Here is a 72,089-nt window from a genome sequence, read left to right as displayed (position 1 = left end):
TCCCCGTCTCTACTAAAAATACAAAAAATTAGCCAGGCATGGTGGCAGGCACCTCTAATACCAGCTACTCAGAAGGCTGAGGCAGGAGTATTGCTTGAACCTGTGAGGCAGAGGTTGCAGTGAGCTGACATCACGCCATTGCACTCCTGCCTGGGCAACAGTGCAAGATGCTGTCTCAAAAAATAATTTAAAAAGATTAAGATATTGGATTATATTAGATGACAGAAGAGAAAATGTAAAGCAATCATGAAAGATTTTTAACAATGTCTCTAGGAGTGGGATATACAAGTTCACTGTATGTTTATAATTTTTATAGGTTTGAGTTGTTTTTAAATAAAAAGATAAAATTGAATGATATTCTATTGCAATACATGCCATTATATGGCGGTGGTTGCAAATTTGAATTTCTTGCAAAAATACAGCTTTTCAGTATGTCTGAAAATTTTATATTTCTAAATTATTTTTTCTAAAGGTAATTAAAAGAGAAACTATATTCCACCTGTTCATAAAGCCTTAGGCATTATGGTTAAGAGAAATAGGTGACATATTATGCCACAGGTTCTGATGATGGCCAATGAAACAAAGTAATTTACAAAGTCCTTTGCCCTGTGTCCTACATTTGCAGCAATTCATTGCTCTGTGAGTGGCAGAAGCTATTAGGTTTTGTTCACATCTCAATGTGGGTCATTTACAGAAACCTAGTGTGTGACATTTCTTGTAAAGCCAAAAAGGACAAGTGTGAATATTTAGCTAACACAGTATTTTAAGGGTCATAAAAAGGATGGAATCTATAAATAGATCTAAATGCAAATATACATATGAAGAAGAAGAATCAAATATAATTGGTTACCTCTAACTCTAATAACTACAAGTGAGTTTGGCAGTGTGATTTTACACACATAGTAGTCAATGTGCTTATGGTGTAAGTTGGAAAACTACTTACCTCCGGGTATATTTGTATTAGAATGATGCAGTATAGCACTAAACAGACAGGGTATAAACAGCCAAACTTTGGGTATGACAAGCTTACACTCATCAAAATTCATCCTCATTGTCTTTACATGTTAAAATCCACATATTCTTTAGCAGAATCGTTAAACACTTAAAAGAGGTGTCTGATATCAGAGTATTGAGACATATGGAGACAGTTTTGGTTTGTTTTCTAGAAACTTTTAGGTACTCACCATTCTGTTTAATAGTCATTGAAATTCAAATAGCTTTGATTTGAAGTCATACTAAGTAAAGAAAAAATGAAAATATAAGGGAGGATCAAAGAAGAGAAAGAAAATAAAAGGGGAAACAGAACTTTAGACAAAGGAAAAAGAAATTCACAAAATAAGAACTCCCCAACCCCTGATCATTTCTAGAGGCAGTCCTAGTGCAGGATTCTAGTGATAAAGTCAATGTTCTTCTATATGTGTAGTCTCAGGTCTGTAAGGGGACAATCATATTCTTCTTTCATTCCCCTTTAATTTATTCAATTGGTTAACAAATATTGACACATGCCTACTATATGCCAAGTACTAAAGAATAAGATGGATGGTAACTGCAGCCAGTTAGGGAGAGAAGGGGACAGATACACAGTGATGAGGAAAGCAGGGGTACAGTAGTGTGATGTGGGGGAGGCAGCACCCAAGTCAAGAGAACATGTGTTGTCAAGAATGGACAATGAGCACACATGGACAAAGGGAGGGGAGCATCACATGCTGAGGTCTGTTGGTGGGAGAACTAGGAGAGGGACAGTGGGGGGTGGGGAGTTGGGAGGGATAACATGGGGAGAAATGTCAGATATAGGTGATGGGGACAAAGGCAGCAAACCATATTGCCATGTATGTACCTATGCAACAATCCTGCATGTTCTTCACATGTACCCTGAAACCTAAAATGCAATTAAAAATAATAGTAATAGGAAGCTTATTGTATGGGTTTATGATAAGAGGTGATATATTCATTTTTTTAGATTAAAATTAAAAATCATTCTGGTTATAGTGAAGAGTAGATTGAAAGAAGCAAGGAGGGATTCAAGGAGGCTCATTGAAAGGTGAATGTTAGAGTAAGTCAGGGGAGAATTGAGGCATCTTGGACAGGGAAAGTTGCTTTATGCATGGAACTAGATGAACACATTAAAGAGTCAGGGAATTTCCAGAATCTGGACATGGTGGATATGGAGGGTGAAGGAGGAGGAGGGTGTAAATATGTAATTGCTGAACGGGTTTTTTCTGCCCACTGCACAGAAAAAAATCAATTCCCTGAGATCACAACATTGTGGTAGAGAAAGAGTTTAATGAATGTGAGGCTGGCCACATAGGAGATGGACTTCTTACTCAAATGACTATCTCAGAAGGCTCAGAGACTAGGGTTTTTATAGACACTTCCATAGTCACGGGGTCTAGGGAATAGGTGCTGCTGACTGGTTGGGGATGAAATCGCAGGGTGTGGAAAATGGTCCTCATGTGGTGAGTCCACCTCTGGGTGGACAGTTGAGTCATGAGTCACAATTCCATGTGGGGTCAGTCTGAAAAATATCTCACAAACCAGCCCTTTATATTTTACCATAGTGATGTTTTCCATAGGAGCAACTGGGGAAGTCACAAATCTCGTGATCTCTGACCACTTGACTACTGAACAGTAAGAGACTATGGAAACTATGCCTATGTTTTAGCAGAAGTGAGGCCCATCCAATATTCCTGATCTTATAGCTTTTCACTGGTCTTACAAGGGCAGCTTCAGCCCCTAAAGAAAAAAGGGATTCATTTTAGAGACTATTCCTATTATCATCCTTGCTTCAAAGTTAAACTGTAAATTAAATTCTCCCAAAACTAGCTCAGCCTATGCCAGGAATTACCAAGGACAACTTGGAGGCCAGAAGCAAGACAGCGTCAACCACATTAGACTTCGCTTACTGTCATAATTTTGCAAAGGCAGTTTCAAACACAGCTCCCCAAAATGGCCCCTCCTTTCCCTTCCCCTCTCCTTCCATCTTCAGAACTAGATGAGTGGTTTTGGCATTTAACAACCAAGAAACCTGAATGAAGAGTGATTTGGAGGAAAAAACAATGAATTTATTTTCAAAATGTCAATAGTGAAGTCCTCTTGCCATATATATGTGGAGTTGTGAACATTAATTGAAAGTTCTATATTTTTTAACTAAATTCATGTTTACTTTGAAAGAATTAATACTATAACTAAATAAAATGGCCTAAGTTACCATTTAGTTAGAAATGTACTAAATACATTAATTTATTCCTAAAGTACAGATCTCATTAACTACTCAGCCAATAGAAATAATAATAGTTAATATTTATATTTATTGAGTAAATATTTGCAATATATGTTTTATATATATTAAGTCTATTTCTCAAAGTTCTAATTTTATTACTCATGTTATTAAAAATAGAGTCAAAGAGGTAAAACTATTATCTCAAGATACACAGCTAGTAAGTAACAGAGCCATCATTTAAGCGGGGTCTACCTCCCTTCAAGCCAGGAATGAACCACTACATTACACTCATTCATTAGAGGAAAATTAACCACAAATGTATTTTTTTAACCATCACATGGTTAAAAATTGGAGGAAAATTAACTACAAATGTGATTTTTAACCATCGTATTTATTTTATTTTTTTTCAATTCTAGTTGTTTAATATTTGCATATATTAATTATTCCAGTTGTTTAAATATATTAAAAAATATATAAGCAACTCCAATTGTGTATATAAATATGTGTATGTGTACGTATATATATGTATGTGTATATATGTATATAAATATTCATACACACACACACATGCACATATGCACACACATTAAGACTAGAAGGAAAGTTACCTAAGGATTAACAGTTATCTCAGGTTGTAGAAAGTCAGGCAATTTTTACTTTTTAAATAGTATACTTTTTTAATTTTCCAAATTTTCTACACTGGACATGTATTATTTTTGACATCAGAAATTCAATTCCTTAAATTAACCATGATATTATGAAGTAGGTATTAAGGGCCAAAGAGGTGGCGTAGACAGTTTTTATCAGTTACGCTGAGGAAGGGCAGACCGAAATCTTCCTTATTTTCATTTTTCAATTAGATTATACCAATTTTTTCTTCTTTTCTCTTTTTTTTTAATTGCATTTTAGGTTTTGGGGTACATGTACAGAACATGCAAGATAGTTGCATAGGTACACACATGGCAGTGTGATTTGCTGCCTTCCTCCCCTTCACCCACATCTGGCATTTCTCCCCATGCTATCCCTCCCCAGCTGCCCCCCTGCCCCACTGTCCCTCCCGTATTCCCCTCAATAGACCCCAGTATGTAGTGCTCCCCTTCCTGTGCCCATGTGTTCTCATTGTTCATCACCCGCCTATGAGTGAGAACATGCAGTATTTCATTTTCTGTTCTTGTGTCAGTTTGCTGAGAATGATGTTCTCCAGATTCATCCATGTCCCTACAAACGACACGAACTCAACATTTCTGATTGCTGTATAATATTCCATGGTGTATATGTGCCACATTTTGCCAATTCAATCTATCATCGATGGGCATTTGGGTTGGTTCCAGGTCTTTGCTATTGTAAACAGTGCTGCAATGAACATTCATGTGCATGTGTCCTTATAGTAGAATGATTTATAGTCCTTTGGATATCTACCCAGTAATGGGATTGCTGGGTCAAATGGAATTTCTATTTCTAGGTCCTTGAGGAATCGCCATACTGTCTTTCACAATGGTTGAACTAATTTACACTCCCACCAGCAGTGTAAAAGTCTTCCTATTTCTCCACATCCTCTCCAGCATCTCGTCTCCAGATTTTTTAATGATCGCCATTCTAACTGGTGTGAGATGGTATCTCAATGTAGATTTGATTTGCATTTCTCTAATGACCAGTGATGATGAGCATTTATTCATATGTTTGTTGACCTCACCTATGTCTTCTTTATTATAGTGTCTGTTCATATCCTTTGCCCATTTTTGAATGGGCTTGTTTTTTCCCTGTAAATCTGTTTGAGTTCTTTGTAAATTCTGGATATCAGCCCTTTGTCAGATGGGTAAACTGCAAAAATTTTTTCCCATTCCGTTGGTGGCCGATTCACTCTAGTGACTGTTTCTATTGCTGTGCAGAAGCTGTGGAGTTTGATTAGGTCCCATTTATCTATTTTGGCTTTTGTTGCCAATGCGTTTGGTGTTTTGTTCATTAAGTCCTTGCCTACTCCTATGTCCTGAATGGTATTGCCTAGATTTTCTTCTAGGGTTTTTATGGTGCCAGGTCTTATGTTTAAGTCTTTAATCCATCTGGAGTTACTTTTAGTGTAAGGTGTCAGGAAGGGGTCCAGTTTCTGCTTTGTGCACATGGCTAGCCAGTTTTCCCAACACTATTTTATTAAACAGGGAGTCCTTTCCCCATTGCTTGTTTTTGTCAGGTTTATCAAAGACTGTATGTTGTAGATATGCTGTGTTGCCTCCGATGCCTCTGTTCTGTTCCATTGGTCTATATCTCTGTTTTGGTACCAGTACCATGCTGTTTTGATTACTGTAGCCTTGTAGTATAGTTTGAAGTCTGGTATTGTGATGCCTCCCTCTGTGTTATTTTTGCTTAGAATTGACTGGGCTATGCAGGCTCTCTTTTGGTTCCATATGAAGTTCATGGTGGTTTCTTCCAGTTCTGTGAAGAAAGTCAATCGTAGCTTCATGAGGATAGCGTTGATTCTGTAAATTACTTTGCACAATATAGCCATTTTCACGATATTGATTCTTCCTAACCATGAACATGAAATGTTTCACCATCTGTTTGTGTCCTCTCTTATTTCCTTGAGCAGTGGTTTGTAGTTTTCCTTGAAGAGGTCCCTTACATTCCTTGTAAGTTGTATTCCTAGGTATTTTATTCTTTTTGTAGCAATTGGGAATGACAGTTCATTCTTGATTTGGCTCTCTTTAAGTCTGTTATTGGTGTATAGGAATGCTTGTGGTTTTTGCACACTGATTTGATATGCTGACACTTTGCTGAAGTTGCTTATCAGTTTCAGGAGTTCTGAGGCTGAGACGATGCAGTCTTCTAGGTATACTACCATGTCGTCTGCAAATAGAGACAATTTGGCTTCCTCCTTTCCTATTTGAATACCCTTTATTTCTTTTTCTTACCTGATTGCTCTGGCTAGAACTTCCAGTACTATATTGAATAGGAGTGGTGAGAGAGGGCATCCTTGTCTAGTGTCAGATTTCAAAGGGAATGCTTCCAGTTTCTGCCCATTCAGTATGATATTGGCTGTTGGTTTGTCATAAATAGCTTTTATTACTTTGAGATACATCCCATCAATACCGAGTTTATTGAGGGTTTTTAGCATAAAGGACTGTTGAATTTTGTCAAAGGCCTTCTCTGCATCAATTGAGATAATCATGTGGTTTTTGTTTTTGGTTCTGTTTATGTGGTGAATTACGTTTATAGACTTGCACATGTTGAACCAGCCTTGCATCCCCGGGCTGAAGCCTACTTGATCATGGTGGAAACGTTTTTTGATGTGCTGTTGCAATCAGTTTGCCAGTATTTTATTGAAGATTTTTGTGTCTATGTTCATCATGAATATTGGCCTGAAGTTTTCTTTTCTTGTTGAGTCTCTGCCGGGTTTTGGTATCAGGATGATGTTGGTCTCATGAAATGATTTGGGAAGGATTCCCTCTTTTTGGATTATTTGGAATAGTTTCAGAAGGAATGGTAATAGTTCCTCTTTGTGTGTCTGGTAGAATTCGGCTGTGAACCCATCTGGACCTGGGCTTTTTGTGTGTGGTAGGCTCTTAATTGCTGCCTCGACTTCTGACCTTGTTATTGGTCTATTCATAGTTTCGGCTTCCTCCTGGTTTAGGCTTGGGAGGACACAGGAGTCCAGGAATTTATCCATTTCTTCCAGGTTTCCTAGTTTATGTGCATAGAGTTGTTTGTAATATTCTCTGATGATGGTTTGAATTTCTGTGGAATCTGTGGTGATTTCCCCTTTATCATTTTTTATTGCATCTATTTGGCTGTTCTCTCTTTTCTTTTTTATCAGTCTGGCTAGTGGTCTGTCTATTTTGTTGATCTTTTAAAAAAAACAGCTCTTGGATTTATTGATTTTTTGAAGGGTTTTCCGTGTCTCTATCTCCTTCAGTTCTGCTCTGATCTTAGTTATTTCTTGTCTTCTGCTAGGTTTTTAGTTTTTTTGATCTTGCTCCTCTAGCTCTTTCAATTTTGACGATAGGGTGTCAACTTTGGATCTCTCCATTCTTCTCATATGGGCACTTATTGCTATATATTTTCCTCTGGAGACTGCTTTAAATGTGTCCCAGAGATTCTGGTATGTTTTGTCTTCATTCTCATTGGTTTCAAATAACTTCTTTATTGCTGCCTTCATTTCATTGTTTATCTAGTCAACATTCAGGAGCCAGCTGTTCATTTTCCATGAAGCTGTGCAGTTCTGAGATAGTTTCTGAATTCTGAGTTCTAACTTGATTGCACTATGGTCTGAGAGACTGTTTGTTATGATTTCAGTTGTTTTGCATTTGCTGAGGAGTGCTTTACTTCCAATCATGTGATCAATTTTAGAGTAGGTGTGATGTGGTGCTGAGAAGAATGTCTATTCTGTGGATTTGGGGTGGAGAGTTCTGTAAATGTCTATCAGGTTTGCTTGTTCCAGGTCTGAGTTCAAGCCCTGGATATCCTTGTTAATTTTCTGTCTGGTTGATCTGTCTAATATTGACAGTGGAGTGTCAAAGTCTCCCACTATTATTGTGTGAGAGTCTAAGTCTCTTTGTAAGTCGTTAAGAACTTGCCTTATATATCTGGGTGCTCCTGTATTGGGTCCATATATGTTTAGGATCGTTAGCTCTTCTTGTTGTATTGATCCTTTTAGCATTATGTAATGACCTGCTTTGTCTCTTTTGATGTTTGTTGCTTTAAAGTCTATTTTATCAGAGACAAGAATTGCAACTCCTGCTTTTTTTTTTTTTTCCTCTCCATTTGCTTGATAAATCTTCCTCCATCCCTTTATTTTGAGCCTTTGTGTATCCTTGCATGTAAGATGGGTTTCCTGGATACAGCACAGTGATGGGTTTTGGCTTTTTATCCAATTTGCCAGTCTGTGTATTTTGATTGGTGCATTTAGCTCATTTACATTTAGGGTTAATATTGTTATGTGTGAATTTGATACTGCCATTTTGATGCTAGCTGGCTGTTTTGCCCATTAGTTGATGCAGATTCTTCATTTTGTTGATGATCTTTAGCATTTGGTATGTTATTGGAATGGCTGGTACTGGTTGTTCCTTTCTATGTGTAGTGCCTCTTTCAGGAGCTCTTGTAAAGCAGGCCTGGTGGTGACAAAATCTCTGAGTACTTGCTTGTTTGCAAAGGATTTTATTTTTCCTTCACTTATGAAGCTCAGTTTGGCTGGATATGAAATTCTGGGTTGAAAGTTTTCTTTAAGGATGTTGAATATTGGCCTCCACTCTCTTCTGGCTTATAGGCTTTCTGCTGAGAGATATGCTGCGAGTCTCATGGGCTTCCCTTTGTGGGTGACCTGACCATTCTGGCTGCCCTTAGCATTTTCTCCTTCATTTCAACCCTGGTGAATCTGATGATTATGGGACTTGGGGTTGCTCTTCTTGCGGAAGATCTCTGTGGTGTTCTCTCTATTTCCTGGACTTGAATCTTGGCCTGCCTTGCTAGGTTGGGGAAATTTTCCTGGATAATATCCTGAAGAGTATTTTCCAGCTTGGATTCATTCTCTTTGTCACATTCAGGTACACCTATCACATGTAGATTAGGTCTCTTCACATAGTCCCACATTTCTTGGAGAGTTTGTTCATTCCTTTTTCCGCTTTTTTCTCTAATCTTGCCTTCTCATTTTTTATCATTGAGTTGATCTTCGACCTCTGATATCCTTTCTTCTGCTTGATCAATTCAGCTGTTGAGACTTGTGCATGCATCACGAAGTTCTCGTGTTGTGTTTTTCAGCTCCATCAATTCATTCATATTCCTCTCTAAGTTGTCCATTCTTGTTATCATTTCCTCAAATCTTTTTTCAACGTTCTTAGTTTCTTTGCATTGAGTTAGAACATGTTCTTTGAGCTCACAGAAGTTTCTCATTACCCACCTTCTGAAGTTTGATTCTGTCATTTCATCACACTCATTCTCCATCCAGCTTTGTTCCCTTGCTGGTGAGGGGTTGTGGTCCCTGGTAGGAGGCAAGGTGTTCCAGTTTTGGGTGTTTTCCTCCTTTTTGCACTGATTTCTTTCCGTCTTTGTGGATTTATCCATCTGTCATCTGAGTAGTTGCTGATTTTCCAATTGGGTCTCTGAGTGGACGTCCAGATTGTTGATGATGAAGTATTTCTGTTTCTTAGTTTTCCTTCTAACAGTCTAGCCCCTCTGCTGTAGGACTGCTGAGGTCCACTCCAGGCCCTTCTTGCCTGGGAAACACCTGTAGCAGCTGTGGAACAGTGAGGGTTGCTACCAGTTTCTTCTTCTGCTATCTTTGTCCCAGAATGATGCCTGCCAAATATCAGTCTGATCAGTCTTTTGTGAGGTGACTCTTTGGATATATGTGTGTCAGGGAGCTGCTCGAGGAGACAATCCGTACTTTATAGGAGCTCAAGTGCTGAGCTGCGAGCTCCGTTGTTCATTCAGGGCTGCTAGGCAGGTACGTTTAAGTCTGCTGCAGCAGAACTCATAAAGCCCCTTATTTTCCTCAGGTGTTCTGTCCCGGGGAGTTACGGCTTTATTTATGAGTATCTGTTACAGTGTTCTGCCCAGCAATGAGGCAGTCTAGTCACTGCCTGCCTGCCAAGGCTATGCTGAGGTGCTCTGGGCTCCACCCTGCTGCCATGGGCTCCGCCCTGCTGCCGTGTGTAATTCCCTGTAGTCCTGTTTATATGGGTGTGGTTAAAACTGCTGTGGCGATGGTGGCCTGCCTCTGTAATGGCGGACTCTCTCTTTTATGGTGGGTTGCCTTGGCAATGGCGGGTTGCCTCGGCAACGGCAGGCTGTGTCAGCAATGGCAGAGTACCTCCGTAGGGGTGGAGTGCCTTGGTAATGGCAGATGCTCCTCTGCCACCAAGCTGCACCATCCTGGGTTCAGCTGTGCTTGCCGTGAAACTCTCAACCCCGAGTGTTTCCAATTGCTGTTTTGTTTGTTTTTGTGGTGGTGGGACCCACTGAACCTGATCACCTGGCTCCCTGCCTCAGAGCCCTTTGTTTTTTTAAGTTGAACGGTTGACTCTCTCCCAGGTGTTCTGGTCTCCTGCTGAAAGGGCACTGGGATCTGTGTGATTTCCCATGCGGTGACCCACTGTGCCAGCTGAAACAATGTCGCTGCCTGGGAATCTCCTGGCCTGGCTTACTGTTTAAGTCCCATTTAATCAGATGAATGTGCTAATCTGCCTTCCCAAATCTCAAATTGCCGGTTTAACAGGGCAATCAGACCAGTGTATTTTGTACGGCGTGCCGCTGCACTGTGGCGCCGGCCGAAACAGCCAGGCCAGCCAAAACAGCTGCGCTGGCAGCCTGCAGGGCTCCTGTACCTGGGAATCTCCTGGTCTGTGGGCAATAAAGATCCATCTGGAAATGCAGCATCCACTCACCCTCTGCACTTTCACCAGGAGCTGCAATCCTGAGTTGCTCCTATAGCGCCATCTTCCTTAATTTTCTTCCCATCATATTTATTTTTAAGTGTACAGTTCAGTAGCATTAAATATATTCATATTATTATGCAACAGATCTCTAGAACTATTTAATCTTGCAACACTAAAACTTTACAGCCATTAAATGCCAGTTCACTCTCCTTCTTTTCCTCAGTTCTTGGTGACCAACTTCCTACTTTTGGTTGCTATAATCTTGACTACTTTAGATACTTCATGTAAGTGGAATCATGCAGCATTTTTCTGGCTTATTTCATTTAACATAATGACCTTAATATCAATTCATGTTGTGGGACATGACAGAATTTTCTTCCTTTTTTAACACCACATAGTATTCCATTGCATATGTATACCACATTTTCTTTATTCATCATCTGTCAATGAACATTTGGATTTCTTGTGCCACTTGGCTATTGTGAATAATACTATGGTGAAAATGGATATTTAAATATGTCTTAGAGATTCTGTTTCTAATTATCTCAGATATATACCTAGAAATGGGGTTACTAGATCATATGGTAATTGTATTTTTAATTTTTTGAGGACTCTTCATGCTGTTTTCCATAAGAGTTGAACTTTTTTCATTCTTCCCAAAAGTTCACAAGGGTTCCAGAATTCTCTGCATCTTCTCCAACATTTGCTATTTTCTGTTATTTTGAGAATGAAAATCCTCTTCAGTGTGAAGTCATATCTAATTATGGTTCCTAATAATTAGTGATGCTGAGCATCTTTTCCTGTACTTATTAGCAATTTTTATATCTTCTTTAGAAGAATGTCTATTCAAGTTGTTTGTCCATTTTTTTAATAGGGTTTTTTTTTCATTGTTGAGTTGTAGAATTATCTTATATATTATAGATATTAATGCTTTATCTGATATACGGCTTCCAGTTATTTTCTCTCACCTTGTAGGTTGCCTTTTAATCCTTTTGAACATTTCTTCTGATGGGTAAAAGTTTTTAAGCTTGATGTCATTGTATTTGTATATTTTAGATTTTATTACTAGTGCTTTTGGTGTTATAGCCAAGAAATTACTACCGAAACCAGTGTCATCAGGAGTGAAAGCCCACTATATAATCTTCTTATGCCAATTCCTATGGTATAGGATGAAATAGGAAATTATCCATACCTATACTTAGAGAAACTGAGATTTTTGTGACAGCTATTGGTTAGAATTAGGATGTTATTTTTTATTGGGTCAGATCTATGAGTCCATATTGTCTGATATTTCTTTGAAGGCACTGACTCATTAGATTATATAGGTGCATCGTTATAGGATCTGTACTAGGGAAACCCAAACTGCAAAGCATAAAATGAACAATTAATAGAAGAACTACAGCAGCACTTTCTCAAATCCAACTCATCTGTGAGGTCTTAGCCACTGGGAGAAAACAGTGTTGGGAAGAGGTCCAGTGCCGAGATCAATGTCAATCATAAAGAAGACCACTGCCTATGCACTGGAACTAGCCTAAAGGAGGAGACATCTTCTGTCATTGTGCCTTTGCAGAATGACAGCCCCTTTGTAAATATGACCAAGATCACTAGAAATTAGTCTGTAATTTTGAGCATCTGAACATGCCTTATATTAATCTATTTAACAGATCAATAAAGAAAAAAGACTACTTGGGTAGGAAAGCAGAAGATGGAGGCTGGAGGACATGGAAATGAGATTTGGATATACCAAAGTTAGAAAAGAGAATTATCAAGACAGGATTTAGAGACCCTTGTGCATATATACATGGTTACTACCATCTTGGGTTCTCTGAATTTTTTTATTTGCATTGACTAAATGTTTTGCATTTCTCCTGCTATGCTTCATTCTGACAATTTTTAACTCCTCCTTCCACATTGCATTGTACTTTTTAAAGTTGACTGTCACCAAAAAAGTCAAACTGAAAACCTATTCTGGTAATTTCGGTAAGTCAAATCAACACACACGAGAGCTGTGTGTGTACCTTTCCACAGTTCATTATATTCCACCTGACAGTTCAAAATGAAAAACACCTGGGGACAAGTGTCATTTGAATATGTAGCCTGTAAGTTACATTTTATTTAAAAGGGAAAGTGCATCTTCACCACATAAAAAAGTATCCATTTACTTATTCATGCTTTTAATTCAACAAATATTTGTTGTGTTCCATTGTATTCCAGGTCCTTTTCTTGGTATAAAGAAGTGTGAATTACAGAGTCCACAGTCTTGTCCTCAGTCACCAGTTCAAGAATGCCAAGTCATTTTCTCACAATATTTGTTTCATTCTGGTCTGACTACTTAGGCAACATTAAAATACAAGGTACAGAAAATTTAACACACCATTTTTATGCACAGGTAATCCTCCTTGGTTAGTGGCAGCAAACCAAAATATTTTTTTGGTTGTTTGTTTAATTGTTCCAATAATAAGGATGGCAAAATTTTTTCAGGAACAGTTTGAGAAACTATATATATTGCTGACAGAGGAAAGTGGGGTGTGGCCATAGCCAGTGCAGATTAACTATGCTATCAGATGCAAGTACTTACATGAAAGTAGATAAGAAAGCTTCTCATTCCAGTGACCTAAAATAAGCTCAAATCAGGAATCTAGACCATGCCAGCCAGGCAATTGGCACCTTGCCACTTCATTTGTTTGGGTACGCATAACCTTCTTGACACCTGTTTGTCATTGGTCAAAACCCACATGCCCTGTTTCCCATATGCTAGAGATGGAAGTAGAAGTTGTAATAGATTATATTATTTTTATCCTAGAGGTTCGGAAAACAGGCAAATTTACCAAAAGTCAATTCATTAAATAAGTGATTAATTACTGAGTCGAAACCAACCAGCTTTTATGTTTATAAGAGAACAAACATCACGCCAAGGGATGTTCACTCTATCTCTGACCTAGCTTCTTGTGGCTACGGATGGGAGTAGATGGGGTAGACAGAGCACTGTATCTGCTGAAACAAAGATGGAAATGCAATCAGCTACAACACGGTCTCAACTGCCCACACAAAAGAGCTTAGCGTCAAAGGAGTAGAGGGAGAAACACAGATGAGCTTTTAGCAAAGGAGCATTCAGTGAACGATTCTGGACCTGCAGCATTGAGCCATGGGGTTACAATAATTCTGTTTCCTGGAGCTGACACAATGTAATATCTAAATCTTTTAAATATGTCTATTCCTATACAAGTATGTCATAATGTACATAGTTCATTTCTGCCTATCAGGGCATAGAGTGCCCATGAACTAATTAGGTGATAATTTCAGGGAATAAAAATTGCTTAGCTATATATGAATTACATACATTTTAGAACTTTACTTTAACCTGGTAAACAATGTTTTGCCTTTACCAAGGAATATTGTAAAGGAGATTGTGGAAATTTCCACAGTAAAAAGATTTAGAAAGTAGAAAATCTTTGATTATCTCATACATAGTCCCTAGACAATGAATATGCTCATAATATTCTCATCAAAATCTGTCTTTAAATTATTTTAATCTAAATTAATTTTCCTAAGTAATAAATGACAGCAGCTAAAACTTATAAGGCTATTTGGAACTATTAAATCAATGATTAAGAAGACATAAGGACGCTCAAAAACTAATTAACTTGACTATCAGTCTTTTAGATTTGTGTACAGCTTCCAGGATTATAAAAAGCTTAAACAAATCTAACTAACATTTAAATCGTGATTTCTTGTTCTCTGCATATTATAAAGAAAAATGTAAACAGCCTGGAGATCTTTTGTACTATTTAGATAAAGGGTTTAGAATTTAAGAATCTATATGATATCAATGAAAGCTTTATCTGGAAGGAATGCTAAAAGACCAAACACTCAGAGAGTCATGGATGGGCTTCACAGGTTTTCCCTAACGCCAATGTCCATAGTAGTCACTTAGAAATGTTTGGGGAAAGGTAAATTTTATAGAAGATTATCTAGAAATAAAGAAAAGAAGAAGCTTACTTACTCTGTCCATCACACTAGAAACACAACACGATGAGGTAAATTTATTTAAAATAAAAGCTGGTAAGATAAAATGGCAAAACAGTTAAGATATAATGATGATACCAACTTACAGAACAGACCAGAAAATAAAAAATAAAAAATATCTCTTTTAGATCTCAACACTAGCCACATCAAATGACTTCTACATGGCTTATGAGTACTGGTTCCATGAAAAGAATTCAAACTTTCTAAAAATAGAAGTAAATCGTTATAAAATTTCTTAATGGGGAACAATTATTTTTCAAGTTTGTTATTTAAATGTCATAAAAATTATAAAAGGCTTTATGTACATTTTTAATAACTATTTTAAAATCAAAATATAAATTTAAAAGGCTAGCAGAAAAAGAAAATATCTGTTAAATTATGACAAAAGGGTTTGTCATATATATATATTTATATATATATATATCATATAACTGAATAAGATAAATATTTGAATGATCTGTGGGAAGAAAGGCAAAAGGACACTTAAAAAGCAGTTTACAGGCTGAAGGCTGTGGCTCACACCTGTAATTCCAGCACTTCAGGAGGCCAAAGTAAGTGGGTCACTTGAGGTCAGGAGTTTGAGAGCAGCCTGACCAACATGGTGAAACCCCATCTCTACTAAAAAAATATGAAAATTCACTGGGCATGGTGGTGGATACCTGTAATCTCAGCTACTGAAGAGGCTGAGGCAGGAGAATTGCTTGAACCCAGGAGGCAGAGATTGCAGTGAGCCGAGATCCTGCCATTACACTCCAGTCTGAGTGACAAAGTGAGACTATCTCAAAAAAAAAAGCAATTCACAGAAAAGGAAATATGAATGAATAATGATCATAGTAAGAATGTTTAGTGATGAGTAAACAAAAACTAACATTTAGAAAAAGATGAGATTTCATTTATTCTACTAAATTTTACAAAACTTCAGATATGACATAAACATGGTTTAAGAACTTCCCTCATTTACAGCTGTGGAAAAATAAATCCATAGTACTTTCCTGTAAAATAAGCTTGCAATCGTTGTCAAGCGTCTTAGAAATATCAAACCCTCTGAACCCATATTTCTGGGTCTCTAGAACTCTATTCAAATAATACTTTAAAATGCAGACAAGCCCCTGTGCCTTAGGATATTCATTAGAATTATTTATAAGATGTACAAAAACGTAAAACAATCTATTTCCCAGCAATAAGGAAATATGTAAGTATTTTATACTGCTTCTGCAGTATACTTTGTACAATATAAAATATTGTGTATGCATTGTTCATAGTAAAAAATCATAAAAATATGTATCATATAATATTAAACTTAAAATCAACATATGAAGTTGTTTTTGTAGAATTCCAACTTTGTAAAAATATTTATATATGTGGGAAAACAATTGAAATAAAAGCTCCTAAAAAATTAACAATGCTTTATCATAGATGAGATTATTGATTTTTATAAATTTATTCTTTGACTTTTTTCTGTACTTTGTTTCTCTCATAAATCACATATATTTTTTCTAGAATAAGAAAAAAATCACTAAAATCATTAAAAATGTTAATGCTCTTTGGGGGAGGATCCAAGATTGCTGAATAGAAACAGCTCTGGAGTGCAGTTTCCAGCAAGAACAATGCAGATGGTGAGTGCTCACTGCATCTCCAAACAAGTTTTCACTGCCCACACCCCAGGAGATTCCTGGGCCGAAAAGCGCCACTAGTTTTCAGCACATTTTCTTTATCCAGTCTATCACTGATGGACATTGGGTTGGTTCTATTTTAATCCAAATACCCATTTACTTTAGGTAGCAAAATATTAAGTCAGTTATTTGGTGCATAAATTTTGGGCATACTTTTTTAACTTTATAAATAATTTAGATAATAAAGTTGTAGACCTCAGACAGTGAAGAGTATGGCCGTAAACTTTCATCTTATTCTAAATGAAAAGGGTTATATTGATGTGGGAATAAATGATACAAAACATTATCTGATAATATTTTTAATCTTGGAAAAGTCTAAACTACATGTCATGCTATTTCATTTTTTTAACTTCTTTGGGAAAACCCAGTCCTTTTAAATAATAATTATTATTCGTGTAGAGCCTGTTACAAAAATCTACACATACATGTTATTTTCATCATGTTACACACCAAACAATCCCTAAAATCTAGCAAATGAACATCTTTGCCTAAGGACACATGATAAGTTAGTGGTCAAATGAAAACTGAGTGATCAGAGAAGACTTTCTGCCCTTCCCTAAGAAAGTAAGTGCTCTGGAAAAATGACATACAGTGCTTATGACATGTCAAAATATAAACCAAGCCTGGGCCGAAACAACACACACCCCCTGGAGAATTAGGCAATTTTACAACAGCTATGTTAGTGACCTAAGGGCCGCATCAGAGAATGATCCGTCTACTGAAAGAAGACTTGAGTAGTGAGTTCACCTCGCATTTCACAGAAAATAATGATTATCATATGTGAACTCCCTTGGCACCCAGCCACAAAGCTCCAAGCAGCTGTATTCACCCTTACCTTTGTTTCCTTATCACATCAAGAGACAAGATCCTTTTCCAAAAACCAAGGTTTGTCCCTATCTGAGTTCCACCTTATGACTTCAGAGACCTCCCTCAAATATACTCCTTAAGTATTTACAATATTTCTGTAAATTTTCATCTCTGCATAGAAATATATTCAAACCATGCCCATATTTAAAAATCATTCTTTTAAAAATATCTTTTTCTAAGCACTTTCTATTTATAGCATAACTGTGTAAAAAAAAAAAAAAACAGTCACTAAGTATGAACTCTACATCCACATCTTTGACTCAGCCCACTGCAATTTAGACCCTACCAAAAGGCAATGCAGCTCAAGGCTTCAACCCTATATACTATAGTTTCTATTGATTTCCCAAGCTCTGCTCTTATTTATCCAACTTCCCATAACATATTTTCCCTTGGCAATATCAAAGATAGCTGAACATGAAAGGTCAACATGAAAGAAAAGAGAGTTAACTTGTTATCTATCTCCTGTAACTGTTTATTTGTGATCAAATTCCTGCCTCTGAAGATGCTGCAGCCATCCCCCACCTGCTCAACTCCAAATATTGAGTCTATACTAATTACCATCCTTTCCTTTATCTTCAACTTCCAGTCAGCCCACAAGTTATGTTCTGCTCATTATATTTTATTTTGTTTTTATTTCTTCTAAACATATGGGATACATGTGCAGAATGTACAGATTTGTTACGTAGGTACACATGTGCCATGCTAGAATGCTGCACTAATTGACCTGTCCTCTGAGTTCTCTCCCCTTACCCCACCCCCAACAGCCCCTGCTGTGTGATGTTCCCCTCTCTGTATTCATATGTTCTCAGTATTTAACACCCAATTATGAGTGAGAACATGTGGTATTTGGTTTTCTGTTCCTGTGTTTGCTGAGGATGATGGCTTCCAGCTTCATCCATGTCCCTGCAAAGGACATGATCTCATTCCTTTTTATGGCTGTATAGTATTCCATGGTGTATATGTACCACCCTTTCTTTATCCAGTCTTTCACTGATGAGCATTTGGGTTGGTTCCATATCTTTGCTATTGTAAATAGTGCTGCAATAAACATATATGTGCATGTGTCTTTATAGAATAATTTATACTTTAGGGGCATATACTTACTAATGGGATTGCTGGGTCAAATGGTATTTCTGGTTCTAGATCCTTGAGGAATTGCCACATGGTCTTTCACAATAGTTGAACTAATTTACATTCCTACCAACAGTGTAAAAGCATTTCTATTCCTCAACAGCCTCACCAGGGTCTATTGTTTCTTGACTTTTTAATAATCACAATTCTGACTGGCATAAGATGGTATCTCAGTGTGGGTTTGATTTGCATTTCTCCAACAATCAGTGATGTTGAGCTATTTTTCATGTGTTGTTTGGCCACATGTATGTCTTTTTTTTTTTTTTAGAAGTATCTGTTTATATTCTTTACCCACTTTTTAATGGGACTGTTTACTTTTTTCTTCTAAATTTGCTCAAGTTCCTTGTAGATTCTGGATTTTGAGACCTTTGTCAAATGGGTAGATTGCAAAATTTTTCTCCCATTCTGTAGGTTGCCTGATGATACTTTCTTTTGCTGTGCAGAAGCTCTTTAGTTTAATTAGATGCCATCTGTCAATTTTGGTTTCTGTTACGATTGCTTTTGACATTTTTGTCATGAAGTCTTTGCCTATGTCCTGAATTGTATTGCCTAGGTTTCCTTCTAGGGTTTTTATGGTTTTGGGTTTTACATTTAAGCCTTTAATTTATCTTGAGTTAATTTTTGTATAAGGTGTAAGGAAGAAGTCAAATCCCAGAATAGACCAATAACAAGTTCTGAAATTGAGGCAGTAATTAGTAGCCTATTGAGCCAAAAAAAAAGCCCAGGTCCAGATGAATTCATGGCTGAATTCTACCAGAAATACAAAGATGAGCTGGTACCATTCCTTCTGAAACTATTCCAAACAATTGAAAAGGAGGGACTCCTCCCTAACTTATTTTATGAAGCCAGCATCATCCTGATACCATAACCGAGAAGAGACACCACAAAAATAGAAAACTTCAGGCCAATATCCCTGATGAACATTGATGCGAAAATCCTCAATAAAATACTGGCAAGCTGAATCCAATAGCACATCAAAAAGCTTATCCACCACAAACAAGTCAGCTTCATCCCTGGGATGCAAGGCTGGTTCAACATATGCAAATCAATAAACATAATCCATCACATAAACAGAACCAAAGACAAAAGCCACATGATATCTCAATAGATGCAGAAAATAAATGCCTTTGATAAAATCCAACATCGCTTCATGTTAAAAACTCTCACTAAACTAGGTATCGATGGAACATATCTCAAAAGAATAAGAGCTATTTGTGACAAGCCCATAATCGATAGCATATTGGATGGGCAAAAGCTGGAAGCATTCCCTTTGAAAACCAATACAAGAACAAGGATGCCCTCTCTCACCATTCCTATTCAACACAATATTGGAAGTTCTGGGCAGGGCAATCAGCCAAGAGAAAGAAATAAAGTGTATTCAAATAGGAAGAGGGGAAGTCAAATTGTCTCTGTTTGCAGATGGCATTACTTTATATTTAGAAAACCCCATCATCTTAGCCCAAAAACTTAAACTGATTAACCGCTTCAGCAAAATCTCAGGATACAAAAATCAATGTGCAAAAATCATAAGCATTCTTCTACACCAACAATAGACAAGCAGAGAGCTAAATCATGAATGAACTCCAATTTGCAATTGTTACAAAGAGAATAAATACCTAGCAATACAGCAAGGGATGAGAAGTGCCTCTTCAAGGGTAACTATAAACCACTGCTCAAGGAAATAAGAGAGAATACAAACAAATAAAAAAATATTCCATCCTCATGGATAGGAAGAATCAATATCGTGAAAATGGCCATACTGCCCAAAGTAACATATAGATTTAATGCTATTCCCATCAAACTACCATTGACATTCTTCACAGAATTAAAACAAAATGACTTTAAATTTTATGTAGTATCAAAGAAGACCCTGTATAACCAAGACAATTCTAAACAAAAAGAGAAAACTGGAGGCATCATGCTACCTGACTTTAAACTACATTACAAGGCTACAGTAACGAAAGCAACATGATACTGGTACGGAAACAGACATATAAACTAATGGAATGGAACAGAGACCTCAGAAATAACACCACACATCTTCAACCAACTGATCTTTGACAAACCTGACAAAAACAAGCAATGGGGAAAAAAATCTCCCATTCAATAAACAGTGCTGGGAAAACTGGCTAGCCATATGCAGAAAACTATTTCTTAAATATATGCCAACTTCCCATGTTTAGTGACTTTATAAAATTTTGAAACTCCTTGCCTAGACCATCAAAATGGTTTTCTAACTAGATTTTCCCACATCCAACCTTGTCACTGTTAAAGTCACCATTCCTTCTACTATCAGAAAGGTTTTCCTAAAATTAAAAGTCATGTTAAATTCTTTAATGTATTCACTTTACCATTGGAACAAAGTCAAACTCCATAACATTATGTCAAGTCTTATATCACCTGGTCCTTGAATACATTTCCAACCTTAACTCTGCTAACTGCCCTCTCCCCATATTCTGTACACTAGCCATGTCAAAATACATTTGATTTGCCAAATACATCATGCTTTTGCAAGACCATACAGTTTTATATATCTTTCCATTGCCTGAAAACCTGCTTCCCTCTGTTTTTCATCCACCTAAATTATATGAAGACTTCAAAGATTACTTAAGTATCCTATTTCCATTGAAATCTTCACCTATTGCCCACATCCTCTACCAGATATGTGTTGGTTCCTTTTCTCCATGCTCCTAGAGATCCCTGTGTTGATCTCTTTTTGGAACTCTGTTAAAAATGGTGGTGAGAACACTTACCATGAGGTCTACCCTCTTAACAAAATTTTAAATGCACAATACAGTATTGTTGATTATACATCCAATGTTGTACCGCAGATCTCTAGAACTTAATCATCATTTGTAACCAAAACTTTTTACCTATTGAATGGCAACTCCATATTTACCCTTCCCCTCAGCCCCTGGATATCATCATTCTACTTTCTGTTTCTATGAGTTTTACTTATTTAGGTACTTCATATATGTGGAATTATGCAGAATTTGGCCTTATGTGACTGGCTTATTTCACTTAGAATAATGTCCTCAAGGTTTATACACACATATTTACATTGTCGCATATCACAGGACTTCTTCCTTTTTAATGGATGAATAATATTCCATTGGATGTATGTACCACATTATATATTCATCAACTGATGGATATTTAGATTGTTTCCATGTCTTGCCTAATTTGAATAGTGCTGCAATGAACATGAGAATGCTAATATCTCCTTAAAGTTCTGATTTCAATTCTTTTGGGTAAATACCAGAAGTGGAATTGCTGGATTATACTGCAGTACTACAGTAATTAAAACAGTATAGTACAGGCATAAAAAGACAGATATAGAACAATGTAACAGACTAGAGAACCCAAAAAAAAATCTACACATAGATTGTGAACTGATCTTCAACAAGGATGCCAAGAAAACGCAATGGGGAAAGGATAGTCTCTTCTCCAGATAACACTGGGAAAACTGAATATTCACATGCAAAAGAATAAAACTGACCTTTATCTTACACCATATGTTAATATAAAATCAACTCAAAATGGATTAAAGAACTAAACATAAGATCTGCAACTAAAATTCCTAGAAGAAAACATAGGGGGAAATCATGACGTCGGTCTTGGCAATAATTTCATGGATAGTACACCAAAAATACAGGAAATAAAAGTGAAAATAGACAAGTGAGACTACATCAAACTAAAAATCTTCTGTGCAACAAATAAAATAATCAATAGAATAAAACGTCCTGCTAGTACTTTTTATATCACCTTGTATTTATTGCTTCTCTTCTCTTTCTTCACACACATACACTGTTTGCTAAATTGGTGACCTGGCAAGCCAAATACATGATACCCAGGATCAAAGCTGAAGAACAATTTTGCTATTGGTGACTTTAATAGATGTGGGAAAGTGTGGGAAGAAGCAGGTTGGAAGGAGAAGAAAAAAACAATTTAAGACAAACTTTTCAGGAAATTTCCCAGAATGTCATTAGATATCAAGAGATTTCTCCTTGTTTGCTACTTGTCTCTGGTTTAGAGAAGCAAGTTTAATAATTCACAGCAAAATTAGCTCTCTCTATAATGGAGACGATATTCTCATAAAAATCAAATAATTTCCTGGCTGGTCTTCAGGACAAGTGTTACAGGTAACTAAAGAGATGAGTACCTTAGCAATGTAGAGATGGTTCCAACTTTTATTTTTAACCATATCCTCACAACCTAAATGTATAAGAAGAGGACCGGAGGCTGAACACACTGAAGAACAACATGACTGAAGCATCTTACCTGAGACAATATAAATATAAAATCAGAGAAGAAATGATGAACAGGAAGATGTAAAGCAGAGCCGTGACCACCATGCCGAGAATGCCTGGCTGCATGGTTCTTACAAACATCCAGTAGAGCTTTGCAGCATCTGCCACTGGAGTCTCCTCCTTATCTGTAAGCCGCTGACACAAACAAATACAGATTTGAAAAACTAAGAATGGAAACACTCATCATGAAGTTAGGTGAATGTAAATACACAAAGACTCTGTGACCCTATAATTTGTTTTTGAATTAAATATTCTAGGTACTGAAGATTGCCAGCTCTTCAGGTATACAAAGGAAAAGAAAAAAGGTTGGGTTTTACATGCTTGGTTTACCAGGTTTTTCTCATTTTCCCTCTCAGCCTTTACATGCACACACTTGACATGCAATTCATAGAGTATAAGCCATGTTTTATTTATGTACTATTAACTTCTGAATTTAATAAGCACAAGATATGAAGAAATTAAATCTGATGGTGAAAACGGTCCTTTCTTTCTGAAGCAGATTTGATAGGAATTTAATTTGTGCTATACATAAAAGAGATGGCTTATTTTAGAAACTTATAAAAAAGTTATCAGGCTACTTAATGTGAGTTTGAAAACCAAGTTTACATTAGGTTAATGTAACAAAAAGCCCTTATTTTAGACAAGGAAAGATGTACGCTACATTGGATTAGAAATTTAAAAAAAATACAATGTATACATTTGTAAGGACCTACAGTGTCATCATCTGGTATCTTTGACCTTTGAGTTTTATAAAATATGGCTGTCCTTTAATTATAAGTCTCCTGATATTAAGTGGAAATAATATGCAAATATAAATGTTAAGTAACGTATCTTTTCTCCAGTGCAATAGAGAAGGAAGAATTTCTTTAGTTTTTAAATGAATGATTAAACTAATGATAAAGATAGGTTGAAAAGACACTGTTTTAAAAAGCTTATCCAAATTACTTACGTGTAGATGAAAACAGAAGCCTAAGCAGATTAATTTGTATCTTCCCTATACCAAAATACACTTTAGTTATTGGGAAATGAGTAGAATTGAGATGTTCCAAATCTGAGCTACTGCTTCATTGAGCACCACCTTGAAACTTTCATTTCTGTCCTCTGTACTTGTTAACCAGTCTACCTTGCAAAAAGCATATCTGCTGCCAGGACTTTCCGCAGTAGATGTTAAGAGTCATCATGCATTTCTCTTATTCCACATTGTACCTTTCTGCTGTTTCTTAAAGGTAATGAAATAGACTTGAGATTCATGAATGAAACAAAAAGTGATACATATTTGATGACAATCACATAATCTCGTCCATATATTCTAATTATTTCTTTGACATGTATTGAATGCCTACTCTGTGTCATTAGGAACTGAAGATAAAAGAGTAGTAAGATTAGACAAAAGCTCTACCCTCTTGGAGCTTACATTTATGTGACTGAAACTTTCCATGTCAAATGATTCATGCACTAAAGATAAATTCTATGTCCAGGACTCATATCCTGATTATTTCATTTGACTTACCCCCAGGAGAGTATCCACTATAAACACTGCCAATGGGTCTAGAACTGTCCATAGTCCCATGGTAATGATTAACTTTGACAAGACATCAGGGCAGGAGGCAAACAGTAGCTGACAGCCCCATCTGATCAGAACCATAAGAAGTAGGATTGCATTCAGCATTAAAGGCCCCACCACAATCACAGCAAGCTCTTCTCCAATGTGAAGTGAAGAAGTTTGGTAGCAAAGCTCAACAGTGTGAGGGGAAAAATGGAATCAGTGGAAAAACAAGGCAATCACATAGGGACAAACAGGAGGAACTGCAGAGAATGCCAAGTGTACAGTTTTAAAGACTGTGCATTTTGTTTGCTTTTTCTGAAATATAGAAAACTGGATGCTTAGCAGTACCCCAAAATTTATTGTTAGAAGTCTTCATTTTTTTCCCAGCCCCTCAACATGTCACTTTCCAGGAAAAGGTAAATAAATTCTACCCTGTTTATTGTTGTTGTAATTATCCTGTGTATGTCAATTTGAGCCACAGAACAGAGCATTCTAAAGACTAAGAGCATTTCTGCAGTTCACACAGCACATTTTAGTAGGCTATTTACAATGCAGAATAGACCAGTGAATTTTCTAATGTGTCAGTCTCTAATAGAAATGAGGACTAGATATACATCTAATAATTCTTTAGAGTTTTAGCATAACTGATTGATTTTACTCATGATCCTTATAACTAGATTCCCAGAAACAACAAAAATGACACTGTCACCACTAACGACCCAAATATCACACCCTTTTGTTGTTCTGAAAGAGTCACCTAGACACAATTGAAGGACCTAGCCTAAGGGTTAGATCCAATCTGAGCCCAGACACTCCAGCATCCTAGAGCCAGGCTTTGCCACTGTCTTTCTTGCAGTGAGACTTCATTTCACTTTAAGTTTTCCCTCCCCTGAATTTCAGCCTATATAAAGCTGTTTCATACTTAGACCTGCTCCTACATTCTGTTTATCTGCCATCTACTAAAGGGAGGTGTTTTTTCTATCTACTCCTTGACTTGTGCTTCAAAGAAAGTTTTATGCTTTGTTGTTATGTGATTGTGAATATCAAATAAAGGGATGTACCTACATTTCTTAGCCCAATATCTGACACAGAGTGAGAGTGGAAGACAGGCTCATTGTTGGTGCTGTTATTGCTATGGCTCAAAGGTAAGATGTGACACAGAGCTACTGCATGACTCAAGCCTACAGACTGAGACAATAGCCAGAAAAACATCCTTTGTATCTTAGGTCCTTGGTTGCTTAAGAAGTTGGTTCAACTGAGCTGCCAAGTTACATTGTGCAGTCTCATTTTATTAACAACTAACAAATGATAGGGCTTCCTTTTCTATTAAAAAATAAAAAAGTGAAAAGCAAAAAAACGACTAACCCAAGCATACAACATTTGTTTTTTCTGCTTTGGAAACCTTAAAAAAAGGAAAGAGAAAGAAAGAAAGGAGGAACAAAGAGAATATCCAGATAAAAATTCCCCCTTGAAAATGCAGTTTAGTACAGACACATTTGCATATTCCATAATATATTCAGACATTATGATTTAATTTTCAAAGAATATCAATAACTATATATGTATAAATACAAATAAATATATATATATTCTTTTTCATAAAGTCTTAAAGTTCTTTGCAATCCTCTTAATTGAAAATATACACACAACTTTATTTTTATCTGTACCATCTACATTTGAGAAAATGAATTTTACTTGTATTGGTATCTATCTGTTTGTCTATCTACAGTGTCTCTGAAATCACGTTTATGGAGAGGTAACCTTTAAAGTGTCATCTTTTTCCAGAGGATAATGGCCCAGAAAGCTGCCTGGGCTTGAGTTTGGTAATTGTTTGAATTCAATCATTTTGCAGAAGAAGCAATCTTTGCTTCTCTGTGAATAGGTGATAAATCACACTTACATTACTTCTAAAATACCTTCAGCCTAAGTCACTCTGATAAAATCAAAATAGAATAAAACATTGTTGCTAAATTCCTTTTTGGAACCTGCTCAGATATTAGAACATATTTGAATCTGCTAAATTTAGAATATATATTGATGTACCAGTTATGTACTTATATATACAGGCCCATAAGGTGAGACTATAACTGTGATAGAAGTTCTTGCTCTTAGATAAAGACATTTTTGTCTTTTCAAATCATCTCTGCATTTTAGGTCTTAGGGTAAATGGATGGGAGAAGTGTTTTGTACTTTTGTTTGTCCTATCAAGATGAAAATACATTCCTCTGACTTTCAGAGGAAAGCACTCTCCTTGTAACAGGAGCTGAAATGGCCTGGAGGAAGAGCCACTGGCCCAGGTAATGCAGGTAGAGCCTCAGGAACCAGAGAGAAACCATCAGCAGGATAATGTACCAGAAGCCCTGGCTTTGCCATTGAGACCTGAAGTTCTGAAGACACTGACACCAGCACAAGATGGAGATGCTTGAAGACGTCTCCAGATCTACTATCAGCAACTGAAGAACAGCTACAAACAAAGAAACAGTAGATAAAATCTGGGCTTAAAGCACAACCAAAAGTACGATATTTTTGAGAATAACAGTGAAGCACTGTGAAAGGAAAACTGAATAAAATTATTTCTAAATAAATACTTGGGACTCAAAACTATTTATGTTCCTTTTAGCTATAGTGGATGGCTCACATTATAGGCGAATATAAAGAAACATGAATTAAAGAAATGCAAATCAAAACCACAATGAGATGTCACCTTATATCTGTCAAAATGCCTACCTACTACAAACACAGACATACACACTCACACACACACACACAATAACAAGTTTGCAAGGATGTGAAGAAATTAAAACTTTTGTGTACCATTAGGGAGAAAGCAAAATGGTTCGACCGCTATGGAAAACAGTATGGCATGTCCTCAAAAAATTAAAAATAGAATTACCATATGATTCAGCAATTCCACCTTTGGATATATATCCAAAAGAACTGAAAGCAGGTTCTAGAAGTGATATTTGTTTACCCATGATTATAACAGCATTATTCACAATAGCCAAGATGTGAAAACATTGTAAATGTCCATTGGTAGATGAATGGGTAAACAAAATGTGATACACACACACACACACACACACACACACACACACACACAATGGAATATTATTCAGCTTTAAAAAAGAAGAAATTTCTGACACATGCTACAACATGGATGAACCTTGAGGACATTATGCTAAGAAAGATAAGCCAGTCACAAAAGAACACATACTGTATGATTTTACTTACATGAAGAGGTATCTGAAATAGTCAAAATCATAGAAGCAGAAAGTAGAACGGTGGTTGGCAGGCATGGAGGAGGGAAGAAATGAAAAGTTGCAAATAGTATAGAATTTCAGTTTTTCAAGATAAAAAAATCTCAAAAGACTGGTTGCACAACAATGGGAATATACTTACCACTGAATTGTAATTTAAAAATAGCCAAGATAGTAAGTTCATGTTATGTGGCTTTCACCATAATTAAACAATTTTTTAAAATAAACATGAAAGTAAATTATTATAAATTGTAAACTTGTTTTTTGTCTTTAAAATCTAAAATATCCCTGCTTATCTCACTTACCCACAATGACCTCTCTACGTGAAGATTAAATTATTTGCATGCAACTTGTTAAAGATCAATTTTCATTTTAAAAATTGAAATTACCAGTATGCCACTAAAAAATCTATGAATACAAATCCAAAACTTAAAGACTCTTTTATTCCATAACACAAGACTGATATTTTCAGTTGAAATAAAATATAAAAGGATCTCATACAAAGCATTCTGGTTTAGCTCTGATCTCCTCTCTATATTTGGCATTAAGGACAAGAGAGGTCAAAGTTTCTAAAATTATAGTTTTTGCAAGAGAAAAGATGAAGAGGCCATCTGAAAATAACTGAACAATCACAAAGCATTTTCCACTCAGTCCAAAGAATCTGTGGAGGCAGTATACAGTAGAGTTACCACAGTGCTGTGGCTAAAAGCTCTGGGAGCTGACAGTCTGGATATAATTCTTCTCTATGCCTTAGTTTCCTCGCATGGAAAAGGCGCTAGTAATAGGACCCACATCCCAGGGTCAGCATGATGAGAGGTTAACAGATATAAAACAATTTGAACCATATTATCACTGTGGTACATTCACAAAACAATGAACACTCAATCTGTTGCTGCTGCTTCTTTCTCCTCTTCTAATATTTTCCAGTTTTACTTTGAACTAGTCTGACCTTCCACTGAGTCCAAGAAATGTAGAAAAACAGTCTAAATGATGATATGATTTCTTTTATTTTTAAAGAGATATCAATATAGATATGCAAATATTTATTATTTAATTAAAGCAGTAAATCACATGGGTATATACCACGTGTTTTATTAAACCAGTAATTGATCTTCATAATAATCAGGCTCTAAATTCCTGGATTAGCACGCCTAATTTTTTTTTGTAAGATTTTCTAGAATGAGATAGTAAATTCCTCAATGAAAAATAGCCCTAATAATAAATATGTTACCAAAGAAGAAACTAGTAACAGACTAAGCAGTTCAGTGACTTAATGACAAACCACAGAAAGTCAGAGCAGTGCTGCGGATGGCACAGAAATAGAATTCATGGACATATTCGAAAGATGTTAATACAAAAGCTTATTGCTCTCTGAAGATGATCAAATATGATGATGTAACATGGAAAGAGAAAATAAATAATGAAAACAAAAGTGGGGAGAAGAAAGAAAGAAAACAAGAAAGAAAGCAAGAAAGTAAAAGCAAGAAAGAAAAAAGAAAGAGAAAGAAAGGGAGAGAGGGAGGAAGGAGAAAGAAAAAGAAAGAAAGGAAATAAGGAAAGAAAGAAAGACAGAGAAAGCAGGCAGGCAAGAAAGGGAAGAATGGAAAGAATGGAAAGGAAGAAGGAAAAAGGAAGGAAGGAAGGAAGGAAGGAAGGAAGGAAGGAAGGAAGGAAGGAAGGAAGGAAGGAAGGAAGGAAGGAAGGAAAAACTAGAAGACCATAACTACAGCCTTTTGGTCTGCACAGAACTAGTGAAGCACTGAACCTGATATTGACAATTCCTATTTGTTGTTCTTAGGTGATTCTCCATGAAGGTATAGAATGGAAAGCAAGATGTCTTTGCATTGAGCATGCTTTTCAATTACACAAATGTGGAACAGTTAAACAGGAAACAGAGCCCAAAAAGGTTTGGTTTATATACTGTAATATAGTCAGGGGCTAACTCTCTTATAGAAGGGATTCCAGAATACCTCATTCCATTTACCATCATGTGAAATGAAACCCAGAACTTTCCACACTGCTAAAGCAAAATATCCTGTACATGATCTCCTCTTCAGTTAATCACTCTGTCATTGTTTTACCTCTTCAAATGGAAGGGAAAATCAAATGCAGATTTGGCCTTGTGTTGTTTGCAAAAGGAAAAAAAAAACTCTGTAAAGTCTCAAATGATGCAAAACGGAAAAGACAGTAGCTTCTTTGACCTTCGGAAATTTCCACTGTTCTTTTCACATCCATTGACAAGATTACTAAGCAGTTTAAGTGTGTGTGCACAGAACCCACTATAAAGTCATGCTTTTACCATTAGTTTCACTAATAAAATGTTTCCTACTCACGTTCAGATATACATTCAGATATACTTATTTTTTTACCAGACTTTTGATTTACGGCAAATAACACCAAAATTTCATTGGGAGCCACTTACATTGAATTCAAAATATTCAATTATTTTATACCTAGTCACCACAAGTCAGTATTTATTTTTTTGATTTATCTAGTAATGATAACTATAGTCTGTGGATTCAAAAATTAGGAAAATCCTTGAATCAATCATTTAGAGTTTAAAAAATGTATATACTGCAAAATTAGAAATTAACCAAAAAAAATCAGTTGGTAATGGATGATGTCAAATAAAAGGCTACATCAAAAGCTCATTAACTGAGCAAAACCAGGCAGGTATAGTGTTATTAACAATGCCCATACAAAAATAAAATATGATGGTCTTTTAATCATTTGAAATTTGCCTTTGAAATCTAAATGTACAGAATTTAGAAATGTTGTAGAATTATCTCTACAACTTTCTCTTCACTTGTTCTTGAAATATGTTTCATTAAAAAGAATTTGTTTCCATGTTTTTCAAAATTGTCTTGAAAGAGAGCAGCTTTTGTATCCTTCTAGACATGCAAGGCACATGATAAAATGCAGTGGCATTGTAGAATATCTTCATCCATATTGCAACTGTTCTTTTCCTCCCTTTGTAATCTTTCTTGGTTATGTACAAAGAGTATGACCATCAAAAGGATAATAAATGGCCTCTGCCACTGGGGTGTGTAATACGTATAGTGGGAATTGATTTGTTGGTTATGAAGGAAGCCATAGAGCACACAGATCACTGCAAAATCACATTGAGGCCAGCAGCTACTTCTCAGTTCATGCAGACATCTCCTCTATTGCTCACAGGGTGAGCTGCCAGAGGGTGAGAAGAATGGTGAGGTCATCCAGTATCCAGCTATTAAATGAAACCTATTTCTCTGAACTTTAGCCACATTTCAAATGACACACATATATCCACCTTCCATGACCAGCCCTAATAAAGACCTGAAATCAAACAAGATTTCTATGATCCATCCATGTAATCATAATAAAGAAGACCAAAATTGCTTTGAAAAAAAAAAGGAGAATGGATTCTTAAACTACTCTCTTCTATAGTTAAGAAGAATCATTAGGAATTAGGAATTTGGATACAACAAAGAGCCACCACTCGTCAATTATGCATAATAATTCTTATTTTAAAATCACTACCAATAGATGGCACTAAAAATTTCCATATTCCTTTCTTTTGGCATAACCAAACATATTCCGGTTGTAGCATTTTTTAAAAATTAAGGTGCCTTTTTTCATTATAATCATCTATAAGTAATTCTCTTATTTAGGGACTTATTTCTTTTCCACCATATCCCACTTATCAGCACATTTTTGAGCATAGATATCCTCAGTGACTTCTTTCTGAGACTTAACAGTCACATTTTCAGGGAGTCATTATCATGAAGATATCAAAGAAACATGCATACATCATATCATGTCACTGCTGAAGAGGGCTTTAGTACATTCCCTCAGCATTCCCCGCTCCAGAGGCTGAACTAAAGTCTAAATTAAGTCACTTGCCTAAATAACATTACTAGTAACAAAGAATTTTTAAACTAGTGTCTCCTGCTTTTTTGTTAGGACTCTGTCAGCTACTGAATCACTTTAGCAAGAAACCTGAGGACCAAGAAACTCTAGGCTGATTGAAAGTGAGCACCTTTACACAAAACGTGGGTTAAAAATAATAATAATAAAAAGCATTTCTTCCTTTGTAGAAGCTGGTTGAATTGGGTATAAGTTATTCAACACATTATTAAATGACTATAATACGTCAGGCTTTATGACAGTGCAGGTGGCAGTATAATGGTCCCCAAATATTCCATGCCTTAATCCCTGGAATCTGTGATTATGTGAAATTATACGACAAAGGGAAATTAAGGAACAGATGGAGTTAAAGTTGCTAACAGCTGGGCTTAAAATATGAAAAATATTCTGGATTATTTAGCCAAGCCCAGTGTAATCACAAGGGTTCTTTAAAACGAAAAATGGAAGAAGGAAGCAGAAGAGACAGGGTGAAAACACAAGGAAGAGCCAGGAAAAGGGAAGTGTGAGAAGGACAGTGCTAGTTGGTCTTCTTTGAACCTGGAGATGATCCGAGGCCTGAAGACAGACTATAGAGGCTGGAAAAGGCAAGGAAATGGATCCTCCTCTGGCACCTCCAGAAAGAAGGCAGTCCTGCTGACACCTTGACGTTAGCCCAGTGAGACGCACTGCAGACCTCCGACCTCCGGAATTGTAAAATAACAAATGTATGCCGCTTTAATTCACAAGTAGGTAGTCATCTGTTCCAGCAGCAATAGAACGCTAACACAGATGAGTCTGGATTCCCAACTTCAAATAACACCCCCACTCACCCACAGAATTTTTCATCCATTTGTAGAGACAGATGAGTGAAAAAAATAAAACACAGAGCTAAAATCCAACGATAAGTGCTTTAGTGTTGTACTAAATACTATGAAAAAGCATACAGAATGGACCTATCTCCAAATTAGTCAGAGAGGACTTCTCTTATGAGCCTTATAAAATAAAGAGGAATGAGACAAATGGGTAGGAAAACTGGGAAGGCATTCCAACACTATGCAGTTTTCAGAAGAATAAAGTCCTGTCTCTAAAACTGAAAACAAATGGAACTGGCTGGTGAAAGTTCCAGTAGGAGAAGATGGTGAGTGTGAAGCTGGAGAGGTAGATATAAACTACTGGGAAGAGACCTAGACAGTTAATGCCATATAAAAGAGTTAGGACATTGTCCCAACACCATCAGCAGACTGAATTTTTCTTCCCTTGCAGATGGGGAGAGATAGTATGCTTGTATTTTTGAAACATTGCTCTAGCTGCAGAATAAATAAAGGTTTGGAAGGGTCCACACTAAAGGACAGAAAGCATGATGACCTACATCAATGATTTGTCAGTACTGCCCAAATAGGGGCAGAACTCTGGAGTGTTCAGACATGTGGCCGTGGGTGTTCCTTGCTGTCACAGTAACATGAAGACTGCCTAAGACACTAAGCTTCCTGAAATGTGCAGGGAAGTCCCAGACAAGAAAGAACTCTCTTGTCTCTGTGTTAGTTTCCTAGGGCTGTTGTAACCACAACATGAGTGGCTTCAAACAAGAGACAGTTCTCTCACAGTTCTGGAAGCTAGAAGTCTTAAGTCAAAGTGCTGGCAGGGTCATTATCTCTCCCAAGCTTCTTGGAGAGGATTCTTCCTTGCTTCCTCCAGCTTCTGGTAGCCCCCAGCAGTCTTTGGCTTATAGCAACATAACACTAATTTCTACTTCAGTCTTCACATGGCTGTCTTCCTCTGTATGTCTGTGTCTCCACACATAAGAGCCCCAGCCATACCGGATTAAAGGCCCACCCCACTCCAATATGGGATAATCTTAACTCACATTTGCACTGACTTTATTTCCAAAAAAGGTCACACTCTGAGATAATGTGGGTTAGTACTTCCACGTATCTTTTTTTGTTTTGTTTTCGGGGAACACAATTTAACCCCTAACACTCCCAAATGTGAATAGCAGCACTTTTGAAGAAAAGAGAATTGAAGCAGCGGTAGAACAGAGATAAGGGAGCGTACTCCAGAGAAGTTTTACTACTCTGAACAGGATGTGGAGGCTGAATATGAGAGCTAAAAGAAAAGATTCAGAAAGGGTTGCAAACTTTCTGGTTCAGGTAGCTTACCCAATGGTGACTGAAGAGAGAGCAGAAAAGATCATTTGGTTGGGGAATGAAGAAGATGAGGAAAACGATAAGTTCACGTTGACCTGCTTATAGAAAATGTCAGTGGTATATCCAAAAGAATTTCCCAGTAGTCAGTTGTCCTTATGGAAGTGGAGTTCAAGAGATGTCAGGACTGGAAATACAAATTTAAGGCCATATGCAATGATAATAAGAAGCAATCAGAATGGTATGAAATGACCTGAAACTTGGAAAATTATAAAAATGTTGGTGACTAGTACGATACACATTTTCTCTTCTGATGGAATTTACTATATTGCTGGAGCAATTGAGACTCCAGCAGGCATTGAAGAGACTCTTTTTCCAACATGCTCCCTGATGGCTGCAAACCCACTTCAGAACCCTTCTCCATTTACTTCTCTGAAAAAGTTTATGAATCAGAGTTCTTAAGGTGAGAGAGCATTTGGCAAATAGACAATAATACTATGTAATATTAGTAGCTATTATGTATTGAATACATGATGCACTAGGAGCTTTTCATAAATGTATCTAATTTACAGGGCCAATTTGGAGGATATGTGGTACTGTACTCATTTTACAGATGAGAAACCAACTAAGAAAGTTCAGTTTACTTGCTTTAGATCATACAGCTAGTAAGAGACAGATCAAGATCAGAACCTAGATTTAAACCTGGTTTTAGTCTGATGTCAAAACCTGTGCGTTTCCACAACTCATGCCGCTTGCACTACATGGGGGTTGGCAGGGATGGCAGGAAGGAGGTATACAACCCACTCACATACACCCGGAACTCAGTGAAAACGCAAACTGATGTTCATGAGTTAGTGACTCTGCTCTTTGAAGGCAGAAACTGTCTTGTTCACCGCTACATTCCCAGGTGCTAGCAGCATACCTCATGCATTGCAGATACTTGAAAATGAATATGTACTAAATGAATACATTTTTAGGATAAATGGGTTTCTAAAGGGCTTCAGTTAAAACTATGATCTGCTTCTGTCTATTCTTATCATTTACCATTTCAGTATTCATGCAGTCTACGCCAATTTATGTGCTTGGTACCGAGGAAAGTTGAAAGCCACCATTAGGATTTTCTAAATGGCAGCTGAGGAAAGGTACAACAGGGTATCATTATGTGATGTAGCTGGTAGGACCCTCTTTGGGCAAGTTCATCGTGACACCACGTTTAAAAGAAAATGAGGTAAAATGTGTCAAGATAAGGAAGCACATATTTGGAAAGAAAGAGCCTTAATCAAAAATAAGTTATGACAATACTATAATTGTGTTGATACTAGATTAATAATATATTAATTATAAGTGATGTGATTTTTACTTTTTAACAAAGTTATTAAAATGCTCAAATCTGTTATTGTCTTTGTCATTGTTTCAAGTATTTTTCTGAAATGTATATCTTTTACTTAGGTATCTATACATATACATTTGTCAAAATGTTCTGGATAAAACTGTTATCCATTCTTTCAACTTTTAGAAAACCTGATTAAAAGGAAAACTTCACAACTTATTTTGATGTTGGCATTTTTAAACTGGACGTTTCCCCTTAAAATTGTGTCTCCTTGGTCAATGTGGCTATTATATTTTTAGTATAACACACTGCAGTTTTAACAGGTTTAATTCAATTTACAACAAATGCCTCTAATTAAGTTAAAAGATCTTTGAAAATTGCTAAATCTTAGGGGTAATATTACCACTACTGACATTGAAATAATTGATCATTCCCACCGAGGCACAAAAGTATAAATGTTCTAATGAGAAAACAGCGAATGAAGTATATTGAAGGAATCCAAAGAGACTCCAAACTCTTTAGGCTGTTATTTCCAATGACAGTCTCTGAATGGGAGAGAGAAGCTTTGGAGGGGGCAGGGAACGATGAAACTTATCACACAGTATAAAAAGAAAATTGAAAGCAAACTTCACCACTTGAAGCAAAGGACACCAAAGTCTGTTTGCCTTTTCACAAATACATTTTTCTAAATCCAATGTGTGTTGTACATTTCTGTTTTAGAACTTTAATTCTGCCATTTGAAAATAACATTTTCTTTAACATTCTCTAGTAATAAATACTGGGCACAATATTTGAGTGAATTTATTTTTCCAAGAGAAATTCTCTTAGAGTCAAGGATGAATAAATACAGGACTCATGCTTTATGATAATTAAGATATATGAAAACTGAGGACAACAGGCCAGGCACGGTGGCTCATCCCTGTAATCCCAGCACTTTGGGAGGCCCAGGCAGGTGGGTCACAAGGTCAAGAGTTCAAGATCAGCCTGGTCAAGATGGTGAAACCCCATCTCTACTGAAAATACAAAAATTAGCCGGGCAGGGTGGCGGGTGTCTGTAATCCCAGCTACTTGAGAGGCAGAGGCAGGATAATCGCTTGAACTCAGGAGGTGTAGGTAGCCTAAGCCAAGACTGCATGCAGATTAGCTGGGCGTAGTGGCTAATCTCAGCTACTTGGGAGGCTGAGACAGATGAATCACTTGAATCCAGGAGGCAGAGGTTACAGTGAGTTGAGATTGTGCAGCTGCACTCTACCCTAGGTGAGAGAGCAAGACTCCATCTAAAAAAAATAAGAAAACTAAGGACAATTTTTCCCTGACTAAACAACAATAGCAGAGCGGGAAGCAGAAATGGATGACTTTTGTCATAGTCATTATCACAGCTTACCTTCTGGCTTTGGGAAGTCACTTAGCTTTGCAGCTAATCTGTTAGAAAGAAGAGGAACATTAACCTTGCTCGTATTTGCCTGGCCTAATTAGTTAAAATGTTTACAAAGCACTTCATAAGGGAAAATAGCAAAATATTTTATACATAATGGGAGTTTTATTAATAATTGCAACAATAATGTAAAAGCAGTTCACTTTGAAAACAATTACATTGATGAACTGTGTGATAATGTGTAAACAGAGCAGTATAAGAAAAAAACAAAACAACTTCCCAGCTTAGCCAAAAAAATACCATCAGGGGTCTCCTAGAGACGTGAAGGCTGCCCACACTGAAGGATGAGGGGAGGCAGGGATACGTACAGGCTGACAGCAGAGATTCCAGCTTAAATGTTTGCTCTTCTATCTACAGTTTTGTGATATTTTATAAATTATCTAGTCTCTGGGCCTCAAATGCCTTCTATGAAAACAAGAGTCTCTACTGTCTACCATTTCAAATTATGATGATGATCAGAGAAGAGAATATGCCAGATTCATAGGAAGGCATATGCCACTTTTGCTTATTATACAAACCTGAGAGGTCACTAACTAGTCAAAGAAAGTATTTTTGAATCAGGAAATTAGTTTTTTATTTTGTATTCACCATTGCAGGCAATGGAAAACACATTTCAGGGAAAAGAATCACATTGTGATTCTAATGGCATCTATAAGTAGCTCAGACATTGAAATCAATAAAGAAAGGTCATAGCTGGATTCTCTTGTTTCCTTCCTAAAATCATAGTTGGATTGTATGTATTAGATAAATCGGTGTTTTGCAGTAAGGAGTCCAAAAATAGAAATGCAACTCAAACCATTGACGGTATCAGCTATGTTGAAAATAGTAGAAAGTAAAAAATATATGCAGTGGATACGAGTTTAAACAGGAGGTCAATAAATTTATTTTGTGTACAATACACTCTAACACTCAGACTCTCTTGTGGGATCAAGTTTAATTTTGCCTTTTCTAGCAAAATGTGGACATACGTCAAATATAATATGGGTCTGACATCTTATCCTGACATAACAGTCTAATTCAGATATAACTCAGATTAAAATGAACAAGCCGGTAATCCCAGCACTGTGGGAGGCCGAGACGGGTGGATCACGAGGTCAAGAGATCGAGACCATCCTGGTCAACATGGTGAAACCCCGTCTCTACTAAAAATACAAAAAATTAGCTGGGCATGGTGGCGCATGCCTGTAATCCCAGCTACTCAGGCAGGAGAATTGCCTGAACCCAGGAGGCGGAGGTTGTGGTGAGCCGAGATCGCGCCATTGCACTCCAGCCAGGGTAACAAGAGCGCAACGCCGTCTCAAAAAAAAGAAAATGAAGACAAATGAGGAAAAAGTAGTAACTGAGTATTGACAATAAGTCTAAGGCTAGCAGTCCCGCTATGCTGCAGTGTCTGGAGTCATGGGTAACTCACAGTACTCTCAGGAAGGTACAATTCAACTAAATTGACTTGAATAAAAAATGCATATAGCATAAAGAATGAGCTGCATTTAGCAGTATATTTAATATGTACTATATGACATATACATGTCTATTTAATGAATAAATACAGTATCAAAAGAAAACTGTATAGCAGAGTTTTAAAAGTATGAATTTTTAAAATCAGATGGAACTGAGAATATTGACTCCATCACAAAGTAGCTACAGAAACCTGAGTAAAGTACTTAACCTCTCTAAAAGAGTAATTTTAAGAAGAAGAAAATATCTTTTTTTTTTTTTTTTGAGACTTGCTCTGTCATCCAGGCTGGAGTGCAATGGCACAATCTTGGGCAACCTTTGCCTCCCGGGTTCAAGCAATTCTCCTGCCTCAGCCTCCCAAGTAGCTGGGATTACAGGTGCCTGCCACTGTGCCTGTCTATTTTTTTTTTTTTTTTTTTTTGAATTTTTAGTAGAAACAGGGTTTCACCATCAGGCTGGTCTTGAACTCTTGACCTCTTGATCCACTCACTTTAGTCTTCCAAAGTGCTGACATTACAAGCCACCACACCTGCCCAATAATACCTATTTTAAAGGTTCATGAAGAAATGAAAAGGAGCCCGGGTACGGTAGCTCATGCCTGCAATCCCAGCACTTTGGGAAACCCTGGTGGAAGGATCACTTGAGGCCAGGAGTTAGAGACCAACCTGGCCAACGTGGTGAAATTCCACCTCTACAAAACATACAAATATTAACCAGGCATGGTGGCGCATGCATGTAATCCCAGCTACTCATGAGGTTGATGTGGAAGGATCACTTGAGCCAGGAATTCAAGGCTGCAGTGAGCCATGATTGCACTACTACCCTCTAGCCTGTGTGACAGAGTGAAACCCTATTTCGATTTAAAAAAAAAACAGGTGCGGTGGCTCAAGCCTGTAATCCCAGCACTTTGGGAGGCCGAGGTGGGTGGATCACGAGGTCAAGAGATCCAGACCATCCTGGTCAACATGGTGAAACCCCATCTCTACTCAAAATACAAAAAAAAATTAGCTGGGCATGGTGGCGCACGCCTGTAATCCCAGCTACTCGGGAGGCTGAGACAGGAGAATTGCCTGAACCCAGGAGGCGGAGGTTGTGGTGAGCCGAGATTGCGCCATTGCACTCCAGCCTGGGTAACAAGAGCAAAACTCTGTCTCAAAAAAAAAGAATGGAAAAAAGAAATGAAAACAGAGAATACATGTAAATCTATTAGCATATTTGTCTCACAGGAAGTGGTCAGTTAATATTAACCACATAGAAGTATTCTTATTTTTGTCACCATCATTATTTTTAATAACCATGATGGCAGCATTTTCTAAACAAATAATGGAAATAATCTGAATTCCACTCTTCCAATTTCTTACACAGAAGTGCCCTTGCTATAGAAATAAGATTTAAATCCTTCCAATTATGTCGAGAAAACTTTTAGTAATTATTAATCCATATCTTCTTTTAAGACTTCTAATAGAGAAAAATACATCTTTATAATTTAGTGCAACAAAATATGTAATATATTAATTATTTTGCTTTCCAATTTAATCCTGAGTTGTTTTATTTAGTCACCTATTATAAAAAGTAATTTGTGTTGATAGCTCTGAGGAAATCTAGAAATTAAAGAGCTAATTAAATTCTTTCTGAGTAATTTTTGAGGCTCTGTATCAATACATGTGTGCAAACACATTTAAACAACTACAAATAGCCAAGTACTGCAGGATGTTTCTGGAAATTGACCTTCCATGATGGCTACTTTGGCTAACCCTTTCCTCTGGGCAAACAAACCTAACCTTTAAGCCACATTTTCAAAGGAATCATAGCTCATGCACCTCATAGAACTGAACTAGAATGTCAGAAAATATGATCAAGATAAGAAAGAGGGTTAAGGAGAAGCTGACCCATTTTTGTTGTGAATTTACTATTGATGGAGGATCTGAAGAAATTCCTTACTTTCTTAAGTAAAATAATAATAAATACCCTGTAAAATATTTAAATAGTGGTCCCATTTCCATAAATAGTTTGGCATCTTCAAAGGTATATTTAAATAATATTTTTATAAATGATTTACCTGCATATTTAAGAAAAGGAGTTTTTAAAACATATCATGAAAGCCATATAAAGAAGCTAGGACTGGTGTGATAATTCTAGAATATCACCCTTAAACAGAAATACCATATTTTACAAAATTCTTTATTAATTTAATTCTATGTATATAATTCTATATTTCAATAAAGGTGCTATTTTTTTCTCCAGGGGCTCTGATATACAAAAATAACAGCAAATATCTTGCTATTTTAAAACGTAACTCATTAGTTTCTTCATCTTTCATTTTTCTACATATGCATTTATCAAAGTACACATCAGTAAATCTTAAAGCCAAAACCTAAATTTATATTTAAAATTCAAATTTTAAATTCCAAAACATATGAAATTTAGTGAATATAAAATTGACTGAAGCACTGTCATTCAAAGGGGGATGCTGATTAGAATAGCAAGGTAAACACAAGCCAGAGAAAACTTGAGCTCCCTCCCACTAAGTAATTGTCATCTACTCAGAGGCAAGGTTGAATGCATGAGGTCCCTTGAGGAGAGATCATGAGAGCTATACCTGTCCCGAAGAGAAGACGGCAGAACTCGGCAGAAGGAGAACCTGACCCACAAGGCCTTTGGTGATTATCTAAAGTTAAAGCAGCCCTTCCTATTGTCCCGAAATGAGGCAAGGGGAACATGCCTTTGTGTTTCCACATCAGTCATCAGCTGTGAGTTGCCCCAGGAGAGGGGCACAATTTGGAGAGGAAATATCCTATGACCAAGGAGAATTCCCAAAGAGGCCCTCAGTTCTCAGCCATCCATGGCCAATATTTCCAGCAACTGAAGGATGGGGGCTGGGTCTGAGCGAAACATGACAGTATCCATCACAGTCCGCCCTTTGTGCCACTGAGATCCACTTGCTTCATATAATAAATTCACACCCTCTGGAAATTGTTCCTCCGTGATTCTGGTTAGTCGTGTTTCCCAGGAAGCTTAGTGGAGAAGGGTGAGTGAGGACAATGGCAACCTGAGTTGTACTGCTGCCATACAACTGCTGCAAATAATCTCAAGGTTAACATTGGTTTTTTTTTTTTTTTTTTTTTTTTTTTGAGACAGAGTCTCTCTCTGTCACCCAGGCTAGAGTGCAGTGGCGTGAACTTGGCTCACTGCAACCTCTGCCTCTCGGGTTCAAGCAATTCTTTCAACTCAGCCTCCCAAGCAGCTGGGATTACAGACATGCAAAACCATGCCAGGCTAACTTTTGTATTTTTAGTAGAGACAGGGTTTCACCATATTGGCCAGGCTGGTGTCAAACTCCTGACCTCAGATGATCTGACCACCTCAGCCTCTCAAAGTGCTGGGATTACAGGCATGAGGCACCAAACCTGGCAACATTGACATTCTTTATTACCCACCTCCACCACACTTACCCCAGAGTCACATTTCTGCTTGTCTAGATGTCTTGCTTGTTGGGGTGTTCTAACCTTCATGCCCTGAAGGTCCAAGTCCTAGGTAGGCCTTCTCAGGCTTTGGCTCCTTTCTGTGTTCACTGACAGTTAAAGCCAGGCATGAGGACCAGAAGAAGCCCCAGATGTATCACCCAAGAACCAAACCTATTCTCCCCTATCCCCTTGTATAGTAGCAGCTCCACCTCCTACCAAAGATAAGAGATAATTTACCTTGGCAATGCTGTGACTCCTTTCCTTGCCTGCTGTTCTCTTGGCATGAGGAACCTGAGATGGCCTGGTGGTGGCTATGGCTTAATGTCTGTCCTTTGTCCTGAGATAGAAATGATTTCCTTCTGCAAAGCAAGGCCTCCAGAATACTATAGCCTCAAATTGTGGGGTTAGGAAACAAATTCCCCACATGGGTCACTAGGAGTAATTTTAAGTGAGGCCCTCTCCATTTCCAGCTCTTGCCTTCCAATTATTCTATGTACTAGAAACACCCCATATTATGGATACGGATAGGCTCCCTATTCTTCCAAGGTAATATTGTCAATCCAGTGACTGAGCTGAGCTTCCAAGAGGCTATTTCACCAGTCTATCAAGTTGCAAGCATATGGAGGGTAGGAAATGTATTGAGATTAGTGAATCATGGTTCCATGGCTGCATTGCCTTTGGAATACAATGAGCCCCTTTTCTGAGGGAGTGCTGCACAGCATTCTGGCTTCAGGGACCAAACACTCTGAAAATCGCCAGACAGTGTACTCACCATGGCCTGGCTGGCAATACATGCAAACCCATATCTAGAATATGTGTTGCTCCAAGACAAGCTGAATTGCTGCATCTTCCAAGGAGGAGGAAGGGGCTGAGTGTAGTCAACTTGCCACCAATGGCTGGTTGGACCCCTTGAGAGGTGATGCCGTATCCAGGGTAGCATTTATTTCTATTGGTGATGGGCTGGACATTTGGCAGCACTAGCTAATGTAAGCCATGGTGAACGTGAGCAGCCCACGCATGTAGCTTTCTTCTCTGCCCACATGTCTATTTGGTTTATTAACTCATTGTGCCAGCACTGAGATGGTCAATTATAAAGACAGGTCAAACAGCTGAGACACTTTGTTTACTATTTTGCTCGGTGCCTCTCTCAGGGTAGATGCCGTGGGTGTGAACATGCAACCCCTAAATTTTTACACTTTGTATCCACACTTCAAAGGTAAATTCCTGTGATTCTTTCTCAAAACTTATTCTATATTTTCTCTTTTCCCTTTCAGGCCGCTGTCCAAGCAGCCAGGCCATCTGTCTCTTCCATGAGCCCTCACAGATGTTCATCTTAGGCCACTTAACTTTTAACACAAAGGTAACGACTAGTTGCACCTGCAAGAGTGCGACCCACTAGAGAATTTCCCCTGCCTGCTGCCATGCAGGGACACCCTGAGTGAGCTGTAATGCAGCAGCTATCTGTTTCCCACTGCATGAACCACCTGCAAACTATGCTCGTTCTTTTTTTCTTTTCCATCAGGTGGTCTTAAAAGCTCACTCTCCAATATTGACACAGATATTAATTCAGAGAGGGAATCCAATGCATCAGCAGTAGGTATCATGGAAGTCTAAGTCATCTGCTCATACAGCTCACTTTTAAAGTTAAGGTCATCTCCAAACAATGGCATGGTTTCACCAGTATGGTATCACAGATATGGCATATGTCCAGACTCATCAAATTGTATACAAATACATGTGCATTTTTGGGGGGGGAAGGGGGGATACATCAACTATACCTAACGAAGATTACATTAAAAACTGGTAAGTGCTATGAAGAAAGACATATGAGATAGGAATCAGGATAATGAGATAGGGATTGACTGTTGGATGAACATGGAAAGCCACAAGGTGGCATTTGAGAAGACCTGGATAAGATGAAACCAGGTCAGGTTGTGACAACAGGGAACATTCTAGAGAGAATGATTGTGTCCCTGGATCAAATCATATCTGAGGTCAGTGGCCAGTTTTATTCTTTATCTGTCACTATCCTCCTTTAAAAAAAAAGACGCCAGGCATGGTGGATCATGCCTGTAATTCCAGCACTTCGGGAGGCCAAGGCGGGCAGATCACCTGAGGTCTGGAGTTTGAGACCAGCCTGGCCAACATGGTGAAACCCTATCTCTACTAAACATACAAAAATGAGCCAGGAATAGTGGCACACACCTGTAATCCCAGCTACTCAGGAGTGTGAAGCAGGAGAATCGCTTGAACCTGAGAGGTAGAGGTTGCAGTGAGCCAAGATTGCACCATAGCACTCCAGCCTAGGTGATAGTGAGACTCCATCTCAAAAAAAAAATATATAGATATATATATAGATATATATATATATATATATGCTCATTTAAATTAACATTGGTGATTTTGACCAAAGAATCCTGTTGTAGACTGCATGTTTGTGTTTCCCCCAGATTCTCATGGTGAAACCCCAACCCTCTAGGGATAGTATTAGGAGGTAGAAATGTTGGTAGGTGATTACATTCAGATGAGATCATGAGGATGAGAGCTCTCAATATGGAATTTGTGCCCTTATAAGAAAAGAAAGAGACTAGAGTTTGTCCTCTCAGCCGTATTAGGATACAAGGAGAAGAGAGTGATCCATGAACCAGAAACAGAATCCTACCAGACACCAGATGTGCCAGCACTTTGATCTTACACTTCCAGCCTCCAAAAACAAATGTTTGTTGTTTATCCTACGCAGTATACTTTTGATACAGCAGCCCAAACTGACAAAAATAAATCCTAATGTGAATCCTAATATGAATTCAACATATGCTGTGTTGGGTTGGAGTCGGGATGGTGAACCTATTTTCTGTGAATAACAAAAAAGTTAGTAACAGTAATTGTAAGAATTGCAGGGGCCATGTGGCAATAATTAGTTGGCTACCCAAAAGCACTTTCCGATACAACTGACCCTTTCCCCCCTCCAACTGTAGAGGCTAGAAAAGTTTAGATGTTCCTTTTTCAGACTTCCCCTTGTAATGAAGAGTGGGCACATGGCCCAGTTCCGGACAAGGGGAAGGCTGTAAGGAGGAGGTTGAAGGATTCTGAGAATGTGATCTTGTTATTTAGAGCTCCTGAAATCATGAGGGTCAAAGGAGAGAACCACAGAGAGGTTGAGCCAGAATCCCAGCACAGGCCTACTGTAGAAAGCATACCAGCAACCGCCTGCTTATCAACTCCTTGTTGCCTGAGAAAAATTGACTTCTCATCATTTAGGCCATTGGCATTTGGCTTTCCTTTTATTTGCAATTTTAAAATATTATTTACTTATTCTGACCATGTAGTACATCAAATTCCTAAAACCTAGCAAGACCTAGAATAGGAATTGGCATTAAATAAAAATCTACTGTGTAAACAGAATTAAAGCAAGTTGAAAAATGTAAGAAAGCAGAACACAGCCAGCATCACGTTTGCCCTGATGATGTCACTCAAGTCACGAAGCCGGGAAACCAAAGGACCTACATTTTTGCTAGTTTTGTTTTAAATATTTAGGATGGTCTTTCAGTTGAATGGCAGAGGTAAAAGAATCATTGAATTATTTATTGATTTAGACACGGGTTGGTGCTATGTGTGTGTGTGTTTCGTAGGTGACAGAATGATTATTGAATGCACGCTGCACATATGAGCAGCAAGTGTCATTTAGAGAGATTGTCTTGAGATCTGCAAGCAAAATATTTCTCAGCAAAGCTCCTTTGTGTGTATGTATGTGTGTGTGAGTGTGTGTTAGTGTGTGCTAGTGTATGTGTGAGTGTGTGATAGTGCATGTGGCGGGGTGTGTGTATGTGTTCAGAAGCAATTCATGGCACTAGGACTGCACATGCCCGGAGGCAATCACAGACAATACACACACAAATACATTCAGGAACATGGGGAAAATCTGCTATTATGTGAAATGCTACATTTCTCATACTGTTCCTCATAATTGCAACATTAATTATTAGGTCCTACTTGGTAAAAACAAAACAGAACACTCAATAAGTTATTTAGGAGAACACTGTATCAAGTGGAAAATAGGATTCGAATATGATGTGAGAAAGTCAATGAAATACTTAACTGTCCTCTAAATGAAAACATCTAATACTAAATTAGGAAATTAAAAATTCCCGAATGTCAGGGATTCTCTAAATGAAAGGGTAATGCAATAACTCCTGTGTAAAGCAAATCAAAATAGAACGTCCCCCGGGGGTCAAAGCCACAATGAGAATTTGAACTCAAGTCCTTCGAAGCCAGAAGGAGGCAATACAGTGGTAAACAGCACTGGAGAAAATACCATCTACCAATGGTAAAGAATATAGAAGAATACTATCTGAGATGTCTGAATTCATCTTCTAGAATGCTTGAGTACATTTATAAATTAATTTATATTTATATGGCAATTGTTCAGATAGTTTTAAAAACAGCTCATAATCCAGTGTCCTGAAGTTATGAGCAAAGCTTGTGAAAAATAAAAATCCTCGTTTTCCTTCAAGAGTTTAGCCACAGTGCTTTCATTTATTTTCCTAAAGCAGCAGACAGAGAATAAGGGCAGATTGCCAAATTTGAGACTGGGGATGTCCTTGAAGACAGCCCAAACCAAAATAAACACAAAAACAAACATGTCTACAATTAAAAGATAGTAACACTGCATTATAATTAGTTGTCTCAGGAAGTAAAGATGTTTTCAGTTAACTGAATGGGTAACAATTACTTGGATTATTGTCATACTTAAAATGTCAGTGTTAAATGATTGCTTTAAGCACATAATAATAAATTCTGCATTCTTAAGCGGCAAATACAACAAAGCCAAATACAGAGAATGTTTTTACTGGAAGCAAAATTAAACATTAACAAAAACCTGCAACACACATTTTTTAAAGCACAGGGAACAAAAGAGGGCTAGCTGGAGATAAACAAGGCTTGCTCTGATATTCACCACTTGCCTTAGAATTAGGAATGGGTCAAAAACTCATGGAGAAAACCTGTTTGAGGCATGTCCATCATTTCAGAAGTTAACATAAGGAGGGATGACTACAGAGAATTCTGCAGAACCTTCAAGACCTCTTCCTGGAAATCTAGGTTAATTATAGTATTTATGAAAATAGCATTGCTTAATTTCACACCTGCAATTAAATCCGAAATGATTTCCTGGGATATGTTACGATCATACCGTTGTCCTTGCAAACCATATTTTTCCCATATCACTGTTAATTGCATGGGATTAACAAATAACAAGTGCCATTTGCTTATACTGCCACTGTCAGGAGCATCTCTCATCTTTTCTCCAATATAAGTTCTTCCTTTTGAATCCCCAAGTCCCCCAAACAAACCTAAAGCCCTTAGTGATTCAACTGAGGCAGCTTTTCCATCCTGCAAGCCAACCCACTTGGAAACTAATACCACAGAGTAGGAAGTTGGAGCTAACTGCACAACTGTGGGAAGGGATAGTTCTTCCCTCTGCAAATTAGAGTTTAATTGGATATATTAGATATTCTTCTTTTCATCACCCATAACTCAACTGCACTGATTTTCTGCACTGAGAACAATAGAGCACAAATACAATGGGCTCTGTCCTTCCTTTTCTGCAAGGAGAGAAGACACACCACAGCCCTATTGTTAATTGTCTAGTTGGAAAGTTCTAAAAGGTTTGGAGTGGATAAGAGGCCATTGCAGCTGGAAACAAAAGTTTAAGGACCATCTGCTGAGAACATGGTTTGTGAGACGGACTTTGATGAACTGGTAGGATTTGGGCTGGCAAAAGCGTAAGAGTCTGAGGATTATATAACAATGTGGAAGAATCCAAGAAGAGGGACAAGGAAAACTTAGCTGCCTTCCAACTTTATTCCCAGAGAGAGGAAATACTTCCTCTCTAAAAAGGCCTTGAGCATTAATATTTAAAAAGACTCATTTGCCTTTTGTTGTCAATATCCAGAATTATATATATCTCAAAAAGAAAATAAAGAATAAAAAGCTAATCTATTCTTTCTGCTTAGAAAATAATATATAGTTTTATATTGGGCCAAGCTATTAAGGTACTTCCCTCTCAGAATTTATACACCTAACAGAGCTGTTAAAGACTTGGAACCAACTCAAATGCCCATCAATGATAGACTGGATAAAGAAAACATGGCACAGATACATAATGGAATACTATGCAGCCATAAAAAAGGATGAGTTCATGTCCTTTGCAGGGACATGGATGAAACTGGAAACCAGCATTCTCAGCAAACTGAAAACCAAAACACCGCATGTTCTCACTCATAATTGGGTGTTGAACAATGAGAACACATGGACACAAGGAGGGGAATATCACACACCAAGGCCTGGGGGGTGGGGGGCTAGGGGAGAAATAGCAGGGGGTGGGGTGATTTGGGAGTGATAGCATTAGGAGAAATATCTAATATAGATGATGGGGCAATGGATGCAGCAAACAACCACCATGGCACATGTACACCTATGTAACAAACCTGCACAATGTGCACATATACCCCAGAACTTAAAGTATAATAAATAAATTTTAAAAACAAAAAAGAGCTTCCAATCTCAGAACTTGAAGGAAAATCTATCATTTTCTATTATCATTCTTATATTCCATTCAACATAAGACTTTCTTTGACAAGTATAATTTAATAAACAAGCAAGCAAATCAGACAATCACACCAAATGCTGAACCCAGAAAGCATTCTGTGCACTTCATCCTAATTCAGGACACACAAGTGACTTAAGGTTGTGGTGCCATAATGCCTGTCAGTAGATTATTGATAGATAGAAATCAATCTACTGAAATAATGACTCGAAAATCGTGGTAAAATTTAAATATGTACCACACCACAGGCAGCATGAGTGTTACTTCACGTCATCACAATTTATTTGCGCTTGTTTCAAAATAGCAAGAATATGGAAACAGTAATTGGGATTGCCTTTTGAAAGGCCTGCCAACTTTTTTGCTTCCATACTCGAAAGATCATGGATTTCAGCTGTAGTGGCCAATAGGTTTCTTTTTTTTTTAGATGGAGTTTCCCTCTTGTCACCCAGGCTGGAGTGCAATGGCGTGATCTCGGCTCACCGCAACCTCCGCCTCCTGGGTTCAAGCAATTCTTCTGCCTCAGCCTCCTGAGTAGCTGAGATTACAGGCACGCACCACCATGCCCAGCTCATTTTTTGTATCTTTAGTAGAGATGGGGTTTCACCATTTTGACCCGGATGGTCTCGATCATTTGACCTTGTGATCCACCCGCCTCAGCCTCCCAAAGTGCTGGGATTACAGGCTTGAGCTGCAGCTAGCCATTTTCCAGCCATGTGGTATGAGACTGATTACTTTGTCTGAAGGGTAACTTTATCTACTTTTAAAAACAGGAATAACACATTCTTTTTTTTGAAATAAAATCTTGCTCTGTTGCCAGTCTCCAGGCTGGAGTGCAGTGGCACAATCATGGCTCACTGCAACCCCTGCCTCCCAGGTTTAAGCAATTCTCCTGCCTCAGCCTCCTGAGTAGCTGGGACTACTGGCACATGCCACCACGCCCGGCTAATTTTTGTATTTTTAGTAGAGACAGGGTTTCACCATGTTGGCCAGGATGGTCTTGACCTCTTGACCTCGTGATCTGCCCACCTTGGCTTCCCAAAGTCCTGGGATTACAGGTGTGAGCCACCGCACCCAGCCAACACATTCTTTAAAATGTTCTTTAGAGGGGGAATTTTGGAGACAATAGCTATGCTGAGTCAATGCCACCTTATCATAACAGTAAAATAACTGAATCATTATGTATCCATTTAACAAACATTAATGGAGTGTTCATAATATATAAAGAAGATAAGAGAGTGAGTGTGTTTACAAGGTGACCTGAATCTGAAGTCCTTAAAGCATCTTCCAGCTGCCTGGGCTAAGAGTGAAGAGATTGCCAAACACTTCACAGTGTGCTTTTTCAATGTTTCCTTTGCACTATTTTTCTACTAATTTCTAACATAGGGAGAATTTCATTAGATAATTACCCAACTAATGAGGAAAAGGGGAATACATTAAATGTTGTTGAAACAATATCCATAATCTGTCCTAAGTCTAAAACATTCCTCAGACTTCTCTTCCAGAACCATGTACAAATAAGTGTGCTATTTTAATTATTAAATAAGGAAAATAGGGCACATTTAACATAAACCAAGGTTGTTTTATTATAACTGCTGTGAATATTAATATTGGAAGAAAGAATTATTAATGCATTTATTTAGACCTTAGGGTCCAATTTCTTTTAAATGCTTTTGTATAATGAAAAAGGAAGGCCAATTGTTTGGGGAATCAGGCTACCCTGGGAAAATACTTCCTTTCCATTTAACAGTTATTATTTTTTTAAAAATTCATTAAAACCATTTATTGGATTGGCACTATGCTAGGCACTAACTTGATCAGTGGAAATTACATTTTTAAAACCAGGGTATTTTAAATAATGGATTTTTAGAAGGCTTTGAGAATTTTTACATGAAACCAAACACTTATTTTTTCTAGAAATTGCACAACTTATTATATGTCTTTAGCATTTACTGGAAAACCACAAGGTTGTCACTTAAATATCAAAGCAACGTGTCCTTATGAGAAGTTGAGGCCTGAGGTTTATTTGAATTTGCTACTTTAAAGATCCAGAAACCATTTTAGTCAAGAAGTCCAAGTATTACTCTTTTGTCTTCTGCCATTTAATGAAGAGCAGGGAGCCAAATGCCACCAGGCACTAATGCTTCCATAGTCCATTCTAGAACAGTAAGTTGGCAAGAATGTTCTCTGGATGTTGGCAGTGCTAGGAAACCATACTGTAGTGCCACTGTATCTATATACAAGAGGAATGATTAAATCCACAATAAATGAAGTACTAAAAGTGTCTAATTTCCAATACAGTGCTTCCAGCAACAACTGAAATTAAGAAACTGCTAAAAACACAACTATAGAACATGCAATCTTGTTGTAAGTGCACTGAAGCAAAGGTTAACAATAAAATAAAAGAAGAAATGAATATGCATCTGTAGTTGGGATGTCATGCCTGCCTGATAGGCCTTGGCAACGAGCATTGTACTTGTCAGATCCCATATAAGTTTAGAAGTTCGTGGTTTTAGAGCAAGGAAAACATACTTCCATTTTTTAAGTGAGACTCAAACTAGAAATGCCAAACTGCAATTCCCATTAAAGACACTACGACTATGTCAGATTGTCTGCCAAACTCTACACCTTGAACAAGTATAGGTAAACAAATTCACTTCAGTAGGACCAGGGTCCATACGTCTGCTAGTACACATACCCCTGCATTGAGGAAACGAAGAATAAAGTCAGAATTCCACAAATACTGTTGCCATAATTTGGAATTTGTTTCATATTTTCCTGTGCCGGGTGTCAACCTGGAAAAGCTAAGAGCTACATTTCCTAAAATCCCATTCCTTATAGAGTTTTGGGGAGCCAATGTATTCATTAACAAGTCAGAAACTCCTGTTGTGTTAAGCCCTCATGGAATATCCACACTCATGGGAGTAAAGCCTTCCTAGGACATCCATTCCCATGGAGTAAAGCCTTCCTAGGACATCCATTCGCATGGAGTAAAGCCTTCCTAGGACATCCATTCGCATGGAGTAAAGCCTTCCTAGGACATCCATTCGCATGGAGTAAAGCCTTCCTAGGACATCCATTCGCATGGAGTAAAGCCTTCCTAGGACATCCATTCCCATGGAGTAAAGCCTTCCTAGGACATCCATTCGCATGGAGTAAAGCCTTCCTAGGACATCCATTCGCATGGAGTAAAGCCTTCCTAGGACATCCATTCGCATGGAGTAAAGCCTTCCTAGGACATCCATTCCCATGGAATAAAGCCTTCCTAGGACATCCATTCGCATGGAATAAAGCCTTCCTAGGACATCCACTCCTGTTGAGCGAAGCCCTCACAGAATATCCAGTTCTGCCGAATGAATCCCTCATAGAACAGCCAATCCCGTTGAGTGAAGCCACCATAGACTATCCATTCCCATTGAGTGAAACCCCAGTAGAATATCCATTCCCACTGAGTGAACCCCACATAGAACATCCATCCTGCTGAGTGAACCCCCCATAGAACATCCATTCTCGTTGAGTGAAGGCCTCATAGAATACACATTCCCATTAAGGGAAGTCCCATAGAATGTCTATTCTCACTGAATGAAGCCTTCATAGAGCTGTCATCCCTATTCCGTGAAGCCTTCATAGAACAGCCATTCCCATTGAGTGTGGCCCTCATATAACATCCATTTCTATTCACTGCCAACTGATTGCAGCCATGATTCATCCCAGGCAAGACCCACAGAAGAACTGCTCAACAAGTTCAGCTCCAACTGCTGCTCAAAGAATTGGGAGCCAATAAAATAGTGATTTTTTTTAATGTTGTAATAGATAACTGATTTTTCTAATAATGAGATCGAAAATTTTGTACTGTCACAACAAAAATCTTCAGCCTGTGGCATTGGCTCTGGTAGGAGATGGGTTATAGGTAAAGCATACAAAAGTAGCATAGAAATTTTGGGCAAGGGAAAAAGCAGTGAGAAACTGCTAGAAGATACCAGTCCCCTATAGTATATAGAAGTGGAAAGATTTGAAAAATTATCACCTATGGAAACCTGGAACATAGAAAATATGCATAAATAACTTGCAGATCTGGCTAAGAAGAACTTTGGAGAGAATCGGAACTTACTGGTTTGGTACGTCTGTCTGTGTGTAACAAAGTACTGTAAGAGAGACACAAGCTAAGGGGAAAAAACCATTCAGTTTGGAAATATAGAGGGGCTGAGACTTCCTGGGTTAGAAAATAAAACTTTTTCCCTTCTTATGTCTCTTCAGCCCACAAAAGATGTCCCAATAAGAAACAGCTCCAGAATAAAGAATAAAGGCATGGCTATAAAAATCTTTTTTAAGACCTAAGAATAACTTAAGAAAGTGCCCAGTCGATTCTATCAGTAGGACAAAGCACTTCTATGTCCTAAGAAGGTTGTCCCACAGTATCCTGACCTGCCACCCAAAGTAGAACAGGCCTATTTCCAAAATAACGGTGTGTGTAGCTTTTACATGAGAGTCTAATTGAATATATATATTTAATCTGGCACCTGAACTTTTTAAGGGACTTTTGCCAGCATGGTAAAGCATAGAATGGAGACACTTCCAAATGGAAGTAGCTTCTGGGGCCCCAACTTTCTATGAGCAGGAAGCAGAATAAGAAGGCTACTTAGCTGCAAACATGGGGAATTTCTTATCAAACAGGAAAGACATCTCAGAGACTAGAACTAAGAGCCTGGATGTGAAGCTAAGAGCAGAAAAGGACCATGGCCTAGGTAACTACTTTCTGGGAACATAACTTTCAACACATTTTTCCTGCCCCTGAAATAGGGGACTTTATGATAGTTTTGTATAGCTGGATTTCAGAATTGCTATGGAACAGCGATTGATACAAGCTTCTTGCTCCTCACCTTTTGAAGAGCATCTCCATTATGGTTACCCTGCCAAGTTTGTGTAATGAGATTGGGGTGAAATACAGATAACAAGACCTTTTAGGACACTGATTCCTGGATCAAGAGGAGCCGTATCTGAGTAGCTGCATCTAAGAAACTCAATTCAGATCTAGTCCTGATTTGGAGAATGAGATCCTGGATGATTTGACCCTAATGTCATAATGGAATAAGACTCTTGGGGAGAAGGTAGTGCATCTTTATGTAGAAGGGATGTAAATAATTATGGCCAAAGAGTGGACAGAAAGTGATTTTTTGCAATTAGTAAAGGATACATCTCTTAAGCTTAAATACTTACATGTATATAATTCCAGTGTTCATATGCTAATGGTTGAGGACATAATAGTAAGAAAAAATTGATATATTTTATCAAAGTTTCAGTCTTGCAAATATACAGAAATATTAATAAATAAATTATCAATAAAAGTAAACTGCACCAATGGTAGATATTACAAAGATGAGATACATAATATTATGAGAATCAAAATAGAGGCTTAGGGAAAAAGGCACATCCAAAGAATAAGTAGAAGGTAACAAGGCCAAAAGGAGAGAAAAGAGTTTCTAAGGAGAGAAACCACCTGTCAAGCCCCCTCTGGAGGGGAGTCCAAAATATTATAAAGTCTAATTGTGATGTTTTGAAAGAATCTAAACATTAACAGGCAGGCAAAGTTATTAAATGCAAATACTACCAGTAGGTAGTCTTAGTCCTAAAGCTTGAATAAAACTAATCCTGAAAATGATTCATTTCAGGCAAAGCAAAGAATAGATGACCATTAGCATAGTTCCTGAACATTTATATTTTGAAAAAAAATTGAATTCTTCCATGTTAAAGTAAACAAAACATGAATCCCTGAACAGAAGAATGCAGGACCCCTGAATATAGATTGAGCCCAGGCATTTGCCGAAATATTATTTACCAGCTCATTTCTTACTAAGATAAAGGGGATATCTAATGAGCTTGCAAGATCAACCTCCATAATTATTACTCAGAGATATATATTTCATAAATTAAAAATGAAGTGCTTGTATAAGAAATAACTGCATTATTTGTTTTAACTTTTTAGTTTGTAATTTTTTTTTCCAGAGGAATAGGTTCTTACATGGAGAGATTGCCCGTACAAAGACTTTTAATTGATAGCTGTTGAGTGACCCGTATGTAATGTTTACATTGACCCATGGGAAGTGCCTCATCAATGAGATTGAATGGAAGTATACCACAGAAATTTTCATTCTGTCCATTAAGGAAGAGAATTCTAATTGTCAAGAAGCATAGGCCGGGCGCGGTGGCTCAAGCCTGTAATCCCGGCACTTTGGGAGGCCGAGGCGGGTGGATCACGAGGTCAAGAGATCGAGACCATCTTGGTCAACATGGTGAAACCCCGTCTCTACTAAAATTACAAAAAATTAGCTGGGCACGGTGGTGCGTGCCTGTAATCCCAGCTGCTCGGGAGGCTGAGGCAGGAGAATTGCCTGAACTCAGGAGGCGGAGGTTGCGGTGAGCCGAGATCACGCCATTGCACTCCAGCCTGGTTAACAAGAACGAAACTCCGTCTCAAAAAAAAAAAAGAAGCATATCCACTGGTCATGTCTGAAGTAAGCAACTTCTCCCAGAAGGCAAAGGTTTGTATCAAAGTGGAGGACTAGAAGTCAATAACAGAAGGTTCAGATTCCACACAATGAAGTGCCATCTTGACAAAATATGACACCTGTAATCTACTGAAAATGTTAACATATGATGCATCATATTGGATTCAAGTGACCATGATTAGAAACCAAGAAGTTAACACAATTTTTGAAATGTACAACAAAAATGCCTAAATACACTGAATGTTAGCAATAGTTTCAGTTTCTAAAAACTGAAAAGGGAAGGAAGGAGGAATTCAACCCCATCTCCCTGCCTCACTTAATGAGCTAGGCTCATTAAGTGTTGGCTGTGGGTTTATCCTAGATAGCTCTTATTATTTTGAGTTATGTGCCTTCAATATCTAGTTTATTGAGAGTTGTTAACATGAAAGGATGTTGAATTTTATTGAAAGCTTTTTTTGCATCTACTGAAATAATCATGTGGGTTTGTTTTTGGTTCTATTTATGTGATGAGTCATATTTATTAATCTATCTATGCTGAACCAACCTTGCATTCCAGGGATAAAACTTAGTTGATCATGGTGGATCAGCTTTTTGGTGTGCTACTGGATTCCATTTGCTAGTATTTTGTTGGATATTTCTGCATTTATTTTAATCAAGAATATTGGCCTGAAGTTTGTTCTTGCTGTCGTTGTGTCTCTGCAGGTTTTCATATTAAGATGATGTTTGCCTCATAGAATGAACCAGGGATGAGTCCCTTCATATTTTTTGGAATAGCTTCAGTAGGAATGGTATCAGCTCTTCTTTGTACATTTGGTACAAATTATGAATCTATCTGGTCCTGGGCTTTTATTTTTTTTTTTTTGGTTGGTAGCCTATTTATTACTGTTCAATTGCAGAGCTAACTAATGGTCTATTCATAGAATTCAATATCTTCCTGGTTCACTCATGAGAGGATGTATGCGTCTAGGAACATATTCATTTTCTCTAGATTTTGTACTTCTTGTGCACTGAAGTGTTCATAGTAGATCCCAATGGTTATTTATATGTCTGGGGTGGGATCAGTGGTAACATCCCCTTTGTCATTTTTGGATCTTCTTTTTTTTCATTATTAGTCTAGCTAGAAGTCCATATGTCTTATTCATTTTTTCAAAAAATCAACTCTAGATATGCTGATCTATTTTATGGTTTTTCATGTTTTGATCGCCTTCAGTTCAGCTTTGAGTTTGGTTATTTCTTGTCGTCTGCTAGCGTTAGGGTTTGTTTGTTCTTGCTTCTCTAGTTTTACTAGTTGTGATGTAACTGTTAATTTGAGATCTGTCTAACTTTTTGATGTGGGCATTTAGTGCTATAAATATCTTAACATTGCCTTAGCTGTGTCTCAGAGATTCTGGTATGTTATGTCTTTGTTCTCAACAGTTTCAAAGAACTTCTTGATTTCTGCTTTAATTTCATTAGTTACCTAAGAGTTGTTTAAGAGCACATTGCTTAATTTTGATTTAATTGTATAGTTTGGGGCAATTTTCTAGGCCTTGCTTCTTTTTCACTGTGCTGTGATCCAAAAGTATGGTTGGCATAATTTCAGTTATTTCGAGTTTGTTGAAGGTTGTTTTATATCCAAATGCATGATCAATATTAGAGTATGTACTTCATGGTGATGAAAAGAATGTATATTCTGTCTTCCTTGGGTGGAAAGTTCTGTAGACGTTTGTTAGGTCCATTTGGTCAAATGTTGAGTTCAGGTCCTGAATTTCTTTGTTAATTTCCTGCCTCAGTGATCTGTCTAATATTGCCAGTGAGGTTTTGATGTCTCCCACTACTATTGTGTATAAATCTAAGTCTCTTTGTAGGTCTCTAAAAATTTTCTTAAGGAATCTGGGTGCTCCTGTGTTGGGTACATAGAGATTTAGTTTGTTAGGTCTTCTTGTTGAATTAAACTATTTACCACATGAAATGCCATTTTTGTCTTTTTTGAACTCTGTTGGTTTAAAGTCTGTTTGGTCTGAAATTAGAATTACAACCCCTGCTTTTTCTGTTTTCCATTTGCTTGGTAGATTATTCTTCATTAGGGAGACTCTTATACAGCATGAGGGTAGAAGCACAATAACATGTAAGCCAGTCAAAATAGAAAATGAATTCCACATCCAGAAATACCACTTCTTTGAAAATGACTAATATTCAAATGCCTCCCTCCTAGCCTTGAATGGAAACTTACTCACTAGGTTATGTGAGTTGAAATGAGAAATAGTCTATCTGCACTGCTACTTACTGCCTCACTACTGAAAACAAAGTTAGAGTAGCACTTTACATGTGATAGAACAGACACAGCGATAAGCTCATTCATTCTTAGAGTAGCACTCTATGTGATAGAACAGACACAGCGATAAGCTCATTCATTCTTAGAGTAGCACTCTATGTGATAGAACAGACACAGCGATAAGCTCATTCATTCTTAGAGTAGCACTCTATGTGATAGAACAGACACAGCGATAAGCTCATTCATTCTTAGAGTAGCACTCTATTCTATAGAGTAGCACTCTACATGATAGAACAGACACCGAGATAAGCTCATTCATTCTTAGCAGCACTTGTGATCATCCTCAACTCATTAATAAATTCCTTCTAGAGTGTCGGCTAATTATTTTAAACTCATTTGCAAGAATACAAGAAACATATTTCCAGGAAGAGAGAAGAGTCTAGGAACAAGGATCTATTTCATAAATTCTTAGGATTTGGGCTTTAATTTTTTGAAAAGTGTAGTAAAATTTTAAACTTATTTGTAAATCTGTGTAAATGTCTTTCCAGGGAATAAAGAGGATACCAAGAACACAAATCTATTTCAAAAGCCTTAGACATTTTGCTTTCAATTCTTTTAAAACCATAGTAGATATAAATTGAAATTAGCAGGCCAAGTATAAAAATAACACAGCAATTCATATTTGGCATTTCTTCGTTTTTAAAAGAAATAGCATATTTGAAGTCTAAGGTCCAAATGTCTTCCTTTATTTAAAGAAAACGTCAAAGATAACAGTAATTTAGGGATCAACTGGTAAACAATACATAGCAAATTACATCAGTAACTAGTTAAAAGCCCTATAAAAATAACTTATCCTGTATTTTTAAGTAATGGGATTCATCAAGAACTTCTAAGACATCGAAATGCTGATTCACAAAAGATATTCTTTAAAAAGAATCAAATAAACGTCTCTGCATCCCCCACACCCAAATTAACTTCTTGTTTAGACTGAAAGGTTAAAGACATGGCAGGACACTCTTGATGAGTTCCAATGAAGGTCACAACCTCAAGGTCACAGTAGGCACATAATATTTAACCTAGGAATTCCTTCCTAAATAGTTTTATCTTCCTACATCAAGGAAAAAGAATCATCCACAAGGTGTTAAATTCTTGGCCTTTTTTTTTTTTTTTTTTTTTGAGACGGAGTTTCACTCTTGTTACCCAGGCTGGAGTGTAATGGCGCAATCTCAGCTCACCGCAATCTCTGCCTCCTGGGTTCAGGCAATTCTCCTGCCTCAGCCTCCTGAGTAGCTGGGATTACAGGCACACGCCACAGTGCCCAGCTAATTTTTTCTATTTTTAGTAGAGACGGGGTTTCACCATGTTGACCAGGATGGTCTCGATCTGTTGACCTCGTGATCCACCCGCCTTGGCCTCCCAAAGTGCTGGGATTACAGGCGTGAGCCACCGCGCCCGGCCCTTCTTGGCCTTTTATGGAGAAAGGTAGTTTGAATAAATTCTGCATTCAGTTACTTTTACATTAAATGGGATTTACTGGGAAGCAATGAGAGAATCTTGACTTGTGGGGAATAAACAGAATAATTTTTATAGTGGTTTAAACAATGCCAAGTGCTTTATTGTCACACTGTTGTATAGTTGAAGAGTAGCATTGTATAGCTCCTAATTACCCTTACTTTTTCTTTCAGTCTTGTTTGGCAAAAGGAGAAAACATTAGCTAGTAATTCAGTTCACCAGAACAAATGTGATTGCACTGACTCATTAGGGCTTGTGACCAGATATGTGTGAATGCTGAGTGCCTTGAGTTAGAGATAGTTGAGAAAGAGGGGAACCAAGAACAGATGTGATAAATTAGCTGCCACTTTGTACGTTTATTACTTTCCAGATTAAAACTACTGTGAATCAGTTTGTTTTAATGAAAATTACAATAACATATAGAGAAATACGTTGAATTTTTTCTCTTACCTGGATTAGTTTGACCAATAACTAGTTATAAATAGTCTATTAGTATAATATTATTATTTGAGGCACAATAAATAAGAATTATGTAACAGACTCAGGAAGTTAAAATCTCCAAAAGGTATTATTGCTATGTCCCCAGTTTCAACAATAGTGCCTCACTTACAGTATACGTTCAGGAAATACTGGTTAAGTAGGTTCTGTCTCAGAGGAAACAACTGCAATATTTCTCAATACATAGACATTTTACAAAGAGAGACAGAAAGTAGTATTATCTGGAAAGAATCAAATAATTCTTGCTAAGATGGTTATATGAAAACTTTTCAAAAATGAACTGTCCAATGATTCATCCCTATGGATCTAGCTGAGAAACTAAATATTATGCTGTCTACAGATAGCAAAACTGATAGCAATACATACATTTAATTTGGCATAGGATGAAGGAACAAAGTGATTTGTTGATGTGTTTTATAAAGTGTTTTGTTTATCTTGATGCATGTTCGATGCATCTAGGACCCACCATACATTATGTCAATGATTCATCCTTATGAATCATTGGACATTGGATTCATCCCTAGGAATCATTAGACATATATAGTCCCTTGCAATGTCTTCTTGGGTGCAACTAGAAACCCAACTAATCTGAGAAACTAAGATATCCCCTAGTGTCGTATAGCGATCGTTGCTTATCCAGGAAGGAGAAATGTATAATATGGCATTATGATACCTAAAAAAGTGAAAGAGAACAGACCTTTCTAAAATCCAAAAAGAAATATCCACTATTATCTGTGGAGCCCTATACCTGTATTATTCTATTCACTGGGGTCTCTATGAATCGTTGAATATACATAGTCTCTTGCTATGTCTTCTTGAGTGCAACTGGAAACCCAGCAAAGCTGAGAAACTAAATGGTGTGCATATCTACAGATGGCAAAACTGTAGCAATACGTATCTTTAATTTGGTATAGGAAGAAGAAACAAAGTGATTTGTTGATGTGTTTTATGTGATGCATGTTAGATGCATCTAGGATCCACGTCTTCATCTCTTGGAATGAAAAGATTGATTGTATTATGCAAAATAGAGATGCAAGTCAATCTGTCTCTCTACCACATAGCTCAACATACCCATCCCTTGAGGTGAGGGCCAGCAAGACATCCACCAGAACATCCTATGCATCTCCATAAATTACATCAACTCCATACATTATGCCAAGAGGAACTCTGTGTACCTGGAAATGAATTCTTCTCTACAGTGGATATCTTTGACATAGCTTCCAGGTGGATTACCCTTAGCAGTGTCCCTGAGGCAGAACTGGGGAGTCCTTCCTCCCTGACTTTGGACTATTACCCTGTTTGGAACCAGGAATCTTTAGGGAAGAATTAAATTGAAATAGACACTTGGCCCCACCCCAGCTATATAAGTGCTAGATGTTCCTGGTTGATATAGAATTAGTTGGTAAAGATAAGAAACATAACTCTACCATCGACTATGAGATCTTAATTTGGCCTTGGAGAGGAGATAATGGTGTGCTATGTCATATTGCAAGCCCACTTGGGATATGAAGGAGGAAATGTTCCATGTTTACACATTTTAAATTTATCTGGAACAAGGCAATACCTAACTAAATAATTGACACTCTAGAAAAACTGTACATGACTTGAAAAGACTGATTTTTTTTTGCAACTGAGAAAGTATTACAAAGGATTTGTTAGTCTACATGAAAAAGGCTTAATGTTAATAAGAGACGTATTATGTGCTAGACACTTTTCTGTGTTCTTTGTAGAGACTCATTGAATCATTACCATATTCCTATAAGATAGACACTGTTATTATGCCTCTGGAAACTGAGACACAGAGAGGTTAAATTTGCTCAAGGACATTATTGATGATAAGGCCAAGATTTAAATCCAAATAGTAAGTGGCAGAGCTTTGCTTTTAACCATTAAGCTAAGTCCTATTTCTAAATTAAAATGTCTCCAAGAGATAGAACACGAAAGTACAAAGAACAAAACCACCTCAAACCAATGACAGTTGTCAGTTAAACCTTACATTTTGTGTAATTATAGTTGGTACAAATGAAGCACACTGTTTTGTTCAACTTGTGGTTGCAAATGTTTGGTTAGTTAAAGTCTCACTTTTAACTCTGAGGACTGATGATGCCTTCAGTTCTTGAAAAGAAATAGTATGGGTTGCTTTGATAACAATAGGTATTCTATAAAATCTGTACCCATCTTTTATCTACTTTGTTTTGAAGGAGTATATTTTTTAATGACTTCCTCATTTAAAAGTAATGAGGAAGTATATTTTTATAATCATTTTAAATGAGGAAGTCATTTAAAAATATACTCCTTCAAAACAAAGTAGATAAAAGATGGCAATAATCTCTAGTTTGCTCCATACTCACTAAAGCTAGCTTTCTAAACTCAGTGGCTTTAAAATCCCTTGGCCTGGTTCATCACAAGCTAGGTACCCAACTCTAAAACCAGTCTGTCCCCAAGAAGGGGATTACAAAAGTCCAATAAAAGATGCCCCCTGGCATTGTATAGAGACTGTTGCTAAGGGCGCCATTCCGTGCTTTTATCTGCTTCTCTGGTAACCATTTCCTACCAAGCAAAACTCTTTATACTCTGCCTCCTTTTTGAATCACTATCCTGTCTTAAAGCTCCATCTCTGGTGAATGAAGCTGTTACTTATTCCCTCAGTTCATGATTAGGTTGCTAAAATTTTACAGCTGTATCATTGTGCAAAGAGGACAGGAGTTAGCATTAGAAGTACACTGTTGGTGGAAGCGTACGTTAGTACAAACATTGTGGAAGACTGTGTGGCAATTCCTGAAGGATCTAGAACCAGAGATACCATTTGACCCAGCAATACCATGACTGGGTATATACCCAAAGGATTATAAATCAATATACTATAAAGACACATGCACATGTATGTTTATTACAGCACTGTTCACAATAGAAAAGACTTTTAACCAACCCAAATATCCATCAGTGATAGACTGGGTAAAGAAAATGTGGCATATATACACCATGGGATACTATGCAGTCGGAAACAAGAATGAGTTCATGTCCTTTTCACGGACATGGATGAAGCTGGAAACCATCATTCTCAGCAAACTGACACTGGAACAGAAAACGAAATGCCGCATTTTCTCATTTATAAGTGGGAGTTGAATAATGAGAACACATGGTCACAGGAAGGAGAACATCACACACTGGGGCCTGTTGTGGGGTGGGGGGCTAGGGAAAGGATAGCATTAGGAGAAATATCTAATGTAGATGACGGGTAGATGGGTGCAGCAAACCACCATGGCACATGTATACCTATGTAACAAATTTGCACATTCTGCACACATATTTCAGAACTTAAAGTATAATTTTAAAAACTAAAATAAAGAAGTCTTGGAACCAGCTCCCAGATTTGATATTGCTAGTTGAGTAAACTTCGGCAAGTTACTTAACCTCCCTTACTTTTAGTTACTATACCTGCAAGACAGTAGTGATCATAACAATGGATTTGGTGGCTCTGAGTAAACTGCTGATACCTTCAGAGTGGAAGTTGCATCTGAAGCATTTTTGTGTCCCTAGTAGCCAGTCTATAGTCAGAGACTTATTATGTGTTAGGCACTTCCCTGGGTTCTTTGTGAGACTCATTGAATCATTACCATATTCCTATAAGATAGACACTGTTATTATGCCTCCAGAAACTGAGACACAGAGAGGTTAAATTTGCTCAAGGACATTATTAATGGAAGGCCAAGATTTAAATCCAAATAGTAAGTGGCAGAGCTTGTGCTCTTAACCATTAAGCTAAATCCTATTTCTAGATTAAAATGTCTCCAAGAGATAGAACACGAAAGTACAGAAGAACAAAACCACCTCAAACCAATGACAGTTGTCAGTTAAACCTTACATTTTATATAATTATGGTCGGTACAAATGAAGCACACTGTGTTTTGTTCAACTTGTGGTTGCAAATGTTTGGTTAGTTAAAGTCTCACTTTTAATTCTGAGGCTTGATGATGTCTTTAGTTCTTGAAAAGAAATAGTATGGTTTCATTTGATAAAAATATATAGTCTATAAAATCTGTACCCATCCTTTATCTACTTTGTTTTGAAGGAGTATATTTTTTGTTTTTGTTTTTTTTTGTTTTTTTTCAGACGGAGTTTCGCTCTTGTTAACCAGGCTGGAGTGCAATGGCGCGATCTCGGCTCACCGCAACCTCTGCCTCCTGGGTTCAGGCAATTCTCCTGCCTTAGCCTCCTGAGTAGCTGGGATTACAGGCACGCACCACCATGCCCAGCTAATTTTTTGTATTTTTAATAGAGACGGGGTTTCACCATGTTGACCAGAATGGTCTTGATCTCTTGACCTCGTCATCCACCCGTCTCGGCCTCCCAAAGTGCTGGGATTACAGGCTTGAACCACCGCGCCTGGCCCTGAAGGAGTCTATTTTTAAATGAGGAAGTCATTTAAAAATAGACTCCTTCAAAACAAAGTGATAAAAGATAGCAATAATCTCTAATACCTAACTTAATAATTGGCACTCTAGAAAACTAGAGTGTTCCTGAGTGTGTGCTGTGTTCATACATGAGAGAATGAACAAATATGGTGCTTTAGTCCTTCCAGACCTCCTCAGTCTTGCACCTTCTGCTGGCTCCTGATTCCTGATTTACCCTGACATGTAAGGGTGAATCAATATTGCTAGAAGTTTTTGGAGCTGGGCTCCATCTCACCAGGTAGTATGGAGAACTGAAGACTTAATCTGATATTTTCTGTTTAATTTTTCCTCTTACCTTATCCCCTACAAGCAAAGCTCAAATCATCATCATAAAAATTATATTCTGCTCTGATAGATAGCTTTTTCCTTTTGCATTAAAGAGTCAGCCACCACTAAAACCTCTAAGGCAATCTTCCAGGCAAATGCTGATGGTTGAACTGAAATATATGGGCAGACAGGCTCAGAGATGGGTTGATAGTTTTCTTACTGAAGCCACATTGTATTATGAGTTGGCAGAAAGTTAGGTCAGATACAGCCAACACCTGGAAAAGTCACAGAAGCATCCAAATACTGTTGTATATGGCAGAAAACCAAAGACTGGAACTAAATTCCCCCCATACTATGAACTCCAATGATTCACAGTTAGATAAGGAGACAGCAGTCCTCATTACACTTGTGAGCACATCCTCGGGAAACATGGCACCAATATAGCATTAAGACAGAGATGAAAATCCACGTCTCCTAAGCTGGCGTGTCCATGCAATTACTTTAATGCATCCCAGATTTGAACCCATCATTGACGTTCCCATTAGTTACTGGACTGATTCCACTAGTGCCACCAAAGCACCATTCTCCAAGTCAAATGGCAGTGTCAAATCTCCACCAGCAAGCCTTGGAGTGTGGCCAGCTTTCAGATGTTGAGGCCAATCTAATCAAATGACAGCACTTTGGGGAAATGGTTTGTCAGCAGAATGGATGAAAAGGCAGTTCTACAAGTTTTTATGATAATCTACAGAGGGTAAAAAAGGACAGAGAGTGATAGAGCAAGATACTGCAACTCCAGCCAATACTTACTGAGCCACTGCATGTGTCTGTCATTGTTCTCAGCAATGTTGGGCTTCGAAACATGACAGTGCACCTTTGCCTTCGAGGAGGCTGCAACATAAAAGGGAACTTCTTCTACAGAAGTTGGAGAGAAAAGACCACTTAAGAACTCTGAGGTTAAAAGACCTAGATGAGAATCACAGCTCTGACTCTTACTTGCTTATGTTATGAGGCATATTATTTAAACTTCTAAGCATCTGCTTCCTACTCTATGTAATAATAATAATAAAAACATACTCTTTAGTAGACAGAAAAGGGAAAACCGGTTTGCTACATGGATTAAAAATAAAACTGGGTTAAGCAAACTCCAGCAGGATGAGTAGAGTAAATATATAGTTAATAGCAAATCATAACCTTAGAAGAAAAAATATGTAAGAGAATATCTTCATGATCAAGAGTGCACATCCTGCACATGTACTCCAGAACTTAAAAAAAGTACAGAAGAAAGTTTTTAATACATAACTCCAAAAAAAACACATAAACCACAAGGTGAAAATGTTATGACAATATTACAATTATGGGTTTCAATTTAATAAGAGTCAATAAAGAAAACTGACAGATGAGTAATTGAAAAAAATATTGAATAGATAGATGACAGATGAAGATAAGATATTGGCAAAATTGGACATCATCAAGGTACCCATATCTAGAATTCACTAGAAATGTCTGCATGTAAACAAGAAAAACACAGAAAGCTCAATAGAAAACATAAAATATGTGAACAAACTACTCTCGGGAGAAACCCCAGTGGCAGTAAGTATATGAAAGAACACTCAAATTTATTCGTAATTAGATAAAGTAAATTAAAACAAGACATCATTTGAAATGCATCATATTGTCAAAAATTAGAAAGCTGGATAATGGTACATGTAGGAGAGAATGTGTGAAAAGAGGATCCTCGTGCACCATCAGTGGGTGGAAGGCTCGTTTAGCTACTCTGCAACTGCTTAGTCAAATAAAGCACAACTGTACATTGTGACCCAGCAATCCCACTCCTAGGTGTACTTCCCAGATAAATTCTCATATAGCACCCTAAAGGGATATATTCCCTTCAATGTTGTTTCTGCTAGTGGAATTGGAACTTATCTACCCTCCTTCACTAAAAAGGGTGAATGGACATGATGAAACAGTACACAGCCATTAGAATCTATTAGAATATTACACTCATTATATTAGCTGTCAGAATATTACATGCATCAACATGGAGATTTTTTTTTTTTTTTGAGACGGAGTTTTGCTCTTGTTGCCCAGGCTGGAGTGCAATGATCTGATCTCAGCTCACTACAATCTCTGCCTCCCTGATTCAAGTGACTCTCCTGCCTCAGCCTCCCAAGAAGCTGGGATTACAGGTGCTCACTACCATGCCTGGCTAATTTTTTTGTATTTTTACTAAAGACAGGGTTTCACCATGTTGGCAAGAGTGGACTTGAACTACTAACCTCAAGTGATCCATCCACCTCTGCCTCCCAAAGTGTTGGGATTACAGGCGTGAGCAACTGCACCCAGCCAACATGGAAATATCTTAAAGTCATAGGGCTGAAGACAGAGAAACAGAATACAGCAGAATGTCTTTCAGGTAAACCCATATGAAACAGCAGTACCTTCTTTTAATAATGACCCAAAACTCAAGAACACAAACATGTCGTGATGGTTACATATCCATTTTACTTACCTTTGAATCTCTAGGACCTAGCACCATGGTTGTGCCTGATAAATGTTTGCTGAGCAAATCCATAATTCAATGCAGAGACCAAAATAGGGGATATTGAGATTCCAAACTTTGAGTGGCTGTGACAGCAGACATCATTTGTAAATAAGACCTGTTTCTCAGAAAAGAGAACAGATCTGGTTGACGGGGAAGTTCTGTACCTTCAGCTCTGTATCTTTTGACTTTGAAGTACTAATAATGAGCCAGTAGTCCTCCTAAGTCTAGTACTCAAGAAGAATTTAGATTTGGGTCTTAGCTGCCAATAGATGATAGTTTTAGAAGTAAAAGGAAGAGAATAAAGTAGCAGATAGAAGAGCAACAGACCAACAGTAATGCTGGCATAAGGTGGGAGTTGAACAATGAGGACACATGGACACAGGGAAGGGAGCATCACACACCAGGGCCTGTTGGAGGGTGGGGGGCAGGGGGAGGGACAGCATTAGGAGAAATACCTAATGTAGATGATGGGTTGATGGGTGCAGCAAACCACCATGGCACATGTATACCTATGTAACAAACCTGCATGTTCTGCACATGTACTCCAGAAATTAAAGTATTAAAGCACAAGAAAGGGGATAACGGTGCTTGGTTAAAGGACATACGAACTGATCAGTAGAGGGGGAAAGATTATTTCATCTAATATGTGGATGGAGGGGTGAGCTGAAGTGATATGAGACAGATGCAGTAGTAACTTCTTACTACTGTATTTAGAGGCTTCTTTCAAACTGCTTGCCCCATGTTTGCTTTAACTATTGAGGAGCAAAATTAAAATTGGCATATTTGGGAAAAGAAAGAATGAGCAGAAAGGTCAGAAATCAAATTAAAAATAAGAATAAAAATCTCTATCCCCAAATCCATAGATGGAATTATCTCGAGGAGCCTTCTGAGGTCTGATATATCCCCAAACAACTTTAATTTAAAATATCCTGAGAACTGCTGTTCTTAAGTTATTCCCTAGGTTTCAATCTGCTGTCAGAAAGGTACCCAAGATAAAGATAAATTTAAGATTTACTATTATTGAGCCCAATTCTGCTGTTCTAGCTCCATGGGGTGCAACAAATGTGTCTCCCAAAGTAGCAAAAAGAAAAAAAAAGAAACTTTCCACCTGTGCTTTTGTGGGAGAGTCCTGAAGAAATGAAGTCTACATTTCTGAAAGCCTCAGCACAATTCTAGCTTTGCTCCCAGGCAGCTTTAACCCATAGAACTCACTGCCCATGTCAAAGAACTGCACCTCTCTGACACTTAGAATTCGTGCCTACTAAAATATTCCTAACATGCTATCTGCTGGATTTGAGATTATTATTAAGGTAATCATCCCAATAATTTAGCCACAAAGAAGGTTTGAAGAAAAGAGATGTTTTGCTAAAGATGTTGTTACAAGAAAAGAATATAGAATGCTTAGGAACTAATTTGATTTGGGGGGAACACTGAGATCTCAAATTCGGAAATATGTAAAGGAGAATAATAATTTAATGACAAAGTAAGGCATCTGAAGGAAGAGGAAAAGAATTCATTGTTATGTAGGAAATGGGTTGGTGGCAGATATCCCCTCAAACAGACAAACAGAAAAGTGTTCATGCTTTGCCCAAATTCATGTGCATTGAAGCATTTGTAGAATTTTATAAATTATCATCAAATAATAGGAAATTATGAAGAAGCATACATGTCAGTTTCCGTTGACACGAGAGAAGCTTTACAATCATTGTTGAAAAACTAATGCTAAACTTCCAATGAATGGGCTGGGAAGATGAACCCATCTTGCTTCAAATTCCAGCCATAGTCTGTACAGGGATGTGAAAAAGAAGCACTGCCTAAGAATGTTTCTGAGCGTCAGGTAACAAGAAGCTCTAATGGCACATCTGAGTTTCCCTGTAGCTAAAAAATGGACATCATTGGGTAAATGGCCCTCTAATGGGCTGTATCTTTCAAGCATTGGGGGATCCAGGAATTAAACTGAAGGAGGAATGTGAAGAGTCGCTTATGGGAACTCGTATTGCTGTGCCCCTCACTATAAACTATTGATATGCCCAGTACTGGAAACCACTAGTACATTTGAGAGCAGAGACTCAATAAAGATGATATTTACTGTGATTAGAAAAAAATTTTAGCCTGCATTGTTTTTTCTGAGAATTTTAAATTGTCTGTGAGATTAATGTGTACATGTGCATGTAACATGTTTTGTGTGGTTTTGATACAACAGTCACTCACTGAACATCAGGAACAAGAGACAAAGCTGTACTTCAGCTGACAGAGTCCAAGAAGTGGAATGCAATTTGAAGGTAAAAGCACACAATATACCCACTAATGTCATCCTTGAGTAACTTCCTGCTGAGGTCTACATGGGCCTGGATTAGTCAAGTGAGGCTCATAGGATAAAACCCTATAGGTAGAGGACGGAGAGTAAAAATGGACACTGCGAAGGTTGATGGCAGGAATGATTGTACTGGGGTGAATTTATAAAAGGCCAGTAAAGAGAAAAGGGGTGTGGCCCAAACTACAGCATTTATCTACTGAGGTCAGCAGAGAAGTAGCACAACTGAGAAAAGCAGGGATCCCAAAGGTCCCCATGATGATCAGCAGTGGCAGAGTACACAGGATCCAAGTGGAGCTGGTAGGCTCCAACAGGAACATTGTTGTCTTGGGGAAAAAATCTCCACAGATGGCAATTCAGGAGAAGAAGTGAAAGGACTCCTGTTTTTTTTTGTTTTTTTTTTTGGTTTTTGTTTGTTTGTTTGTTTTTTGTTTTGAGGAGGAGTTTCGCTCTTGTTATCCAGGCTGGAGTGCAATGGTGTAATCTCCGCTCACCGCAACCTCCGCCTCCTGGTTTTATCAAAGCATACGAGGGTGAGATGGCTTTTGAGTACATGTGTTATGGTGGAAATGATAAAGACACTGATGGTCGATTCGTTCCCTTTTAGTGCAACATGCACTTGAACATTCTTGAATGATACATCGTGAGGCCTTTGGAATTTTCTCAAAACTACTTCCACAGCAAATTACATCACTTCCATAGATGTATTGTAGATATTAGCAACCTCACCTGGATGTTTTGAACATTAAATAAGATGATGTATTAGGTACAGACATGGCAGTTTGAACAGGCTCACTCATCACTAGCTAAGAGACCACTTCCATATGTTAGCTCTATTGCCAGCAATTATTAAAACAGTTTACCAAAAAATTATAAACGTTGAGTGATTGAAGACTCTGAAGGCCGATTATGGTATTAATCATACCATTAAGGTAGGCTGGGTTATGTTATGGTGACAACTCCCACATTTCAATGACTTATTAACACAATAAACGATTTTCTTGTTCATGCAAAGTTTGCTGCAGGAGGGTTGCTCCAGACTGGCACTCTTCCATAGGAAGACTCAGTGGTCCCAGCTGCTTTGATCTGTTCATCCTGCAATCTCACTTCAATTCATCTCTTCCATAACCACTAGCTAGGGGAAAGGAGAGAGGGATGTCACACCGGCGATTAAACGCTTTGAGCAGGAAGGACACATATCTTTCTGCTCCTAATCCATTGGCCAGAGGAATTCATACCAAGTACCAAGGGAATAGGTAGTCTTCTGAGTGTCTGGCAAGAGAACAGAATATTGAAGGGCAGAGTAATCCATAATCTGTCTATCAAATCCATAAATAGACTAAACCATGGTCATGTTTAGCTCATGAATGAAAACAGTATACACTGCTTGTTCTTTGGACTCCTAAAAGGTAAAAGCCATGTTCCTTTCCATCCTTGTATCCTTCCCAAGCATCTGTGCAGAGCTATATATTGAGGGCACTAAGTTTCTAGCCACTGTAGGCAGTGACTAGAGAAGACAATAATGAGGAATACTGAAATTGAGATGCAATGATCTAATACCATTTAACAAATCTTTACATCTTGAGATAGATAAATGCATAAACAAGTTATTTGGATCCAAACATACATAGGATAAATAGAGCAATAAATAGATTCGTTTTTGACTTGAGATTTTAGTGATTCAAACTGACACTAATAATTTAAAACACATAATCACAGATTTTACTATTAGAAAGAACTTTTTCACTATCAAAATTTCCCAAAACAAATTGGATGGCCTTGAAAAATAGAAAGTGGTCCACCCTGAAAGTAGCCACAAAGATTCTGTGACAACTCAGCAGGAAGCTGACAATGAAAATCAAATTTTAGGTCAGCAGGAACATGGCAGAAAGGAGGGGGCAGGGAGACGAACTACAACACTAGGTGTCTTTAGAATATATTCCTGAAAGATTTCTGTAAAAGCTCATGCCACGTGAATATTTAAAAGCAAAACAGTTCATAAAACCTTAAGTTACCTCATCTTTATTCTTTGTTCTACATTATACAAGAATTCAGTTGTTAAAGTGGAAATAAATTTAAGGTAACTATGCATTGATGTCAATTGTTTCTCTTCCTAGGAATTTTCTAAGCACTTGGCATCTTTCAATCAAGATACACTAGGTTAACACACCGTTGATGTATTTTTAAGAAACTTTCATGTACCATCAGCGTATTTAACACCCTTCCATTCTTGTTTGTATTTGGAGAGATGAGGGAGCAACTCCCATATGCTGAGAACACCAACTGAATTAATGATTCTGAAATCACATAAGCTACTGCCATATTACAATTTGAGTAAGACAAAATCCAAAGCAGTTTAGGTAACATAAAATACTGAATAATCATGAAAATTAGTGGATTGTGAAATGAATGACCACCTACCGTCACCGATGAAGCTGGCCCAAGACTCTCCAGTTTATTAAAGAAGGCATAAAGTATATGAGAGTGAAAGAATTTACAATGCCTGAAGCTCAAAATACACCCACTCAATTGTTTTCTTGCTGCTGTTTGCAAACTATTACAATGGAACATTATCTATTTTACTGGCAATTTGAGTTTTTGCATCAAATAAATTTCTACATTGCCTCCTGCCCAGCTTTGCCCTTTCATCATTTAAATCATGCAGCTTGGATTTGGACTGACTCATAATCTGAAGCTCCTGGATATTTAAATCTTATCACTGATGTCATGTTAGGTTTCCAGACAGTTGGCTAAATTAATTCTATTCACCTCATTCTCCATCTCCCCAACTGAATCAGTGTGGTATCTGTGGAGAAGAATCTCCTGCACCATACTGTGCTCATTTTCCAAATAATACTGAGCTAAAAAGCAACTAGTTCTACACTATGCTCTGGTGGATCCCAGACAGTATGAAAAAATTCTAATATTACAAGTCCAGAACATAGGATATCACATAAACCTATTAAATACTGAACAAAAGAATGAATACCTGCTCTACAATGTGGGTGAGGGTCTACCACTTAGGTTTACATTTATACAGGTTAATTGTCTCAGTAAGATTGCTTTCAGCCATGAGCAACAGAACGCCCATCCAAGAGTATTGAACAATAATGCATTTAATTATCTCATGTGAAACAAACTTACAAATAGGTAGAAGGGGCTGTTTGTAAGCAGTGGCTCCATACAGCAGAATGCCGTGTTGATGTCTCTCTCATTTTCCTCCTTTCATAATGCAAGATGTCGGCAGAAGCTTCCAATATCATACCCTTACAGCAATGATTCAAGTGGGAAGAAACAAGAGGGTGAGAAAAAGGGTTCTTCTTCCGTTTCCCTTCTAAAAGGAAGGAAGCCCAAGCCGATACCTTCTCATAGCTCATTGATCAGAACTACATCTATGACCACCTGTAGGGCATGGGGGACTGGGAACATATCTACTATTTTCAATCATTGGAGGCACCATCCCCAGTAAGAAAGATGGAGGAGAGGATGGCTGCTGAGGTGCAACCAACAATGTCCAACACAACATGTACCTGCTTTCAAACATAACGGAAGTCATAGGAATCAAAGTCTTAAATTGCCCTAGTGATGTCAGTGATAACTACGTTCTTCATTGTTATTTTACTTATGGAGACATAGATGGGGGAAAGTTGATGTCATTTTTCTTATCTATCTAGAAATCCAGTGGACCATGGTGTCCATGAATTGAGATCATTTATCAAAGCAGTTATGGCTTCTTAGCTATATTTTAAAAATTGATTACCAGGAAGAAACCCTGTTAGGCTTTTAAAATGAGGTCATTGAGCACCAACAGTACTTCTCCGCATTCAAAAAAACAGATGGAAAGCTTAAAACCAAAAGAGGAAATGATATTCATAAAAATAGTACCAAAATCAACATGCAGAGGAGATAGTGAGTATGGGCAGGAGAGGGGCTAGAGGAAAATGGTGCTTTGTGGTCATATGATCAAGGCAATACAGGAAGTAGAGTGAAAATAAAACTTCTTCTGAGAGAAACAAGGAAGCTTTTGGAACAAAGGA

Source organism: Callithrix jacchus, chromosome 4, assembly GCF_049354715.1.
Source record: "Callithrix jacchus isolate 240 chromosome 4, calJac240_pri, whole genome shotgun sequence".
NCBI classification, from domain to species: Eukaryota; Metazoa; Chordata; class Mammalia; order Primates; family Cebidae; genus Callithrix; species Callithrix jacchus.
Note: the sequence above shows the minus strand (reverse complement) of the source record.